Source organism: Symphalangus syndactylus, chromosome 2 (genome assembly GCF_028878055.3).
Source record: "Symphalangus syndactylus isolate Jambi chromosome 2, NHGRI_mSymSyn1-v2.1_pri, whole genome shotgun sequence".
NCBI lineage: Eukaryota > Metazoa > Chordata > Mammalia > Primates > Hylobatidae > Symphalangus > Symphalangus syndactylus.
Window position 1 is genome coordinate 109,902,737 of NC_072424.2, and position 72,089 is coordinate 109,974,825.

A 72,089-nucleotide genomic window follows, 5' to 3' on the forward strand; every position below is an offset into this window, starting at 1 on the left:
ATTTTGGGAACTAATAAACATCCATGAAATCTACACAATTTATGTTCTTCTGCCATGGCTTCAGCTGATCCCTCCTTTCAGGATCCCTGACTTCCCGCAACAACACGGGCCTGGAAGGATTCTATTTTTTTTTTTTTTTTTTTGAGGCAGGGTCTAGCTCTGTTGTCCAAGCTGGAGTACAGTGGCTCTATCTCAGCTCTCTGCAGCCTCTGCCCCCTGGGTTCAAGCTATCTTTGTGCCTTAGCCTCATGAGTGCTGGGATTACAAGCATGCACCATCACACCTGGCTAATTTTTGTAATTGTAGTAGACATGAGGTTTTACTATATTGGCCAGGCTGGTCTCAAATTTCTGGCCTCAAGAGATCCTCCTGCCTTGGCCTTCCAAAGTGCTGGGATTACAGGTGGGAGCCACTGCACCCAGCCCTAGAAGGATTCTTTTAAGCAGGTCAGTTGCTCTGCCTTCATTTTCTGCCAACTTTTTTCTCAGTTCTATATTATGAGAAAAAGGTGATGTTATATCCTTTACCAACTCTCTTACAAGGTATATTCCATAATTGTGTTTTAATGTGATTTTTATTGGCATACAGAAGGCTACATAAACCATAAATATGTAGCCTAATAAAGGCCTAATATTCATGAACTCTTACTCTCATAGTAGAGACAACGTCTTACTGTATTGCCAAGGCTGATCTCGAACTCCTGGGCTCAAGCAATCCTCCCATTTCAACCTTCCAAAATGCTGGGATTACAGGTATGAGCCACCACACATGACCCAACAAGGTAAAAAAAACTCTTGTAATCACCACCCAATCAAGAGAACATTACCAGCATCCTAAAATTCCCTACTGTGTCCCATTACAAATACTACTCAAGCTGCCTTTTAATGCTACAGATAGCATTGCCTGATTTTGAACTGCATATACAAGGAATTATATGGTAATTCCACATCTGACTTCTTCCACTTAGTATTATGTTTGATTCAGCAATGCTGTTGGTGCCAACAGTTAGTACATATTTTAAAGTAAAAAGTAGTCTTGGATATGTAATATGCAAGTATGTCTGTCAAAAAAGACTAAGATTCTGTTAAGAACAAACAATAGTAAGAAATATTGTCAGTACTTTACTTATACCCAATAGTATTCACTTATGTACTTTACTTGCCTGGCTGTTTTAGGTGTTTTTTAACCTTTATGTTGAAGTAAAATATACAGAAAAGTATGTATATGTATACAGCTTCATTAATTTTCTCAGCTGAATATACCTGCATAACCACTACTCAGATAAAAAGCTGAATATTATCAGCACCCATAAAACTTTCTTTTTGGCCATCTTCCAGTACCTACTTACCCCCAGGGATAATACTATCTTGAATACAACATAAATTAGTTTTGCCTGCTTTTAATTTTGTGAAACGACATCATGTGGAATATACTCTTTTTTTTTGTAAAACTATTCCTGTTTTTTTTTTTTGCATGTAGTTACAGAATATTCATTATTATTGCTGTGTGGTATTTCATTATATGAATATACTATCATTTATTTAGTCATTCTATTGTTAGAATAGGTGGTAGAATGGGAATTGGGAAATTTCCAGTCTGGGGCCATTACAAATACTGATGCTCTAAAGGTTTATTTTGGTGCAGATATATATGCATTTCTGTTGAGAAAACTAGAAACTAGGAATCTACCTGGTAGTGAAATTGTTAGGTCACAGAGTACATTTACATCCAGTTTGGTGATTACCAGATTCTCCAAGCTGGTTGTATCAATTTATGCTTCTACCATCAGTGTCTGAGAGCATTCTAGTGGCTCTATAATCTTGTCTACATCTGGTATTATAACCTTGTCTACATTTGGTATTATAACCTTGTCTACATTTGGTATTATAACCTTGTCTACATTTGGTATGTAAGTTTGCATAATAAGGGGGCAGTCTAATGCTATCTCGCTGTAGTTTCACTTTGCATTTCCCTGGTTACTAATGAGGTAATCAAATATTCATATGTTTCTTAGATATTCATTTTTGTAATGTGCCTATTCAACTAAAAATTTGAACACACTACCTTTTCTCTGACTTGTAAGAGTTCTGTATTTATTCCAGATATAAGATCTTGTGGGATAGATAGATATTGATATAGATGCAGATATGCAGATATGTATACCTTTGTGCTCTCTTAATAATCTGTGTTTAGAATTTTCATGTAATTCAGCTTATCAATTATTTCCTTTAAGGCTAGTGCTTTATGGATCCTATTTAAGAAATCTTTGCCTGTCCCCAAATCATGAAGATATTTTCCTGTGTTTCCTTCTATAAACTTTAATGTTTTACCTTTCACATTGATCTCTGCAATATACCTAGAACTGATTTTTGTGTGCGATATAACGTAGGAGTCAAGTTTCTTTTCTTCCCCTATATGCATATCCAGATGCCCCAGTACCATTTACTGAGAGACAGTACATTCCCCTCTACTGTACAGTGCCAACTTTATCAAAGCTATAGTGTCCATATGTGTGTGAGTTTATTTCTGCAGCCTCTAGTGTGTTCATTGGTCTATTTGTCTATCATTACATATTGCTTTTACTACTATTGCTTTAAAATATGTCTTGATATCTGGTAAAGTAAGTCCTCCAACTGTATTCCTCTTATTCAAGAATATTCTGGCTATTATTGGCTCTTTACATTTCTATATAAGTGCGAGTATCAATATTTGGATCCTCTGTGGGTCTATTTCTATTTTCTGAGTTTTTTTAATTGGTTTTCTGTCAAAATTATTCAATGGCCTACCATGACCCAGAGGATAAAGTCTAGGTTTCTTATCATAGCATAAAAGCTTCTTTGCATTTCCATGATTACTAACGAGGCAATCAAATAGTCATATGTTTCTTGGATATTTAGATAATCACTTTTGTAATGTGCCCATTTGAATCTTTTTATCATTTTTAAAAAATGGACTTTTTTTTTTTTTACGTTTTCTGATTTGCAAGACTCTTTTTGTTTGTTTGTTTTGAGATGGAGTTTTGCTCTTGTTGCCCAGGCTAGAATGCAACGGCGCAATCTTGGCTCACCGCAACTTCCACCTTCCGGGTTCAAGCAATTCTCCTGCCTCGGCCTCCCGATTAGCTGGGATTACAGGCATGCGCCACCACACCTGGCTAATTTTATATTTTTAGTAGAGACAGGGTTTCTCCCTGTTGGTCAGGCTGGTCTCAAACTCCTGACCTCAGGTGATCCACCTGTCTCAGCTTCCCAGAGTGCTGGGATTTCAGGGTTGAGCCACCATGCCCAGCCTGCAAGACTACTTTTTGCAGAATCCTCTCTTCCTATTACCCACCAGTTGTCATTTCCCCATATGCAGTATAATTTTATGAAACTTATGGTAAAACTATACACATATTATTTTGGTTATTCTACTCTCTCTATTGGAATATCCATTGCATTCCTTCTTATGCTGGTTAACTCCTACTCATTGTGAATAATTTAGTTTAATCCTCACTCTTTTTCCAGAATTTCTTCACTGAGCCCCTGCCCTTAAGAGGCTTCTATGCCACTCTGTGTTTGTCTCTACCTTAGAATTTACTTTACTAAATCGAAGTTATCCTTTCACATGTCAGCCTGATTTTGTCTTTTTCATATCTGTGCACCATCACTTGGCACAATTTCTGACTCATGTTAAATATTGAAGACACTTCACATTTATGGCAATATCCAATCTAGACAATTCTTGCCCAAGACCAGCTTCTGAACACCTTGAGGTTTTATTTGTATATTTGTTGCAGCCATTTTTATATTTGATAGTAATTATTTATTTAACTTTTTATTTAAGACTGAGTCTCGCTCTATCACCCAGGCTGGAGTCCAGTGGCATGCTCTCAGCCCACTGCAACCTCCTCCTCCTGGGCTCAAGCAATTCTCCTCATGCCTCAGCCTCCTGAGTAGCTGGGATTACAGGCACTTGCCACAATGCCCGGCTAATTTTTATTTTTATTTATTTATTTTTAGTAGAGACAGGGTTTCACCATGCTGGCCAGGCTGGTCTCGAACTCCTGACCTCAAGTGATCTTCCCGCCTCAGCCTCCCAAAGTGCTACTAATTTTTGTATCCAAAATGATTGAATGATGGTCCCTAATAATTAATAACATGTGAGACTTTGTGGTGCCAAAAGCTCCTGGCTTTCTAAAGAAGCTTGGGCTGAGTCCAAGTAGAGACTTCTCACTTGGAGACACTTAGCAACTTCCCTTTCTGGCCTTCAGGATTTCTTGTCAGCCTCCCTTCTTAGATCCACATAGGCCAGTCTAAGTATAGCTGCCCCTCACAAGAAGCTTGGGCTGTAAGTCCAAATTCAGGCTCCTCATTTGGAGAGAGTTAGAGCTCCACTGCCTCAAATGGTATATTTCTTTAGGAGATTGCCAAGCAGGAGAAATGCTTCAAGCAACATCTAATTACTAATGGAAATGAAATGAATTACTTAGCTTCCCACTCTTTACTGCATTCAAATGATACCCAACGTGTTTAAGTGCTGCTCTGAAAGCTCTTTTATGCAAATTACTTATATAATCTTTCATCAGCCTTAGTGGACTGGATCCAAATCCTGCATAGGTAATAACAAACTGTTGCCGATCACTTTGACATCAGTGAGATATAATGTCATCTTTTCTCTGTGGTTACATTTGCATAAGTGTTATTTCACTTATGTGTATACATTGGGGGGGAAATCAAGTAGGAATACATTGTGCCACCAGCTAGAAGTGGATGTTTCTTGTAGCTGAACTGGATTCTCCCAAAGAAGTGTTTCACCGAAGTGTTTGCTTCAGAATGGCTCTGTTCTGCTGCAGTGAGAAGAGACTTCCAGTGAAAACATTTAATTAGCTCCCAATTTAGACGGCTAGAATGATCAGTCAGCCTGTGTTTTGGAACCTGCATTTGTACATTCCTTGGGATTGGTAAGTGAGCTTTGCCCAGCGGATGTGGTCAAATGTGAATAGTTTGTGTGTAATTCACAACAGAGAATAGGTTTTTCTCCAGCTCCTTGTAGGACAGCGAGAAAAGGATTAGGAAAAAGTGAGCAATATAGCGGTAATACTTCTTTGTCTTTTTCGCAACCAATAATAAAGGTATCTAGTCTCAGAAGTCACAGAGACTAGGAAGAATATATGGAAAGTGAGTGAGCAAGAGTCAAATTGAAGATAGTTTGACTGTTTTCACTCCCTTTCAGGGTAATCATGACTTGGGTAGTGGCTTTAGACACACTGAATATTAAGTAAATATTTTTTAGCTAATACAAATAAATTGCTATGCTAGAGTTTGTGTGTGTGTGAATGTGTGTGTTGTATGTCTGTGAAAAATTCCACTCTTCAGTCAAGCTAACCTCCCTGTTTATTTCTGTCACATAAATTTAGCCTCCTTTATCTGTCTGGTTCATGATGGGAATCTCTTAATCAAATTCTAGACAGTAGTTATAAATTAGTCTAATGAATTAATAATACTTCTCTAAGAGAATATCTTCAGCTGTTCTATTAGGTTAGTGTAAAAGTAATTGCAGTTTTTACCATTACTTTTAATGGCATAAGCTGCAATTGCTTTTACACCAATCTAATACATTCCTTCTGGTCAAAGGGGCCTTAGGAAGCTGAGTGCTTCTGGATCCTTTCCAGCCCAGTTCTTTCTCCTTCACACAACTTCAAATTCATCTGTCATTTTTCTAATCCTAGCATTTTATGTTCTAAAAATAGCAAATAGTTTATGGATCCCTGCATTGTTCATGACATTTCACATTATTGTGCTTTTGACCGTGAACTTTTCTTGCCCGTCTCCACTGGGGCGAAGGGCCTCTCCTCTGAGTTCCCTTCTACGGTGATGATTAACACAATGCCTGGCAAAGGAGGTTCTCAACACATTTGTGTGAATAAATACATAATATCAGCAACATATATTGAATTATCTTCCTTGTATCTCTGTTTACTAGAATTTGCACATCTTGAGATCAAGGACTCTGTTCTATTCACGGTATTCATATTTGTATTCCCAGAGTTCAGCTGGAAGCCTGGATAGAATATGGAGGGTGCTTAAAAATGATATGATTACAGAATAGATGGGAAACATTTTAATACCTTGAAAACAACTAGAACTAGGCTCCATTCTGGGGGCAATACCACTTCTTTGAAATATTTCCTTATGTCAGAATTTCCCAAGATGCTGAAGCCAAGAGCTGAAAGATGAAGATGTGTCACTGTGGAATGTGACTAGTACACAATTTTCTCACGTCCTGCTGCCTCAGGTGATGCAGCTGGTGAGAGGGAAAGAGTAGGCGATTTACAAAGGATATTTGCCAGTAAATACAACAGTCTCTCAGAGCTTCAGGAGATGAATTGACATAATCTGATAAAGCATAAGAGTGTGAAGGTTTTCATTAAGAATAATTTGTAGAAGAAAGTTTTGCTAATGTCAAAGATTTGTGGGGAAGAGTCAGAACAGAAACAGAAAGTAAACAAAGGCTACTGTCAGTGAACCATTTGTATGATAATAGTCCATCAATTGAAACCCTGTGTTTTCTTTTCAAATTTCGTTCTTTTTGATGCATTCAAGTGAGTTAAAGCAAGGAAGGAAAGAAACACACACATGGGCAACATGGCTAATTAATACATAATTGCTTTGATTCATACGTCCCATTCATGCAGAGCTTATTTTTGTAAAATAAACTTTGTGAGCTTTGGAATTGGCAATGAACTCTTGAGTTGAGTGTAAAAGATAACATTCTTGGAAAACTTTTTGAGACATTCTAGTCTGTGTTTCAAAAATGAATATGAATAACAATGAGAAGGCTTTATTTAGGGGAACCTTATATCTCTGAAAGTCTATATTTTTTAAATGGCCTGGAAATTTGTTTCTTTGTTCTTTATCATTTAGCAAAAGAGAAAGAATTTTATTTCTTTGGATTCTAAAACGTAATATCCTACTTATTGTCAGATGCCCAAATGAGCACTGGAACCTGGGTCTCCACAGAAAATAAGGGGGGAGGACTATTAAAGCCAAAAACAAAGTAGTCTGCAGCAAAACAAAAGACACGTACTTCTGAAGAATAAGCCCTCTGAGAAAACCAAGAGCTAAGTGAGGACATTGCTATGGTGGTGTGGGTGCATAATAGGAGATGACGGAATAAATGATCTCACTGGGTTTCTGATATCTTGGTTTTCTGGGTTATTTTAATAGGTTATCATTATTCTGAAGCAAGCAATCTTAGTTTTTTCTTACTTGCATGGGAAACACAATTACTCATAAGCTGAGAATATCTGCAGAAGCTTGAAAGTAGATGTATCAACTACTTAGGACTACTTGACATGCTTAGCAAAAAGTCATTGCAAGTTTTGGCGAGTCTTAATGCACACAATTACAACACAAATCCCAGGTTTTGATTTGTGCTTCAGTAAATTCACACTCATATCATACCTTTAATATGCATAAGTTTAAAAACAAGACAGCCAGATAGAATATAAATTGGCCTGATCATCAGTAAACTTTAATTATTTTCTTAGGTTTATTGCAGATTCCCTGAAAACATTCTAATTAGTGTCTAAATACAGAAAATTGAACTGGTGATAGTATATTGGCCATCAGTTTGAGAGAAGGTATCATTTCTGAAATTTTCTCTAAGAAAATTTGTGTATGCAATATAAATAGAGTAAAAATAAAAAGACCACCTTTACTCATTTAGGTAACTTACAAATGGCACATTTAAAAATTTACTCCAGGCAGGCCTAATCTAATGACACAGAACTCTACATAGTATCACTGACTTTAGAAAGTATACTTTGTCTTGGTGCTCTGAAATCTTACCCTCTGGCAAAGTTGCCTCCATTTCTCTTTTCTCTTTTCCTCATTGCATTCTTGGTCCTGTAACGTTGGAAAGAAAAGTGTCTTGTATTAATTCATACATAGCTTTCACTCTCTCACTTTCCAGGGGCATTGGCAAAATCAAAATTGTTTTCCCTGCATGGGAGATGAAGTCTTCTCCCCGTGTAAACAGAAGTGAGAGCTCTGGCACATCCTTTGACTTCCCTGAAAGGATGGAAGCTTGTTTATATAACTGTGGTCTCTGTGCCTGGAAATGGTGGCATTATTCATGCCTTTCTTTACAGAAGGCAGTCGTACCAACATTATGGGAGAATTAGGCATTTTCTCCTGACTTTGCCTAATTGTGATGCCCATAAAGTCACCAAAGTGTCTTTCATGCGGTAGGCGTTCCAGGAGTATTTGCTGAACTTAAGAGTGGATTTCTTTGTTTCTTCATCAGTCTCTATTCCATCCATTTCTATCCTGCTAAGGACACCATTAAACAAGGTCCATCTTTTCTCCAGTTGGCCTGTATTCAGTGTGTCTGAAGAGAGTTATTTGCTCAGGATTCACCCTCAGCTTTGCATGGGTATTTTGATTATAGCTCTATTCTCAATGTGCCCACCTATACTCTAGGTGTGGTCCTACCCTGAATGTCAGCCTGCTTTGCTATGACCCTGATGCCTCCACCTATCTTTTCAATATGCACTGGTATTGCATGTAGTCCTTCTCCAAATTGATCAGACACCCAGGACAAGAATGTTGTCCCCATTTGCTCCTGTACTGCTCTGCTGTTCTAGTCACCTAAGAGGTCAGGAGTCCTGCAGTATTGACATCTGTCTGAGTGCTGCCTAGGTTTGGACACACATTTGTTCTGGCTTCTGTACCCTTGCTGGGGCCAGCCCTAAAGATAGACTGGTTTCCTTTAGCTTAAACCCACTGCTTTCAATTTATTTACTTCCACACTGGTCTGCTTGCATGAGTTAAGAACATAAAAGTCATCTTTGTATTTCATCCTCATATCATCATCATCATCATCATCATCATCTTTGTCAACTTTACAGACAGTTATAAGAAAAGCCCTCAGCAAATGTCAGCTATTTTTTTTCCTGGACCCCTAAATGACCAAATGTATTTTTAAAACTCTAATAAACTCCTTAGTTTCACTGCTTAATAGGTAGCATTAATCCCATATTTTTCTACTCCACTTTCCGTTATTATATATCACAGGTTTTTGTTTGGAAAGATCATCCTTATTTGAGTGTAGGGATAGAAGAAAGACAAGATTAGGGGCAGTGAGGCCAGTTATGAGGCTCTTTAAGGATTCTAGGTAAGAGATGGCAGTGACCCAAAACAGGAAAAAAGACAGTGGTATTATAGAGAAGTAGAAAGGCTTAAGCAGTAAAATTAAAAAAAAAAAAACTGTATTGATTGGATGTGTGAGGAGAAACAGAAGTGACATTTTTCTCTGTGGTTTGGACTACTGTTGGGCTAATTAAATGATTCCATTAAAAATAGGAGAAATGGAGAGGATTAGGCTCTTGGGTTCAGGGACAAGATGTCTGTGGGATATTCAAGAGCAGTTAGATAATTGGAGATATGTACTTTGTGCTCTCAATACAGGACTGGACTGGAAATATATTGGAAGTCATCAGCATATAGATCATAATGGAAATATGTGGAAAGGTAAGATCATCTAGAGAGACTATATAATGGAAGAGCTAAGAGAGCCTAGAACTGAGCATGGTAGAACACCAAATTTAACAGATGTTCAGACAGATTAGAGCCTCAGGGAGACTGAGATTAGCAAGGTCAACATTCATTCAATAAATGTGATTGGTAAAACCCTAAGCATTACTGAACCTTTATCAAACCTTGTGAAAGACCCTCAAGGAAAAATTAAACCTGGACATTAAAATAAGGTAGAGTAGTAATAACATGATCCCTGCAACCCGAACCAAGGCATATCCTAAAGCCATTTTAGAATTTCCAGGCTATTATCAGCAAAAGAATATCTAGCTTAGAACTGCAATTAAATAGGGAAAGGATAAGGAGAGAGCTTTAGAGTTAATTGTACAAACGGTCTGCAAGAAGGAATAATAATTAGTCTGAAGGGATGGTAAGTTATTTAATACTCTTTGGAAAGAGAGAGCTAGATTGGATTGGTTAATGAGCAGACAAGTAGAGCTAGCTTCCTCTGGCTCTTTCTGGGGTTCCCAATACCTCCAGAGAGGGAAGGGGTGGCCAAGATGGCATGGCGGAGGTGAGGCTGAGAAGGTGGGAACACCTTCACAATCATGACTGTAACATCTTAAAAGAGAGCTACTTCAGTCCTTAGCCTCAACATTTCCTGACTCATTCTTAATACTGGGACTTTTGAGGGAGGGACGTTTCGTTTGATAAACTTTATCTAACACTTCCTAAACTTAAATAGACCACTGATATGATTTGTCTTTATAGACAAATAATTACACTGTACCAGTCTTAGGTGAAAACAAATAAAATTTTACAGTGTTTCTAATAATGCTACAATGATACAGTGGGACTGGCGTGGCTGGAATGATGATGTCACAACAGTGATGGTTCTCGTTTATTCAGTATTAGTAGGCGCTAGGCCCTGGAGGAAATATTTTATGTGCATTCTCTCAAATCCTTGTAACTTTACACATAATCTTCATTTCTAAAGAAAAATAGTGCCTACATTTACATATCCAAGTATATTTACTTTTAATGTTACTTATCTTTTCATTGTATTTTAAGGTAATTAATAAATATCAAATTACTCTAGCCTTTAACATGATTGGTTGAGTCTATATATAGTTGCTAACATATGTCAAAGCTTATTTTAATACTTTAGTTTATGCTTGACTGTCAAAGGAGATCTTTCCACCCAATTTAGTTTAGGAAAATAATCTTTCTCTAAATGTATTTGAACACAAACTGAAACTTTATTTCTTTAAAAATTTTGTAATGTGACATAAAGGTGTCCTGTGTCTGGCTGTTTTAAAGACATTCATGATTCTATGAAGAAAGATCATTAAGGAATCACCAGATCAATGTTCTTATGATTGCAATTTTGGATTATGCTTCTTTAATTTTAGAAAGTTTTAAATCTACTAACTGGGGATAAATTCCGAGGAGAACAAACTGTTGCAGTTTTGATTCATTGCATAAACTTGTCAAACTCTCTTTAAGAACTGTGAGTTATATTGATAAACTACATAAGTTTCTATTTATACAATTTTTCCTGATTATAGAGCACTGTAATCTTTACGGTTTTGTTTTGGATTCTTTTATATATTTCCTTAAAAACAAGAAGTAGACAACACTGTTGCATACGTGACCAGGCTGCATTGAATTTTAGGGACCATCTCTGTTTCCATGGGGTCCAGCGTGGCTTTTCAATTGTCATCAGTGTGTGCTCCCGACCTTTTTACTAGGCCAGGCCTCCAGATTCATCACAGATCCTATCCCAGCCTTTTGCAGATGTCTGAAAGAAAATAAGATAAAATTAGGTTACCCTCTACAATGAGATGAATACATTCTCCTTGAGACCACATTTGATGAACATCTTCATCCTTGCTTATTCTGCTGAGTAATAGTCTCTGTAACCATAGCTTCAAAAACCATACACTGATAATCCCAAAATCTACAGAACATTTTCATCTTCTGGTTATATACATATCCAGGTTGCCTATTGACATCCCACTGGATGATTGTATTTGTCTGTTTTCACACTGATATAAAGATACTATCTAAGAATGGCTAATTTATAAATAAAAGAGGTTTAACTGACTCACAGTTCTGCATGGCTGGGGAAGCCTCAGGAAACTTACAGTCATGGAAGAAGGTAAACGAGAAGCAGGCACCTTCTTCACAAGGTGGCAGGAGAGAGAGAGAGATGCAGGGGAAACAGCTACTTTTAAACCACCAGATCTCATGAGAACACCCTCACTATCATGAGAACAGCATGGGGAAAATCACCTGCATGATTCAATCACCTCCCACCAGTGGCCTCCCTGGACATCTGGGGATTACAATTCAAAATGAGATTTTGGGGGGAACATAGAGCCAAACCATATCAATGATCTGTAAGTAACTCAAACTCAACATGTCCAAAGTGAAATCCTCACTTTGTCTCCAAATCCTCAAAATCGTCCTTTCTCCCTCATTTCAGTTAAGGGCTTTCAAAGTCACCTACTAAATTACTCATAAGAAGGAATTTATCTGTTACAATGCTTTTGGGTGTAAGTAACAGACAATCCTGACTCCACTAGCTCTAATTGTAAATAATTTATTATCTCATGTAATAAGAAGTCTGAAGTTAGGATATTTCATAACTGGTTAATTCACTGGCTCTATGTAATCATCAAGAACATAGGTACTTTATATGTTTCCATGTGGCCATCCTTGGCATATGTACCTCTTCTGCATTGCAAGCTGACTTCAGCAATTCCAGATTTCACATCTTTAAGACAATATCCAAGAACAAAGAAGTGTTTCTCTTGATTATTACTCATCATAAGATTAAGACAATTTTTACTCCAGAACTAAGCTCTAACTTTTTGTATCTAGCATGGAAAGTGAAGTCTAGGAAAACAGAAAATGTATTTGGTAAACATATAGATCATCTTTATCTTGGTTTTAATATCATTAAATCATAACTTATGACTGGAGACTCCTACTTCCATCCATAAAAAAGTACCTGGTAGCACATTTACCATTTTACCATAAATAACTAGAAAGCTAAGTAAAACCTGTATCATTGGAAACAGGCACTGGACAATGGGCAGCCAGAACTGTGACATCTGAGAGAAGGGAGACAAAGGAGGTGAGCTCAGTGAATGTACTTGTTTCCTGCCTGAAGGCATTTGCTACATGGTGCATGTAGCAAGACCTCCAAGAGAGAACTTCAGTCTTGCAGAGTAGAGGAGTAGAGACTGGACTTCAGGGAGGCAGAGACAGCATAAATTTGCAGAGCAAACCACCAGAGAGGAGAATGCTATGACAGAAAGACACCCACATTTCTGCATTGGGGTCCCTTGAGCCTGTTGCTGAATACTGAATTGCATGCGTAGGATAAAACTCCACAAAACTGGGCAGAAAACAACCAGATGACAGGGAAGCTGTAAGACAAACAATTCCTAGAGCTCACATACAATTCATGATTGGGGTAAAAGTTTGTTCATCTTTATTTATCTAAAGCAAGTGTAGCAAATTGATCTAATCAGGCCATCAGGCGTCATGTGCTAAATATTCAGTGTCCATTCTAAGGGCTGAATGCTATGTTGTAAGCTCTTCAAAATGACAAGTCTCTGAGAAGGATCATACCTGATCCTTCTCCCATTTGAGTGTACATGAGGAAAAACAAAGATAGGAAGCTGAGTTGCCTTTCATGGTTAACCCTGAACTTCCTTGCATGATCTAAGCAAAGCGCAAATTCATGCAGTTTTGTTTGTACTTAAATTACGTGACGCACCTCTCCAAAGTTCTCTAATCCTCACCCATGCTGAGAGCCACGTGCAGGGTCGTCCAGCTAGCAAGAATAAATAACCATTCAGGGCCTTTGGCTTTCTGTGTGTGTGAGTCACGGAGGGGTTCTTGTTGGAGTGTAAAGAAAGAGAAACACATGGCAGCTCTCTAAAGCCTATTTCTGGAAACCTGACAGGAGGGAACAGATACCCATTGTTCAAAGACTGTACAGTGTTTGGAGTCTGGAGTGGGAAATGCATGCTTAGTGAAGACCAAACCTTTGATGGATCAGAAATTGAAAAGACTTGTAATTAAACTGAAATTAAACCAGTGGTGACAGAGTGTTTTTTAGGTAAAAAGACATAGAGACATGAGAGCAAGAAAAACAGGGGTCAAGATCAAGGAGTTGCCAAATTCAATTGGATCAGGAATTCTCATAAGAAAACAAAAAACAAAACACTGGAGGAGACCTGATTTCGCCTGCCATAGACTTGATCTTGTCCGTGAGAAAAAAAATAATAATTGCAACTCTTTTGCTGTAAGTGATCTACAGCCCTATTCCCATATGGCAATGGCCACCTTGGCAACACAACATAGTACATAGAATTATCAAATCTTAGCCTACCAAAGAACTCCATAATACTGACATCTTTATTTGAAAGCTGTTCATGCCTTAAGCCTTTTTGGATTCTGAACATCTAGAAAGCACTTGACAAAAAACCTAGACCTAGTACTGCCTTTACATGCACATAAGAGAGGCCCCTGCCATTGACTGCATATCACAAACACATGACAAATACTTTTAGTAAAAAACACGAGTGCCCTTACTGTGGATCCAGTCCTCAGCACTGGCACAGCATGACCTATAACCCTAACCACTGCTCTTGTGACTAAAATGGTTCAGGCTCCAGGGAAATGCTTCTGCCTATCTCATGCCTTGTATCCTAGAAAAAGTGATTGTGTCTGTGCTGTTGCTGATGTAGAAGAGAGAAACCGTTTTGGAGTAGAGGCAAGACTTGAACAGCAGAAGCCCTTAGGTAAGAGAACAAGAAAATATTAAGTAACTTGTCAAATTCCTCCTCTCTAATAATATGAATGCAATTCATTCTTTCATAACAAAGTCTTGTTTCCAAGTAGTGCTGAGCCATTTTCTTACTCAAAAAGGAAGTTTTCTTACTTCTCTTCATGTTCCAATTGGTGACTCCAGAAATACGCACAAACTAGTGTAGTATCCACAACCATCATATAATGTGGCTGTAGAGCATTCCACAATATTAAAAATTCATATTACTCTTAAATTTGTTTACCTCTTTTATTAGTTATGCCAATACCATGGGACTTCAACAAAGCAGCTAGAAATGCACAATAAAAGTTAATGCACCTGTCTTTGATAGTTTTCTGGCCTTCAGTCATATAAAAACCATAGATTTATACATGCTTCCAATTCTGCCATTTTGAAAGTATATATGTCAAGGAACAGAATGAAACATGTTTTTATAGTGTGTTAGCTTGATTAGTAACTTAAATATTAAGACATATGGTATGTTAACCTCTAATTTCACTCTTACCTTGAGCCCTGCCACCCTGAGTCCCAGGCCTGACCTGACCCAGCACTATCCAACTTACCAGAGCTGATGACTTGGCTTACTAGTACTGACATTTCAACAAAGAAAAAAAATGGTATCCTCCCAACCTGACAATATCTTACTTATTCACCCAGAAAATACTGTTATATGCCTTAGGAGCTGGTAATGTCATTTCCTGTCTAAAGAAGATTTTCTTTTCTTGGAAAAATTAGTCATTTTTATGTTCTGCCTCCTAAAAATTGTTGTCACTGCAATTTCTATGTTGTAAGTTGCAACATAGAACATGTGCAGAATAAATGCTGGTCCTATATAGAGAAAGGCTTAGGGGAAATACTTTTTGTAGGTCACTTCTTATATTACAATATTATGTTACATAATATTATATTACAGACTATTATAATACTTTGTAATAACTCTACCTCTCATTGAACATGACTCTAGAAATATTGTTTTATGAATTGTGTATGGGGATAAAACAGGATGTCAAATGAGTGTGTTTACATGTATACACATAATATACACAAGTATCTATATTAGATATATATGTTTATAATGAATTTTCTTCTGTAAATAAACTAACGCAATGAGAGAGGAGGGAAATAACAAAAAAAGTAAGTCTGCATTGGGAACTGATATAGTGCCCCGGAAAATTTTTCTGTAATATTAAGTAAAAGCCATCTATTCAAGCAAGTTGCCCAGAATAGAGAGAAGATGGTGCTTGTCCTTAAGGACAAATGACAAAGAGGGGACCCCACTTTGAGGGAGAGTCCAGCAGCTGGGATTGTGAGTCCACGTCTCCTGCTACTTCTCCTTTTACTACTGAGATGATCAGACATTTGAATGAGCGACCCGACACTATGTTTCTCATCACGAGACACTTGCTTCAGGTTCCAGGAGGCATTCCCTTCTCTCCCTTTTTCTTCCTGTAAGTCCAGAACGATTTGCACCTGTAATGCCACTTGTTTTTATTCTCAGTTATTTCCCAACTATTCTTGGGATAAAGACCTATGCCTTCTCTTCTTAAGAAAAGTTAAGGAATCTTGACTAGCACTTTGAGATCAAGCTCAATAAGTCTTGCCTTTAAAACCATAACTTTGAGAAGATCACTACCAAAGATTCTGTTTATTCCTAATATATGGCAGAGACTTAGGAGAAACCACTTGGAGAATGAAATCTAAACTATAAGACAGAGTATGACATTTGGCTTTAAAAATATGGCTGATTTTGTCACTAAAATGCTATGTGAAACTTAGTATGTCAACAAAATAATGAAGTCAGGTTTTTGATGGACATTGTACCACTGCACTTTAACATCCAAGATTTCTTAAAATTTGCTTTAAAATTAATTATATTTTGAGAAAAATTAGGTGAAGGTTCACACATTGGGAGATAACTATAGACACCCTCCCTTAAGTGTTGCAAAACCAGACTCCTGAGATCTATGATGCCATCATTCATGTAATAGAGAATATCATCACCTGGCTTCATTATTGTTTTCCTGTTTCTTTCACTTGTGTATCTCATAAAGCCCTTTGAAATGAAAATCCCATTGTAGAGTTGTAAAGGTGAAAATAACCTTTAAATAAAATATTTATTGTTGTTATGATTTTTCTTTCCATAAAATTAGAATTATGCATAGTAATTATCTTAGTCCATTTAGGCTGCTATAACAGACTACCATAGACTGGGTGGCTTATAAACAAAGGAAATTTATTTTGCACAGCTCTGAAGGCTGGGAAGTCCAAAGTCAAGGCACTGGTAGATTTGGCATCTGGCAAGGGCCCCCTTCTGGTCATAGATGGCCATGTTCTCACTGTATCCTACATGGCAGGAGGGGAGAAGGAGGAGCTCTTTGATGTCTCTGTTATGAGAGCCCTAATCTTATACATTACTTGACTCTCCTGATCTAATCACCTACCAAAGTCTCCATCTCCTAATATCATCACATTGGGAGTTAGGGGTTCAACTTATAAATTTTGGGGGGGCATACATTTAGTCTATAACAATAATGAAAATTAATATTTTCTCCTCTTCCAGGTTTTAATATTAAACCTCCTATTTTCCCTCCATCTTATCTCCCTTTCTCTTAAGTCATTTTATTCAGGCCTTTGTTTCTGATTCTCAATAGACATGTCTTTAACGTTAATTAATGTGTCCCAAACTATTTTATAGGTCTTTCTATTAATATAATTTTTTCCTACATAGTTTGGTTCTCACTTTCAGAGGTTTTCTATCAGAATTTCCAGTTGGCTAATTTCTTTATGTTGATGAAAATCCATAAGGTTGCTTTTAGGCATTTGATTATGGGGCCTTTCTGCCAAATCCAGTCCCTTCATTCCTTACCTCCCCACACCTACTGTCAAATGGTGGTCAATTAGTATATTTTACCCATAACTTGAACATGGCTATCAAAGTTAGTTAATTTGCTTGACCATTTGGCTACACAAGTTTCTATCTCAGCTCTTTTCCCCATTATCTTTCCAAAACTATGCCAAGTTTGACAAACTTATTAACCAAAAAGAAAACACTTAATTTTAAAAAATAACTGCATGTCTCGATCGGCCTCACTAGTCTTGGCTGGAGCCTTGGAGAAATTTTATCTTCTCCTTTCTCCACAGAGTTACTTTCATTTAAAAAAAACTAAGCTCTTCTCCAGACCATTTCCTCCAGTAGCTCCATTTTGACTTTCGGAAGTCAAGCAGGTTGAGCTCTCATTCTTCTCTAATCCGCTCACACACTGTTCCAGCCAATAAATCTTGATTTTAGTTTGGGTTCTCCTTATTCACCATGGGAATGGAATTGGGTGAAAAGAAACCATTTCTGATGCCTTTTTACTTGGATTTTTTTTTTCTCTAAAGTGGGTCCTCATCCGAATTCGGTTCTCTCTCTTTCTCTCTTCTTTAGACAGGTTTCCACGTGTAAGGCTCCAGCCCAGACCAATGACACGGTTTATCTATGATTGTCAAAATGCCAGCTATCACCAGTGAAGAACTCCAGGTGGCACAAATACTATGACCTGTCTCCTAACAGATCTCAGGAGGTATTACATAGACATCAGACATCTGCGTCTTATGTCCCCAGTTTAATTGTAAATCCCCAAAGGACAAAACTGAGCCTGCCTCTTTGGTTTTCAAACAAAATGTCACATCCAGTGACATTTTGAAAATAAAACTTTGGCTCATAAATTTTAGAGCCAAGCATAGGATGCTGACAGGGCCCTACCCAGCCAATGGGCAGCAGCTTGGTGACTTCTGATCTCATTTTTACTTAGAAAAATTTCTCTCAAATCAATTTAGAGAGTTATGATCAGCACTAAAAAATAAATAAAATATAAGCAAAGGGAAAACATCCCAGTGAATTACTCTTCATAAGGATGAGGATTGTTTTGGGAAATGTTTTAGTGTATGTGCACTGTGTCATAACCAGCATTTTGAAAACCATTGTGCTGCAGTGTAAGGACTCCATAGATACTCGGTTTGGGGTCATTTAAATTGTCAAAGGAAGAGTGGAGGTAAAGATTTGTAAAGGAGCCTCTCTGTAAAATGATGAGGGTCTTTTTGTGGCTCCTGATCTTTGACCCATCAGTCTCAGAATGAGGTGTAAGCAAGCCATTAGGTTGCTGCATGAGTCTGGTTGGGCACCTTGTTCCCTCATTTCAAACAGTGAGATTAAGCCACAAACTCTCTGAGGAGGTTCAAATGCTGATGCAAGTCTCAGAGTGAACACAACCTATAAACACTACTATGAGTTTCAATCATGTAAATGGGAAGTTAATTATGATTGACATAAACTGCTAGATTCAACAACCTTCAATTTATTTTTTTAAATGTTAATGGAGTGCTTCCCCTGTGCCAGGATTGTGTAGCCTGAAAATACAGAGTTGAATCAGGCACAGGTTACGACTTAGAAGAGCTTATGATCTAATATAGGGGTTGGCAAACTACAGCCTGTGGGCCAAATCTGACCTACAATCTGTTTGCATAAATAAAGTTTTATTGGAATTCAGCCACACCCATTGGTGTATGGATTGTCTATGGTTGAGTTTGCACAGTCACACACAGTTGCAACAGAGACCATATGGCCTACAAAGCCTAAATATTTACTGCTTGAACCCTTACAAAAAAAGGTTTGCCAATCTTATCTAATGTTGTTTAAAATACATTTTTTTCTGTGAGATTTTCATATGCAAAAGTGACAACTATATCAAGAGCGATGGAATATTTTCCTTACTTTCATGACTGAACAACATAGATCACCGGTCTGAGGGAGCAGCTTTAAGAAGATTCAAGAAGTTGCTCTTGAAGAAAAACACTGTGATATTAATGAAATGATATTTCATGTTTTTCTGCCTTACACATACATAATTACCCTGACTGGAGCATGGAGGTCTGACTGCAAAGTTCCAATATTATCACAAAAAAAAATTACAGGGCTAGCTAAATCAGCTGAATATTAGATCAGAGATCACCAAGGAGCTACTCATTGGCTGAGTGTGGCCCGTTGCCATCATACACTTGTCCTCAAATCTTGACTCTAAAATTTTTGAGACAAAATATTTGAAATTAATTCAATTTCACATTAAAATAGAGTTTCCCATTTCTCTTGAAAAATCACAATTGACAGGACTAGGCCTCCATTTCTGCTTGAAGGTGACCCACTGGAGAAGCAGGTTCCACATTAGGACCAATGGGGTGTACATGCTCCAGATTACTCCAATTTTTACCATTCCCCAAAGTGTTCTTGATGCAACATTAAGCATTGCTGGCCATTTAAAACATGCATAGGTTGTTATTTTCCTCAGTAAAGAACTTTCTCAGTAAGCATTCTCTTTTAAAAGTAGGATAACTAAAGATTAAACAAGAAGATTATGTTTAAAAAATGAATTTTCTGGCCAGGTGCGGTGGCTCATGCCTGTAATCTCAGCTCTTTGGGAGGCCAAGGCGAGTGGATCACGAGGTCAAGAGTTTGAGACCAGCCTGGCCAAGATGATGAAACCCCGTCTCTACTAAAAAGACAAAAATTAACCGGGCATGGTGGTGGACACCTGTAATCCCAGATACTCAGGAGGCTGAGGCAGAGAATTTCTTGAACCCAGGAGGTGGAGGTTGCAGTGAGCTGAGATCACACCACTGCACTTCAGCCTGGGTGACAGAGTGAGACTCTGTTTCAAAAAAAAAAAATAATTTTCTTACATTCAGCAGGCCTTTGGTATCAGCAGGGTGGGGATAAGGGTGAGGTTTGGGGAAGGGATTGGTTCTAAGACTCTCCCCGTAACACCACAATGTACACATTATTCAAGTTCCTTGTGTAAATGTAGTATTTGCATGTGAGGTACACACATCCTCCCTATATTTTAAATCGCCTCTAGATTACTTATAATACCTAATACAATGTAAATGGCATGTAAATGTTTATCTTATTTTTTTAATTGTATTATTCTTTATTGTTGTGCTATTGTTTTCAAAAATATTTTCAATGCAAGGTTAATTGAATCTGCTAGTGTGGAACTGCGGATATGGAGAACTGACTGTATTTAATATGCAAGCAAAGGGTATGCGATCTGCAGCTATTTTGCTCACTTATGTTCTTTCCCAGACCATGTAGATATGATAGTTTGAGACTAGTGTCTTAGACCCATAAAGAAAAGCATCTGGACAAATATTTGGATTTATTTTAGTGGTTGAAATACACGATTGAAGAAGCTCAGAGACCACAGTTCTTGGTAACCCAGAGAGGATCCGGGAGCTCATCACATCCAAACCTTCATTTTAGCAATAAAGGATCTGAAGCTTCCCCCACATCCTGGGAGAAATGATCTGGTCAAAAGCACAGTATGTCAGCAACCAAGGCCAACTCTCTAATTCCCACTCCAGGGGTCTTGAGAAAATGAGACCAATAGAGTGATAAAGAATTCCCCTGAAATAGCTAGGCAACTTGTAGGAACCTGTCAAACTTCTTCCTCCAGCGTAGCACAAATTTTAATTGGTGGTACCTAGAACAGTTTCCATTTTTGTGAAAAATGGCATCTGATCAATTTCCTCACTTCCAGTGGAGGCTGCCTGCTGTGGCTGCCTTCCTACTGGCCAGTTCTCATTGGCCAGCATCTGCCTTCTTTTCCTGTGGAAATAAAACTTACGGGCAGGAGAAAGGACATATTTGGTAATGTTACGCTCCTCAGCTTCCTGCTCCGGCTGTCTCAGCTGCAAAATGTCAAGGGAAAAAATATCCCTCCAACTTGGAAGGAATTCCAGACAGACCCTGATGCCTGCAAATTTGTCAGAGGGAGCCAAGTCCAGAAAAGCAGAACATGAAGAAGGTTCATTATTTGACTTCAAGAGACATTCAAATAATCAGACACTCTGGTATTTATGATTTTCCCCATTTCAGATGGTCTGTAGTTCACAACATTCCCCTCCCTTTACTGCTGATTCTGAGCTTCCTTTTACGTTAAACCTCAACAGTTATAAAAAGACTCTCACATTACTTGTAAGCCGCAGGCACTACTAGGAGACACTCTGTTCACACAGGGCTGTTTAGGGCTGGGGAAGGGCAGCTCTTTTTGATTATTAGTCTGGGGAGGCCAGGCCAGGAAGTCAGGCTCACTTCACCTTGACCGCGCCACCGGAGTCCTCATGTAGCTCCCAAGTCTGTGCCAAGGCCTCCTGCCACTCACAGCACCAAATGCGATGATCTTTACTAAAAAGCACTTATTTCCGTTGGCTTTCTTATTCATTTAGGCTTTTCTTTTCACGGGGGGCAGTGGCGGGTGGAATAGCCAGTTTATCCTGACCTCCACATTGTGAATATTCCACCAGGACTGTTTATAAAGTTGAGTTTGGGGGGATCTTCATCTTTCTCCTGGCATTCAGCGCATTTTCTGTCTCCTTTAGAACTGTTGCCACATGCTGGCAAAAAGATAAGGAAACTGAATTTGTAATCCAAACCTCGTTAAATTGCTGCATACACATTTTCCCTTCTACTTCTTGCTCTCTGTTTCTAAATGCCATGCTATCTGTTTGTACTCAGTCATCTTAAATCCTTATTTGGGTTCTCCAACAGGCACAAAGGCAACCAAATATCAATTTTAGTAACTGGTGGAAGTGCCCACATGAGGAATGGGATGTTCAGTCTTAACATGTGGTCTCTATGAATAAGGGTCTTCATTTTTTCTTTTCCTAAACGGTCCAGCTCCTCTACGCTGGTTTTGCTCCTCAACAGTCCAAGGTTTGTGCTACTTCCATGGTGATCATCTGTTAGGTCATAAACATTAGATTGTGGCATCACTGAATGAGTCAGTTGGGAGGAAGCTGGGCTGGAAATACAGCTGAGAGCCTCTGTTGACAGATGGATGCCTTCTTAATCACAGCCTGTGCGGGTAAAGGGAAAGCCTTGCCTGGTCAACCCCTCCCACTCCCACCCCCACCTCCTGCATTGATTCACAAACCTGGACTGCTCTGGAGGAGGCTGGGAAAGTCCATCCCCAGGGAATACCACTTTTTTCCTCTTCTGTGCCTCTCACAGGACACCCACACGACTAGGAGGAGGCAGAAAGTGAACAGGGCGCTCTTATTACTTTTTGAGTGGCAGCAAGGTAAACCTGCTTTCATTTTCTTTTCCAAATCCTAAACGTTTCCCTCTTGAACAGTTGATATTGTTAGCGTTGTTTGTTTCCCAGTGTGTGTCCATCTGCTTGTCTGTAAAATGGGCATAATAAGAGCTCACCTTTCAGAAAGCAGTGGGTAGGGCTAGATGCTATAATTATGTTCCCTTTCATCAGTTTTCCCTATCTCTACTAAGCACCGGGTCCTATTGGAAAAATTACCTTTTTATCAGATTTTTAAAATACAATTGCCTGAGCACATATTTAATCTTAGGAGAAATAATTTAATAGTTCTAAATGTGGGGTTTCAGAGAGCCCTATATCAAGAGCCGCTGTAGGCTAGGTTGCTAGGAGACTGGACAGCCAAAGAAACAATGCCCTTTCCTGTTACCACTATCAAGAACTGCTCAGGATTCCTGCCAGCCTGTTAGCCTTTATCATTCAGTCATTTTAGACCTCAAAGAGAACATTCCATCAAGGGATCAGGTTCTATCATCTCACTGGAATGCAATGTAAGACCCCAGAAACTCTAGTACAAACAAATTTACTATGGCTCAGATTAATAATAGATAGCACTTGAATGTGTGCCCCAGTTGTGTTCCCTCTCTGCTAAGGATAGGATAAATGAAAATAAATTGCAAATTCAGCAGGGAGATTCAGACCAAACATAAGGAAGAACTTCTGCCATTAAGGACATAGAAGTTGTGAAGTTTGCCCCTTGGAAAGAGTTGTTAAGATTAGCCTGAAAGAGCATATTGAAGGATGAAGATGCAGCCCTCACTGGCAATGGAAGACAAGGCGATATGATTTCCTAGGTTTTCTTCAAGACACAAGATTCTCCTAGTTGTGGAAAAGTGACTCTGTGCATTACTCACCACTATTAAGACGGTTATTCATGATCAGGCCTGAGTGAAAGCCAGGCTACTCTTACATAACAAAGGCAGATTCTCAGTGTTGGAAGCTAACTGAGGAGCCATTCATTTCATCCCTCTTCTTTCACCAATGAAAAATCAGAGACACAGAGCATTCATTGCCACATGGCCAGCAGAAGAGCTGGGCCTAGGACCAGGACCCCTCAGGCTCTCTGTGCTGTGTGCTGTACTATACCACGTTTTCACTAATAACATAGATCTATTTAAAACATAGCTTCATCTCTGGACCACTGCAGATTTTACATTCTAAAAATGCTTTTATAAGAATTCTGTTTATGACATGAGCAGCACTGAAGCAGAAATCTGAGGAACTCTGGGGATTGGTGTGGCTAAAGATCACAATTTAGAAGAATAGTTTAGGCAAGGCACAAAAGAGGAAATGTTATTTATATGAGCTCATTTCTACTCACCAAAAAATTTAAAAATTAAACTCAAGACCCAACAACTTTTTCCTTTTCTTAGCCCAACATGAGAGGCCTACACATGTATCCCTTTTTCCCAAACTTGTGGACTTGTCTGATATGCAGTCTCAAGTTTATAACCTTCCCTTAGAAAAAGTTCTATTTCATTTCTACAAATCATACTTGTCTTGTTTTATAATCCTTGAAATGGATAGTGCTGCCCCATCTTAGATGAGGCATTCAATAGTTTTAATTTCTAAGTTATAAATTATTTTTTCTTCTTCTTTTTTAAAAATCTTAGAGGCAAATCTGTCTGTTTCACATAGGAAGCCAGTTGAGTTGTTCCTCATGCTTTCCCCACGATGCTGCATATGAAGGGCTTCCTCACCCCTCACTGTGATCACAAGTTATGCCTCACAGATTCATTTCCTTATGAATGACTTCAGGAAGCCAGCATTTTTAATAAATAGGAAGTAAATTATATTTAATGACTAAATTCTCACCTAAAGTTGATACTAATATTACTATAACTCTCTTGTGCCTATTTTGGTCTTTTAAACTTCTTTGCTGTACATCTAAGAAAATCAAAATTTCAGTAGACTCCTCGTGCAGTCTGAGAAGGCAGTTTCCTAGCTGGTTTGATTTAAGGGGCTCCAGAAGACATTCTTATCCCACATATTTCTTCTGCTGATCAGTCAGCAACTGAAATTCCAACTAATGGATTCCATTCTTCCAGTTAAGATATCATCTCCAGAAAACTGTGCTAGTTGGCATCCAGCAGTGCCCAAGTATTATTTAACCCATTAGAACCTGTGACTGCATCAGCTTTATATCCTGGACCTCAGCCTGGAACAAAGGAGAGTTACACTTGGATACTAAACACAAGTGGTCTGGATAGATTATGCTGGGAAAAGAAGCCTGGAGTGGGCAGTACAGTGGGAGAACAAGGTAAAAATCAGGTAAAAGTTGCCAGAAAACACTATCACTGAATCACAGCTTTCTCTTTACTTGTTTTGGGGGATTGTATTTATATTACTTGTCTCTCAAGCATCCTTAATATATTTATTTACTTTCTCAAAAGCCTTTACTGTCATTAATCTATTTGGATTTTCAAACTGAGTCAGAAGCATATATTATGATATCATTAACTTGAGGGTATGCTAGAACCAAAATGTCCTTCTACAATAAATGTGTATTAGAGTAAGTGAAAAACTTAAGGGGAAAAACAGGAAGCTACTACTCAACTTTTATGGTGGTTTACATGTGTTAGGTGAGGCAAGAAAGAGGTAGAATGTAAAAGAAAAGGAAATTTAGGTAATTTTTTAGGCTAAGAAAAATCAAGTTGGGGGAATTCAAGGACTGGAAACACCAGTACAAAGCTAAAGATACACTTTAATTCCAGAGATGGTGTCTTAGAAAATATAGTAGTGGTTATAGAGATAGGCTGTTGAATGATGACAATGCTAGGGCCATAGGAATGTTTCTGAAGAAAGCAACATCCTTTATCTTACTATCATTGGAGAGGTAGACTCTGATTGTATGGCACTTTTTTTTTGATACTACTAGAAAATTATGCAAGACATCTCACAGAGCAGAATCAGACTTGCAGCCCATGATAAAACAGAAGACCGACTGTAACATCAAAGAAATACAGAAGATTTTATGGCTTGCTGTTTACCTACAAGGGAAATGCCTGAATGCCTGAAGTATATATTACATGTAGTTTGGCTGCACTTAGAGGAAAAACTTGGATTTCTAACTTTTATCAAACAAAGAATGCATTGCCCCTGGTCCATATTGATTGGTGAAACACAGAAATTTTCCATTTATTATTCACTTTATTATTGCATTCATTTATTTTTGCCTACTTTTTTTTTTTTTTAATTTCGTTATACGTGTTTTCATGCATGCAGTGAAATCACTCCTTATCCTTGGGAGAAAATGACAAGAAATGACAGCCACGGAATCTTCCTCTGGATATGGGAACAAAAATAGCTCTCAGAATAAATAGTGGCCACACCCAGGTAACTCCTTCATGAGGTGACTTGGTGACTTCACAAGATAGGCCCCACCCCACCTATATGGGATGAGCACCATCTGGGCTGACCTCCTCTTTCGGGGTTTGTAATTACTGTATAAAGATGCAGGTGCGTCTATGAAAGCAAACTTTGTCGAGATCTCAGTGACACACTCTGCTTTTCCAAATTACCTCAATTGGCAGTGTATATTAGAAAGAGTCATGGAATGTCTCTGGAAAGATACATAAGAGACCTGGTGACATTGGATCCTTGTGGGTAGGGAGACACTGTGTAAGTGCATCAAAGAGGCTGACTTTTCACTGTGCACTCCTTCAGACCACTGCAAATTTGGAAATGTATACAGTGTGCATGTATTACCTCCTTAAAACTAGCTAGCTACCTATCTATCTACCTACCTACCCACCTACCTTCCTACCCAGCTAATTAATTAACTAACTAAATTAATAAGGTGTTAAAAAAGAAGAAAAGCCAAATAACTGGAAACACTTAGATCTTCCTCTGTTGCTATTTAGCTAACTATTCAATTTAACTCTTAAATAAGTTATTTCCTCTGAGTTTTTTTTTCTTCCACAGAAACTCTGCACCTAAGCAACACTTGTTTCCTTGTTCCTCCCCAAATATGCCAGGCACATCCCAGCCTCAGCTTCTTCGCAAAAACAATTTCCAATGCCTGGAAAAATCTTGTTTTTGTTATCTCCGTGGCTCGCATTTTGCTTGGTTTAAGTCTTGACTCAAATATCACTTTCTCAATAAGGCCTACCTTGACTGTCCTATTTAAAATTGCAAACTTAACACCCCAGAATTCCTCATCCATTTTATCTTTCATAGTAATGACCTTCTTCTTCTTCTTCTTTTTTTTTTTTTGAGATGGAGTTTTGCTCTTGTTGCCCAGTCTTGAGTGCAATGGCATGATCTCGGCTCACCGCAACCTCTGCCCCCAGGTTCAAGGGATTCTCCTGCCTCAGCCTCCTGAGTAGTTGGGATTACAGGTATGTGCTACCATGCCCGGCTAGTTTTGTATTTTTAGGTGAGATGGGGTTTCTCCGTGTTGGTCAGGCTGGTCTCAAACTCCCGACCTCAGGTGATCCACCCGCCTTGGCCTCCCAAAGTGCTGGGATTATAGGCAAGCCATCCCGTCCAGCCATAATGATCTTCTTTTGAAAGTACTATATAAGCATCTTAGTACTTAACATCTTTATTGTCTATATCAAACGCTAGAACCAAGCTCCATGAAGGCAAGGATTTATCTTCAAATATTTTGCTCACTGTTACTTCCCCCAGCACTAAGTACTGCTTAGCACTTATTGCTTTTCAAGAAATAATTGCTGAGTAAATAAAAGAACTAATGAGTTTTGCTTTCTAAATTTTTTATTCTTGATTGAATATTATTAAATGATTTGAGAATGACACATCTAGTTTTTAGTTTGATGATTATTGTTAAGTTTTTCAAAAACAGACTTCAATGTATATTTTGAAAATAAATTCAAGAATAGCATTTTCTACAAATGGCCAAGAGATATATGAAAAGATGTTCAACATCACTAGTCATCAGAGAAATGCAAATGAAAACCACAATGAACCTCACACCCATTAGAATGGCTGTTATCCAAAAAGCAAAAGATAAAAAGTGTTGGCGAAGATCTGGAGAAAAGAGAACTCTTGTACACTGTTAGTGGACATGTAAATGGGTGCAGCTGCTTCAGCTGCTATGCAAAACAGCATGGAGGCTCCTCAATAAATTAAAAATAGAACTATCATATGATTCAGCAATCCCACTTCTGTTATTGATCGAAAAGAATTGAAAGCAAGATCTCAAAAAGGTAATTGAACTCTCACGTTCACTGTTGCATTATTCACCATAGCCAAGACATGTAATCAATCTAAATGTCCATCGACTGATGAATGGATAAAGAAATGTGGTATATACATACAATAGAATATTATTTAACCTTAGAAAAGAAGTAATCCTGCCATTGGTGACAACATGGATGAACCTGGAGGACATCATGCTAGTGAAACAAGCCAGGCACAGAAAGACAAATATTGTATGATTTAAGTTATATGTGGAATCTAAAATAGTCAAATTCATAGTAGTAGAGAATAGAATGATGGTTACCAGGAGTTGGAGAAGGTGGTGAGAGAAGTGGGAAGTTATTGCTCCAAGTGCACAAAGTTTCTGTTATACACAATGAATAAGCCCTAGAGATCTACTGTATAGTGTAGTGTCTATAGTTACGAGTACTGTATTTTATACTTAAAAATTTGGTAAGAGGATAGATCTTATGTTAAGTGTTCTTATCACAAATAATAAAGAGGGTGAGAGAAAATTTTCGGAGACAATGGATAGGTTTATTGCACAGATTGTGGTGATGATTTCACGAATGTGTACTTATCTCCAAACTCAAGTTGTATACATTCAGTATGTGCTGTTATTTTTTGTCAGTTGTACCTTTAAAAAGTGGGGTTTTTAAGTGACCTTCTCTAGTTGTGAAGTACACTTTCTTCCACTTGACAACTCGTCTGACTAGCCCATATCCTAATCTTTGTTAACAGATCCTTAACATCTAGATTATTGTTATTAAGACATCATTTTATGTTGATCAATTTTTAACTTTGGAGGATATCTTTAAGATAATCATTCTCTTTTGAACAAATGTATCATCGTTGTTTGAATGCATCCATGTTTACAAGCTTTCAACACTCATCACCTGAAACAGGTTTTGTTTCATCAACTAGAGTAGTCAACTAGTGACTTCACCCAGGAGGAGACTTAAACATAGGGAATTAGGCACCGAAAATGTCCATTTGAGGAGTGAGGGCCAGACAAAGCCACTGTAACCTTTGAGGAATTCAGGAAGTTGCAAGAATCATAGGAAACCACCCCATGACTCTTGATCTCAGCAACAGCTGTGGCACTGGGGTGGGTTTTCAGCAAATTTCCCAGAAGCTGCTGTAAAACCCCGTATCTGTTGTCTGTTCCATTCCCCACATTGCCCGCTACTGCTAAAAAGGAATTAACAGCTTCTACTTCTCCCCTTTCTGTAGAATTTGTCTTTCCCAATGTGCTCTAAATTATAAACGAGCAAAGGATTTCCATTTTCAAACCCCACAGGTTCCTCCATATACAGATTTCCATAAGCCTCAAACTTGAAAGAAATAGAAAGCAAATTGAATTTCTCCTCAAAAGTCTACCAGTTTGTTTTGGTGGTCACTGCCACTAAGTTCTACTGATGTGCACATTCTGTAGGTAAACCCCAGAGATGAGAACATCATGTTCATGTCTCTCTTCCTTGATGACCATGGCATGCTCATCCAGTTTGTCTATTTCGACTCCCAACACAGTAAATATCCTGGGAGGCAATCCTAAAGTTACAGAACATAATTCACGTAATATTCCTGTACCATAGGTTAAGAAAATTAGCACATATTGTTCTTTTAATTTAATAATTGTCCTGTATTGGCCAGGCATGGTGACTCATGCCTGTAATCTCAGCACTTTGGGAGCCCAAGGTGGGCAGATCGCTTGAGCCCAGGAGTTCAAGACCAGCCTGGGCAACATGGCAAAACCCTGTCTACCCAAAAATCACACACAAAAAATTGCCAGGCATGCTGGTGCATGCCTGTGGTCCCAGCTACTCAGGAGGATGAAGTGGGAGGATTGCTTGAGCCTGGGAAGTCAAGACTGTAGTGAGCCATGATTGCACCACTGCACTCCAGTCTGGGTGACAGAGAGATCCTGTCTCAAAATAATAATAATAATAATCCATTATATTTCTTATAAGTCCCCTCTCTACCTCAGTTGCCTTGTCTGTAACAGGAGGATATAATAGTACTTATTTCATAAGATTATTGTGAGAATTACATGGAACTTCATCTGCCTATCTATCTACTTAGCTATGTATGTATGTATGATGTATGTATGTACTTATGTATGTATATATCTATCTATCTAGAGTTTGGAAGAGTGCCTGGACCATTGTAAATGCATAGTACAAGATAGTTACTATTATTACTACTGCCGTTGTCATCATAATCATCCCTCTTTTCTGAAAAAAGTAATGGGCTTATACATCAGATAAATATGTTGAACTTAATTCTCTTTATGTGTCCCCGAACCTCTCTATGCCTTTTCCATGGTCTCTTCATGTGAAAAGTGTGGTTCTTCCCTGCTTAAATATGAACTTGGCCATGTGACATGTTTTGGTCAATAGCATACGAGCAGAAGTGACAATTTGCCAGTTCTAAGCCTAGGCCTTCAAAGCTCCGTAAGTGTATTTCCACTTGCACCTTTGCATTTGTGTCACTGACATGAGAAGATTCCTTTTAGGTCGCTCCTGCCCCTTCAGCCTGGGCCCCAGAATGTATACACATAGGCTAGAGATGCATTGGTCAATTCACAGAATCACAGTGAGAAAAAAAAGCCACCAGCCAAGTCCAACCTAGATCATCTGAACCCCATCCTTCCCACATAGGTGTAAGCAATAAGTAATTGCTGTTTAAAGCCCCTGAGCTTTGGGGTGGTTTGTTATGCAGCAGTGGTGAACTAATACACTTTATTTCAGATGCACCTACCAGTGACTGAGTCAAATGATGACACCTGCTCATCAGCCAAGTCATATTGCATGTTTTGCCCAAATGCTGGCCATGACTCTTTGTGAACATGCACAGAGTAGTGCTGCAAGAACTTGAGTGGGTTTGGGGAGAGGCAAGGATCGGTGCCAGTTTCTGCCTTCTGTGTTTTTGCTGCCTTCAACATCTGCCAGCTGGTGCAGCTGCACCTTTTGGACAAATGATATGCTATCCTGGGCATTAGCCTAAATGGTACCACACAGGCAAAGAGCCACAGCTGCTATTTGTTGTGCTTCTTGCTATTCTTGGCTCTGTTGCATTGCCTAAGGGTGGCATAGATTTCTACACACGAAGCATAGCTTTCCAAGATTCATAGATAGAACTTTGATCAATACAGCTACTAATGCTGATGACTGTGCATGGGAAAATAGGGTAGAATCATTTCTAAATAGCCTAAGATTTTTTTAGAGTAAGAAGAATGTAAATTAATTAATCCTATAAACATGCATGCTATATCATTGTATGGTTTGTCCTTCCAGGAAAAAGCTAAAACCTCACCTATATTGTTAATATATATATATATATTTTACATTATTTAAATGAGTGAACTTTTGCTTCCTTTGTTGGTTTTGCATAAAGATATTCATATTAGCATAATGTAGATAAATCTCATGAGTTAATTATTTGCTAAATCAAATTTATAATTAGTTTCCATTTCTAAGTAAAAGGTTCAGTTGTTCCACATGTGTTGTGTGGAATAATTGAAAACATTATTAATTAGTATATGCTGCTGGTGACTGAGATCCCTCTCAAAAATTTCTGAGCTTGGTTTGAAACCTAAAAATAAGAAAATAAGAATAAACATAAGTTCAATCTACAATCCATAGAAAAGACATTGTATTTCTAGTCCTTTTAAAACTTAACCAAAAGTCTTTATTTATTCACCACATTTGCCAGTACAATGCAGATGAAAATGAATAAAGGAAGAAAAAAAATTATATAGATGGCCCAGCTACAGGGCCATACTTTAAGAGAATGGAACATAACCCAGCTTCAGAGCACTTTTAATGAAAATATAGACAAATAAATGTATAGTGCAGTTGTTTTCGACCCTGGTTGCAAATTAAGTACATGGAGAGCTTTCCAAAATTATCGATGCTGAGCTCCACCCAAGATTTCTAATTTAGTTGGTCCTGGATGGGACCAAGGAATTGGTACTTTATGGACGCTCCCAAGGGATTCCAATGTGTGCAGTTAGATGCAGTAGTATTAAGATATTTTGAAATCCTAATAATTCCAAGAGGATGCTAACGTGGCTACAATGACTATTTTCAGATTTCTTCAGAGGGGGTTCATAGAGGAATTGACTTAAAAGCAGAGCCTTAAGGGAAAGAAGCTATGTCATGGAATGATGTGGAAAAGTATTTTTCTTTTTAAATCAGTTACATAATATGGGTTTTTCAAGTTTTGCCATTTTAATCAGCAGAACTTAGATTAATTAATTTGTGAGATGCTTATCTTTGCCTATTAATTTCCTCTATTGATATTTTTACTTGCTCTCAATTGGGATTGCTTTTTCATATCTGTCTTCTTTTGTAAAGTGATGACTTTAGTCAGAAGTGTGCTGGAGCAGTTTGCAGAGCCTTGCAAAATTGATGGTGCCTATCTATTTCCAGCGCTATGTTCATCAATGCCAGGTTGGTAGATTGAAATCAGCCGTGATAAAAATGTTTACACTATGGAAACTGGCAAATATTAAAAATCATCAGATACTCTCTCACCCCAGACATGATCAATCATTCAATAGTACACAACTGATTTCAGTGGAGAAGAGTTATGGTACATAAATGATTTTTAGTTCTTTATGTTAGATGACCTAAAATTATAAGTCTCAACTTTCAAGTACCTATTAATCTCAAAAAAATTAAACCTATATTTTACAAGAAAGCCTCTTCTGTATTTTTTACCATATTTTCTTTTGAATCCCCCTCTGCATTTCACTCTTACCATCTAAAACAGAAACTCCCACATCTTCTATGCTCAGAGGAGATTTACTTGTGTTAGCTTAAGAATCATTTTATGTTTTCTCATGCTTGCCTTCATACCACCCCATACCACAGTTTTCAGGTTTTAATTTAAGCTCCACAGCAGCCCTTTTCTGTTTGATGAGAAAAGATAACCAAGAAAATAAATTAGGAGTCTTATGATTGACCCTGTTTTTTTTGTTATTCAAGGAAACCCAAAATGAAGCAAAATAACAAAAAATTGCCAAGGAAAACATTTTCAGCCATTTCAATTACTGTTTTAATTGGCTGGGTCTGGCTGCCAGATTATCCTGTAATCTCTACAAGAATGTTATTTGGAAAAAGCTGAAATATGCCCTGCATGGAAGCCACATCCATCCCTTCAGCACATTCTAGTTGGAATAACCTTCTCTCAGCATACTGGAATCATATTGGAGTAAAATTGGCAGTTCCTGGAAAAACTTAATCCATAGATTATATAAAAGCTGAATTCACTATCGGCATATTATTGAAAAGTCTCAAAAATGTAGTATGCCTAAATCCAAGATAAAGAAAAGTAATGATACTGTGATGTTTGTATAACAAATACCTTTAGACAATGTGCAGGCTTGTGTGCGCCCATTTGTGTGTGCACAACTGGGCATGTGCTTTGACTGTGTGTCTGTGTGTGTATTAAATAACAGGACAATAGAATGAGGAGAATGTTTGAAATTATTTGAATGGTTTCATAAAAACTTCTTGGGATGTGGGATGTGTTTTACTAAGATTACACCAAGAAATGGCACCAGCTGCTTATCAGACTTGTGGGTTCAAAGAAAGGAAATCTTTTTTGTTTGTTTTAATTAAATGGGTCTTGAAAACATTGGTATTAAAAATAGATGATTACACCCTCAGATTGCCATTTTGATGTGTTCTCATACAAGTGGGACGAAGAGCTACTGTGCACATAAGTTTAAAAAAACTATTTGTAGTCAGTTTCTACACATGGACTCTAGAAAATGCACGAAAAAATATATGTGACTCTGGCAACCAATGGTTTTTTTTTACCCTAGACTGGTCTCCTTTTTGAATTTGGATTGTTTGGCACAATATTGAAATTATGAAGTTTAAACTGACATCAAATCCTATTGCATCTGTTTCATATGTTGGGACAGGACCACCATGAAGGAGCACACCATTAAATATCCATGAGAATGTGTTCCAAGGATGAACTCTACAGCACACATCATCTGTCCTCTAGAGCCCCAGCTTTGCAGAGTTGAGCCCTGGAACAGCAGCAGCAGCACTCTCTGAGAGCCTGCTAAAAAGGCAGAATCTCTGGCCCCATTCAGACCACCTGGATCAAAATCTGCAATGTAACAAAATCTCCTGATATGATAATATTGGAGAGGCACAGGCCTAAATTATTTTGACTATTTCTTTAAAAGTGAAAGCAAATAGGTGTATCTACTCAGTGTCAATATCAAGAATATTATAGAAACTATAGTATTTGCTGGAGTATTTATCATTAGCTTTAAGTATAAGATACTCCGTGGTGTTTCAGCAATTAGTAAAAACACCATCCATCCATTTTTTCAAAAGTCGCATTGCCAAGATTATTAAACCTGTTGTATGCACTAAAAGATTGCAATGACTATGCAGTTGTAGTCAGAAGTTGTGTTGTGGCTGCTCAGAGTAATTACTTCTCTGAGAATCTATTCTGTGGTGTCACAAAGCGGTGTGGAAAAGTTTGTTAATACTTAAGATGGTTCAATCACTGGAATTGGTTTCAGTGCGCATATACGCTGATCAGCTTTTATGCAGGAGTCTGCAGCAGAGAAAGAAGTAGCTAGCAAGGTCCAGTCTGCGTGACTTAAACCATATTGGTGCTAATTCACTAAAAATTCACAAATCTGATTAATCTTTAGATCTGAAGTTACTGAGAGAGAGGATGGGAATAGAAGGAGAGAGAGAGAGAGAGAAAGAAAGAAAGAAAGTGAGTTGGGGCAGAGAGAGAGAGAAATTGGGGGAGGAAGAGAGAGGGAGAGAGAGAAGAAAAATCCACTACCTAAGAATTATGATGATGATGATGGTGATGAAGATGAATGTGATTTCAAAACCCTCCCCTGTTTCCAATTCTTCAAACAGTTGTTCCTACTTATTGGACTTCATTACAGCCAATTGCAGTCTGAATAGAAATAAACACAAAACTATATACCAAAACTATTCTGAGTGTCTGAAAAAAATGAGACTGATCAGTTAAATCAAGAATTCTCAAAGCCTGAGAGTTCTGTATCCTTCTGTTTCCACATTAAAACACTTTCCTCCTAAGATCCATGACACAAGGAAAGCTACAGCCAAATGCAAATCTTCATTCCTACATAGTGCTCTCCTGAGTCCCTGCCTTCTTCCTTATCTTGGTGAACCTTCAGAACACCCTGGAAGGAAATGGAAACCACCTTGTTATCTCCCAGTTCTTCTCACTCCCTCCCCAAAAAGATTGGCCTGGAGTCAGTTCCCAACTTTCTCACTTCTGGTTCCTCTGAGCTCTCCAGACCCAAGGAGTTCTTCTTAAACAACTTGCCAACACCCAACTCCATCCTCAAAGAGAGGAAGATCCTCCGAAAGGCCCAGAAACCTGAGCAATGCAGCAGTTAGATCACAGGGCTTCAGCAACAGAGAGATCAGGGTTTGTGTCCCAGCTTAGTAGCTTGGTGGCTTTGGACAAGACAGTTCTTCTAAGTTTCTTTCCTCTATAAAAAAACCCCATCTATTTCAGAAAATGTTGTGAATACTAAACAAAAGATTGTACAGTTCAAGTTCTTAGGAAATGTGTATAATAAATGGTAACTCCTCTTTCTCCCACACTACCTCCAAGTTTCTTTTCTCTCTCCCCTTTCTCTCCTTCAGTCTTTTCCTTCTCTCTCTTTACCTACACTAATTTCCCTCTTCTACCATCACCACTCTTTATGCGCAAGCCCAAAATGCTCACAAGCGAAATATCACAAGCCAAAATAATGTTTCAGCAAAAAAGAGTCGCAGATCCCCAAAGACCATGTGCCCACAAGGACCATCAGCTATTTCTTACATTTCTGGTTAATGATCTGTTTACTTCTATAACCTATAGTTTTCTCAGTTTCCCAGGAGCATTTGTGATGCTCAGGCTTATATAGGATCTGGCTGAAGGAACACCACACAGAATGAATACTTCAAATTCCCTCAATCTTTGCTGTTTCCAATGAAATTGTATGGCATTATCAGACTTGAGTGTAATTCTGTTATCTCTCCTGTATCTCTTGACTTCTTCATTCCACACAGAGACTTCCCTGTAAATATTGAGTAGAGTGTAGAATGAGACTGAGACATTCACAACAATACCTGAACCTCTTAGCAACCAGAATTCCAGTCGCAAACTGAACATGACAATCCTTTAAAAGTCCACATGCTTTTTAGCACGTTGTTGTCCCCTTTTAGAGTAGCACTTTTCAACTTCCTGTCCTGGCACTGAGTTGTTTAAATCAATGACCATAAAGTGTATTGGTTCTAATAATTCTTAGAGTACTGAGTTGTGAATGAGTTAGTTTTTATAATATCAATTAAAAAGATTTAAAGTTTATTCTAGTGGTAGTATTTCTCTCAGTGCTGTGGTCTGAATGTGTCCTTCCAAAATTCATATGCTAAAATCTAACCTTCAAGGTGAGTGTGGTAAAAGGTGGGACCTTTGGGATGTGATTAGGTTATGAGGGCAGAGCCCTCGTGGGTGAGAATATTGTTGCCATTATAAAAGAGGCCTGGGGGAGCTTGTTCACCTCTTCCACAATGTAAAGATGCAATTAGAGAGTGCATCTTTGAAACAGAGAGGAGGCCCTCATCAGACACGGAATCTGTGGTGCGTTGATCATGGACTTCCCAGCCTCCAAAACTGTGAGCAATAAATTTCTCTTGTGTATAAATTACCCAGTCTAAGGTATTTTGTTATAGCAGCACAAATGGACTAAGACCGTTGCTTGCATTCTGATGTGCTTTGCAGGAGAGAATGTAGTTGCAGCAGACTGCTCAGGAATTGTACATCACCAATAGCTTCTGTCTCAGCTAAGCGTGGGAGACTGATGCTGATGAACCATTAACAATGGTGGAGATTCTGAATCACTGAAGCACTTGATAAAAGAAATGTCGTGAGTGATGTGAAAATCCACATATGCCCATGAGAGTATATTGAGTTTGTAAGTGTTGTTGCTTAGTGTGTCACAGAGAAGTTTATGAGAAACTATTTTGGAGTAAGAAACAACATAGAAGAATACAGTTTCAGCCTGAAATGGCTTATTTAGCCACTGACCATCAGAAAAAATTACTTTTTACCTTAACCTAGATTTGTAATAGCAGGATGCATTGAATTCCTTCACTGAAGTGAAACCTTAGCAAATCTTTAAGTAGTACTCTAAAGTGACAAAAGGTGTTTACATTTACTAATGTAAATTTCTTGTGGAGATGAAGTTTTTATTCTTCTTGAGTCACAAGACTGCTCAAGAGGGAACCATTGTTTGTTCTACACCGCTCTGTTCTAAATGTTTGTTCCCCCAATATTCATATGTTGAAATTCTAATCCCCAAGGAGATAGTATTAGGAGGTGGGGCCTTCAGGACATGATAAGGTCATGAGGATGAAGACCTCAAGAATAAGATTCATTGCCTTGTAAAGAAGAACCAGAAAGATCCCTCATTTCTTCAATCATGAGAAGACACATGAGCAAGAAGACCGCCAGCTATGAACCAGGTCGTGGGCCCTTGCCAGACACTGAATCTGCCAACACTTTGATCTTGGATTTCCCAGCCTGCAGAACTGTGAGAAATAAATTTCTTTTCTTTATAATCCACTCAGTCTAAGGTACTTTTGTCCTAGCAGCCTGAATGTACTAAGACATAACACTCCCTTGCCGTTTTATTGTTGAGAAAGGAGGAAGGGTAGACCTTTTATTGTTGAGTAAGGTGGGGAGGAGAGGACTTTTGGGGTGAGCAGCATGTGCTTATTGCTGCTTGGAGTGGACTCTTTCTCACCCTCTATTTATGTGTTAAATGGAGTAGGATGTGATTGGGCATGTGGTTTTTAGCTACATTAAAGTAGCTTCTTTGGGCTGTGTGAGAGACACTAAATACCATTTCATAAACACTGAAAAATAAGTCTCTCTTTAGATAAACATTTAGCAGAGCAAGGATTTTGGAGATGCTAATTAATACCTTACGTTTATATAGAGCATATCCATTTCATACTTTGAAAAATACGATTTTATATAACCTGACATGGCAGCCAAGATGCAGAAAGCAAAGTGAGAGTCACATTCAGTGAGAGTAGTATTCCTACAGCAGGAAATAATTATGGTAAGCAATGTGGGAGGAGAGTCATCCCAAAGTTAGCTGACTAGAGTGGATTAAGTTCACATCTGGCTAATGAGACTATCCAAAAATGAGTCTGGGAATGCATGGAAGCGTTCAACAGTGCTGTCATTTTGGTTCTGTCCTTGTGAGCCTCAGCTGGCAGTATTTCATTGGTGCATTCATTATGACATCATTTTATGGATGAGCAATTTGCAGGCCAAAAAGATCTGAGACTCCCTGGGGTGAAGGGAAATGCCACAGACATCCACGGTCTTGGATGCTCAATGAGTAAACCGGGATTTTTAAGCAGTTCCTAGGGCCTGTGAAATAGTTGGTCATAACCCAGGCCTATACCCTTTTGCTTGAGCTGTTTCAGGGAGGAGTTGGATACATCTACACATCCCATACTGGCCCCACATGTCCCTAATACATTAGAGCAAAGAAGACTAATATGGCAAGAGATGCTGCCATATTGAACTGAACTCTTTAATGGAATATGCTAAAGATTAAGACCCTTTTGCCTTGTTTCACTGATGCCAATTAACACCGTGTCATAATGTTGGCATGCATGAGACACAAGCAGTTTTACTCTAGGAAGAGAAATAAATTCAAGAATTTTTTTCCTGTATATGTAAGCCTTCATATATTGCACTATTTTAAGTATTATATGGAAAGATGCCCTTTCAGCTCTCTTTCTTCACACACACACACACACACACACACACACACACACACACACACACACACACAATCTCCCATCCTGGACATCCTATCTACTGTCCTGTATTAACCTCTCATAACTCTCAGAATTTTGCATGTTATCTAAAATAGGCTTACTTCTGTCCATCATACCTTTATTCCACATTTCCACCACTGCCCCAGCCTAGTATCACCACACTCATCTTCAAGACAACTGAAAAGACATGAAAAGCCTCCTTCAAGACAATTGAAAAGTTGGATATTTCATATCCAACTAGACAATGACTCTGTCTCCTAGCTTCTAGAAACTTGCTTTTGCCTCTGTCATTCTACATTCCATTCCATCTTGTGTTATCATTTAAGTACATATGCAAAGATATGGGATACACAATTAAATGTTTATGTTAAAATTTGGAAGTGATTTATTAGCTGTTATCATAGGCAGGTTTGCTTGTGAAAGACAAAGCTGATCTGTATTTTTTATTTCAATTAACTTGGCTTGTCTTCGTGTGACTGAACACAGCTAATCAAAATATTATATGCATATATGTAGAGTCAGGTAATATAAAGACGATATAGAGAAACTACTGTATTTGCAAATTGATCATATTACTATAATCCCTTGCTTTGGCTATAATATCCATGGATGTCAAAGTCAGAGATATGATTTGCTAGAGGGCTCATGAGAATAATGATTTTTTGTCTATTGGAATTATTCTAACTAAATCTAATCAGTTTTTGGGGGTGGTTACATGATGTCAAGTTAGATATTAGCTGAACATAAATAAATGAATGGTATTCTTTACTTATATACATATCATTAGTTCTATATCAACATGTTTAATTTATCAAACATAAGCAGAAACTGTGGTTCTTTTGGCAGCTGCTAATTTGCCTGTCTGCTTCTTCACAAGATGTATATTATTATCTTATGACTCTGTCCCATATAAATAATGTGAACATTACTTATTCCTAATAAGAAGTACTCAGTTTTAAAATACTGCCACACTCTTTCAAGTATTAGCTTACTGTTATTTTTATAAAATATAAATAAACCTACAGTAATGTTATAAAAAAGATGCCTATTTTCAAATGCAAACCAAGAAATGCAAGTTTTAGCAAGGTGCTCATTCTCATATTGAATGTAAAATTTCTGTTACAAATTACAGTCTGATTTAATGCCTGCTTTAAGAAAAAATATTGTACCAAACTAAGGTTGCTTTAAACAATATGTAGAAAGTTTAGTGCCTCTTGTAGCATGACTTCAACACAATATTTAATTTTAAAAGACCATGAAAATGAGACAAAAAGCAGTTAATACTTACAGTGCCAGTCAAAGCCATTTTTACACTATTATAAATTGCCAGACATATTTTATCATTTAAAAAGTGTACAAGTTTTAGTGACAAGTAATGTAGCATCTTAAAAGAACATGGCCTTTGGCTTTAGACAGACTCAGATTCAAATTACAGTGTTGTCATTTAATAGGTTTTTGCCATTAGGTGACAAAACTTCAACCTGACCTCAGATTCTTCCTCTGTGGAAAGGGATTAATGGTAACTTTTTAAAAAGCTATAGTGACATGTTCAATGAAGCACTATACATAATAGCAAAACTAGAATACAACCTCAGTGTCCAATTCCAGTTGTATTCGTCAGTTATTGTCACATCAATACATGTAAAAAACCATCTCCAGGCCAGGGGTGGTGGCTCATGCCTGTGATCTCAGCACTTTGGGAGGCCAAGGGGGGTGGATCATGAGGTCAGGAGATCGAGACCATCCTGACCAACATGGTGAAACCTTGTCTCTACTGAAAATACAAAAAGTAGCTGGGTGTAGTGGCACGTGCCTGTAGTTCTGCTGAGGCAGGAGAATCCCTTGAACCTGGGAGGCAAAGGTTGCAGTGAGACGAGATTGCACCACTGTACTCCAGCCTGGGCAACAGAGTGAGACTCCATCTCAAAAAACAAACAAACAAAAAACCCATCTCCAAACACCATGGTTTGCAACAGCAAACATTTATTCCAATGCTTGTGGGTCTGCAGATCAACTAAGATTAGCCTACCTCGACGAGGCACAAATGGGCAACTCTGCAGTGGTGGGGCTTGGCTCCAAGGCCCAATTTGGGTTCAGGTTTGTTCCATGTATGCTTATTTGGGGACCCAAGCTTAAAGGACGGCAACTACCTATGGTGAATCATCAAAGCACCAGAGACACACTAATTAGGGTAAGCACAATTAAGATCTCTGTACAAAATCCATTAACTTCCATTGGTCAAATTAAGTTCCATGGCCAAGCTCAATATAAACAGAAAGTCTTCTATAGTCAGAGGGGAGGGAAGTAAATATGTGCTGCACAATTATCCAAATATCACAATGGCTAAGTAGTAACTGATTTAATGATTAAGCAGCATTCATATGACAAAAGGCTACTTATCCATTAAAAATGTAATTAGAAAAAAATGACTGGCAGAGTAGTATTCTTATGATCTACTGTCAAGAAAAAAAGTAAGCTATCAAAAGATACATAGACAGAAAATTATAGAAAGGTTTTGGAATGAAATATTACCAGTGGTTACCTTTGAGAAATGAGATATTGGATGATTTTGCTTATTTCCCCTCTACAAGCTCTTCAATGTTTTCCAAGTCAGCTGAACTGATTACATATTATTTTTGTTATTTTAAATAGTTAATTAATAAAATGTTCCTCCAATTTTAGAAAAACATAAACTCTTATTTGAGGCAACAGCATCACCACATTAATATGGCTCAGATGAGAAAAAAAGTATGTTGTGATTATAAAGCATAAAGCAAATATAAGGGATTTTTAAAAAAATAATTTCATTTATGTCTCGAATTCCAGCATTCTATATTTTAAGTGTTTCCTGGGAGCATGAAAAATGTCTTTATCTCGTCCTCATTCTCAAAAGATAATTTTACTGAGTATAAGATTCTAGCTTGACATTAATTTTCTTTCAGAGCTTTGAAGATATTATTCTGGCATCCATTGTTGTTAATGGGAAGTCTACTTCAGTTTAATTTTCATTTGTTTGAAGTTATTTTATCTTGTGTCTCTTTTTAAGATCTTTTTGTCTTTGGTGTTCTGCTGTTTCATTGCAATGTGTCTAAAAGTGTGTGTGTGTGGATGGGTTTCATTCTACTTTATATTAGCATTTGTTGTATTCCCTGAAACTAAAGATTGCAGTCCATAACAATACTAGACAATCCCACATCACTAACTCTTTGAGTATTTCCTTGTTCCCATTCTCTCTCTCTCTTTCTACTTCTGAAACTTCAATTACCTTCTCTACCTTCTGTTTTGCTCAACTATCTTTCCTATTTTCAATCTCTTTCTCCCTATATTATATTCTCAGGAATGCCTTTATTTCCAGACTGATCATTTGGTTCTTTTTTCAAATCTACCTAATGATTTCTGAAAAATCTCTTATTCTTCATCATCTTACTATGTTCTTACTTTTTTGGAAAGATGAGGCTGATATTTACTTCAAAGTATATGTGTGTCTTTCCAAAATCTGCAACATTTTGAGCTGGAATCATCAGGTTGACTTTTCTTTTCTGGTGATTCTCATTCACATTTGCTTGCATGGTCTCAATCTCCTGAGAACATCCTTTCTTAGTTCATCAACTAGGGATGGCACCTTTTGGAAACTTTTGATTTGAGGCTGTTTCTTTGCTTTTCCATTTTCCCTTGCACAGACCAGGCTTTGTTTCTACTCTGTCCATGCAGTTCTGGACTACCAGGAATGGCAGATGTCCTCAGGGCAAACAATGGCTTTTGAACTTGTCCACTTTCTGGAGTCACACCTTTTCTCATTTCTGCCCATCAAGATTTTTTTGACTTGTTTATCAGACAAATAACACAAAAATATATTATTTTACAAAACTTCATTCAGTATTTTTAGGCATTGTTTACTGGAAGAGTTTTTTCTAAACAACGATCCTACTATATTTTCAGAAGTAAAAGTGCCTAATCGTCTTTTAAATTATCTTCTTCCTCTATATGAATGAACACCTTTCATAGATATGCTTTGTGTTATGGATGTAGACATCCCTGACACCTACTATAGTACGAGACACATATAAAGAATAAGGAAGTGGTGAAACCCTGTCTCTACTAAAAATACAAAAAATTAACCGGGCGTGGTGGCAGGCGCCTGTAGTCCCAGCTACTTGGAGGCTGAGGCAGGAGAATGGCGTTAACCCAGGAGGCAGAGCTTGCAGTGAGCCGAGATTGCACCACTGCACTTCAGCCTGGGTGACAGAGCGAGACTCCATCTTAAAAAAAAAAAAAAAAAAAAGAATAAGGAAGAAATTAATGGAATCAATTATATAATCTTAGAGCATAAGGTCTTTGAAAACTATAAACCATTTTAGAAATATAGGACATTAGTACTTCCCCAAGGGATTTAGAAGTCAAGTTTTTATTTTACCATAAAGGTTCCTAAATGAGATTTTATAGCCCAGTGAACATTTTAATTATTTGAAAATTAAACTGTCAAGATTTGGCTAAAAGTCTATAATTTATACATAACCAAATATATTTTTTAAAAAATTTATGACAACTGGCAAAAAGATTACATTTGATATTAGAATATTATGTTTTAGTCACCTTGCTCTTTTACTTAATTGTCGGACCCAAGGAAAAGACAAGCTATGGGTTTCTTTATCTGTAACATTGATTTATTTGGTAAAAATGTTTTGCCCTGTACACAAACGAGCACGTATAATAGAGGATAACAAAAATGATTCATGCAAGAAACTCATATATTTTAGGGAAACATTTTAGGCCTGGGTCTTAGAGGAAGACTTGAGGCATAGTGATTTATTTTCAACTTGAATCTGCTGTTTATGGCCTGATCAAAAAAAACTTGTTTCCTTTTTTTTGTGCTTTTCTAAAAGGATATTCACAATACGTGTAAAGCCAAGCATTTAAACATAGAAATGTGAAATTTTCCATATGCTTTTGCTGGGGGATAAATATGCTTTTTTAAAACTCCATTGATGAAAATTCCTGGGTAAAGAGCAGACGTGTGTGTGTGTGTGTGTGTGTGTGTGTGCTGTGTCTACTTGTGTATTTACTCTTGTTTGTGGTTCACATATTTTGCGGTTGAATTATCCAGTTTGTTCCCTCCCTTCTGATGAAGTCTTGCATTCCAACTTCATTGCAGTGTGCAGTTCGTCTGTGTGGTTTGCTTTTTCTTGCATCTGAAAATAATTTGGGAGAAATAGAAACATAAAATTTGATTTAACCTGAAAAATCTTTTCTTCATTTCTTTTTAAAATATGACCAGTTCAGCCCTTTCTATATAAGGATAAAGAATCAAAGTCAGGCTAATCCAGGAAAAATGTGAGCCTGAAGAGTTCCTCAAATCCGATATTCGAGCAAACCAATCCCAAAATATCCAAGACTTATTCCTTGGCTCCGAGAACTGCAACATCATAGGAATGGCTTTTTCCCATTATTGGCAGTTCTTTTGCTTGTTCACACTTTGCCATTGAGGTTTTCTTCTCAAGATTCTTCTCGAGAAAGATGGAGTTTAACTAGAACGAATACTGTATTCCTAAAGTCACAAGAGGTGCAAGTCAAAATTATTTTATTTTCAGGCATCAGTACAAAATATTTAAACCTGGAGGACTGCGCTCCAAAATTATACCAAAAATAGAAAACATTTTTAAAATTATGGAACATCCAATTCAATGAAATACCACCCATGCATATTTACAAAAGTTTTAAAACTATGGTATGTGTTTATGATAAAGTTAAATGGAAAAGTTTAGAATCTAAAATTATATGATGCTACATTAGTACAACCATGTACAACTATTAGTACAACTAAAAAGGAATATAAAAATAAATCAAGCAAAAACATACCATTAAAAAACCCTGTTAATTAGTCATTATCTTTTTGTTTGGAGAATATGTGATTTAAAATCTTCATCCATGTTTGAAACTCAATGAGTATCAATATTTTCATGATTTTTATTTCTGTGTTATTGATTTATGTATTTATTTTGAGGTAGCAGTGTGTTAAGGCAGAACAAGTTTCCAAATACCTATGTTTTAATTATATATTTTTTTACCATTTACTAACGAAAGCTTCACATTTTTATCTATATGGCTTAAATAATACATCATCCTAAGACTGTATGTCAGTTCCTCTCTTCTTCTGGTGACTCACTGAAAAGTATTTTTATGTACAAAAACTACACATATATATATATATGGAGAGAGAGAGAGAGAGAACTAGATAGCTATTTAAAAATGTATTTGCATTGGCAGATGTCACAGATCAGGTGTTTCACTTTGACGTTTCATTTCAGACAGAAGTGCTTGCCTTGGTGACCCAAAAAAGGCAGGATCTGGCCGGGGCAAGGTGATTATTCTGTTTGATGTGGAGAATAAGGGCCAGTTTGTGGTATTGACAGAAGAATGAAAGCAAAGGTAGACTAGAGATCATCTCTTTCACAGGTTTCTCCGCATTAGGTTCTCCCAGGCAAAGGCACATTTCTCTAACTGTCAGATGTTGCTTTAAATTCCCAGCTTGTGGTAGGCATTAATTCATCATGGTAAAGCCTCATGTGAGATTATTCACCAAGTAACTGAATATATTTTCTCTGAACCCAATTTTCACATCATCACACTCAGTCAACTTAGTTCTAAAACTTTTTTAAAAGCATGAACATTTCTAGAATTTTCATCTCCAATCTACACCCATCTGATTTTTCAATTGCCACAATCCAGTTTTCAGTACAAACTGTAGAAATCACCTTCAATCTATTAGAATTTGCATATTTTTCTATTTATTATTATTCTTCAAGAGAAATATTTTCCCTCTAGTCAAAGATTGATGCCTTCTGGCACCTTCAAATAACATCTTCTGTGGATGTGATTTCTTAGAAGTTTTTTTGAAAGATGTTATAAAGCCATGTACTGAAAAGCCACATTCTCCTCCAACATAGTGTAAATTATGTTATACCAAAGCCTCATGAACAGCCTACCTATTTAAAGTATCCAGTGAAGAGATTTGACAGTGGTTTGTCTATGAAGTTTCAACCTGTGCCATTTAAGGCAAACCAATTGCATTAACTGCTCTGAGAGGACATTTGTCTTGACCACTCTGGTTGAATTTTTAAGGAGAAAGTCATTTTTGAAGCAGTAAACATTCTTTTGGGTATTTAAATTAATATGGAATCATAATCATAACTCCCATAATCATATGGGAACTTGGATCCTTGAAAGGCATGAAGCATCAGTCAATCTGGAGGTTCAGATAAGCTATTCAAAATGATTATGGACTTTTTATATTCTAGTCAAATGTGGCTGATGAACAATATTTTAGGGGAAACAAATATTGTTGCATATTATTAAAGTTTTTAACAGTCTGTATTGCAAGTAACTGATTGGCCCAGCTTGGGTAACGGGCTCTCCCACTTGATCCACTAGGAAGCATAAATCTCCAAAGCAAAACTGAGGTGTTACTACCAAATGAATGGGAAAGATTAGAAAGGCTGAAAAAAATAAAATTGTCCAGTCCTTTTTATTTTATTTATTTTGCATGTTCCTTAAATCAGAGCTGGTGAGATATATTTATAAAAAACAATGGCCTTTCCCTACAAACGCTGGTTATTTAAAATATTTGAACTCTTCTTTCCTTCCTTCCTTCCTTCCTTCCTTCCTTCCTTCCTTCCTTTCTTCTTTCCTTCCTTTCTTCCTTCCTTCTACTTTATTTCTGCTCTTCTACCCTTCTTTCTTCCTTCCTTACTACCTTCATTAGTTCCCTTCCTCCCTTTCTTCTATCAGGGCCACAGTGTCATTCTAAAGCACAATACCGAATATACAGCGCAGGTTCAAGTTAGCAACTGAGACTCAGAATCCCAAAACAAATCACTTATCAGAGCTTTTCAGTTTTGTAGCTTGCTGTAAGGTCACTTAGATATCTATGCAGAATCACGTTATTCTGTTTTATATAATAAAATAATAAGTGCTTTCAAAATTTAAAAATAAACAGATTTTCTCCAATTTCAGGTATTCTATCATAATTTCTTAAAACTCTGTATCCTGCAGTAATAAAACAATTATAGAATTAGAAAAGGACTTTTAATGGAAAATCTTGTAGAGCTGGTCTACAACTTTTAGTTTGTTTACTGTGCTCAGGATTGCTCTTTTATACTGAATAAAGACATATTTCTTGCTATTAAAATTAGTCAAAAATTACGTAATTGCATTAAAGATATGTCCTTTAAGGTGGTTCTCCCCAGAGCACTAGGACTTTTGTGTTTCTCAGGTGAACTTACTAGAGAATTTTTGTGACATGGCACAAACCCTTTCCCAAAAGATACTGATGTAGTTGGTGTTAGGAGTCATGTTCTCTTTGCCCACCATTCAGTCCTTTATAAATTTCACAAGAGAAATATTTTCTGTTTTTCTTTTTATTTTCTTGTGAAAAACATTGGCTGAAAAGCCAGCTGGTAATGTACATGTCTTATATATTGGCTGATTATCATTTGCCATTATCTTTAGGTCAGAAGATGCTATATATACATGGGCTGGGGGACTTGTCCATGACTATGCATCACTCATCCAGTCGAATCCTTCAAGGATTAACAGGCTAAACTTGATTGTAATTAAGATGATTTTCTTTCTATTCAAACAGATGTATAAGGAGACCATTTTATACTCAAGTAATAAAGTTAATGAATGTGATTTCAAATAATATCTTTAAAATGAAAATGCTCATAGAAGGAGTTAGGAAAATTCAATCAAAATTGTCAATAAGAGAAGATTTCTACTTCTGAGAAGATGGAGTAGACATACATCTACAAAATGGATAGACCTTAAAAAAGAAATAGACAAGACTACAATTATACTTAAGGTTTCAACATCCCTTTCTCAGCAACTGACAGAACTGAACAAAAATTCCACAAGGATATAGAAGAATCAACAACACCATCAATCCACAGACTCAAGTGAACATTTGTAGAATACCGCACCCAACAACAGCAGATTGCACATTCTTTTCAAGCACTCAGGGAATATATATCAATATAGACTATATCCTAGGCAATAAAACAAAAGCCAAGAAATTTATAATAATTGAAATTACATAAAGTATATTCTCTGATCACAATGGAATCAACCTGGATACCAGCAGCAAAAAGATATCAGAAACATTTCCAACCACTTGCAAAATAAACTACACATTTCTAAATAGTCCAGGGATCAAAGAGGAATTCTCAAGGAAAATAAAAAATAAATGGAATAGAATGAAATTTAAAATACAACATATTTAACTATTTGGGGCATAGTTAGTTCTGAGGGGGAAATTTGTAATACTAAATATTTCCATTAGAAAGAATGGAATGTGTTATATTAGTCATCTAAGTGCCTACTTCAAGAATCTCAAAAAAAAGAGCAAAATGAACTTAAAGCCAGCAGAAGAAAGGCAATAATAATGATGATAGCAGAAATAAATAAAGTTTAAAAGAAAAACCAATGAAACAAAAAGCTGTTCCTTTGAAATGGTCCATAAAATTGACAGCAGTTTGACTAAGAGAGATTGACAAAGTAAGACTGACAGAGAAAAAGAAAGGCAACACAAATTACTAATATCAGGAATAAAGACCTTAACAAGCTCAAAAGGCTTATAATGGAATATTACAAATGACCTACACACATAAATTGGATGACTTAGAAGTGTACCAGTCTTCAAAAAGCACAGGTTACTACAACTCACCAAATATTAAACAGATAATTTAACTAGTCCTAAAACTAGTAAGGAAATTGAATTTATAATCTAAAAATCAATTATACAAATGTTTAAACAAAAAGTAATGCTAATTCTACACAATCTTTTCTAGCAAGTAGAAGAGGAGGAAATACCTCCCAATTAGTTTTGTGAAGCTAATATTATCCTGATACTAAAACAAGATGAAACAGTATAAAAATAAAAATCTAGAACTGTATCTTTCATGAATGCAAATATAAAAATTAACAAAATATTAGCAAATAGAATTCAGCAATATATAAAATAATTACATACCATGACCACGCAGAGTTTATTTCAGACACAATATTGTTACAATATTTTGATATTAATCAAAGTAGTCCACCGTATTAATAGGCTAAAGAAGAAAAATCACATGATTATATCAACTGATACAGAAAAGGCATTTGACAAAAATTTACCACCCATTCATAATAAAAACTTTCAGAAAACGAGGAATAGAGGGAAACTTCCTCAACTTGATAAAGAGCATCTACAACTAACATTATAAATAAATAAACCTCAATCTAACCTTCACACATTACATAAAATGTAAGTCAAAATGGATAATAGACTTATTGTAAAATGTAAAACTATAAAAGCTTTAGAAAAAAAACATAAGGGAAAAGAGAAAATCTTAGAAATCTAGGCCTAGGCAGAGAGCTGTCAGACTTGATACCAAAAGTATGATTCAAAAAGAAAAAAAAAGTAATAAATTTGACTTCATCAAAATTTTAAAAACTTTTGCTTTGAAGAAGACCCTGATAAGATGCTCTGAAATTAGGCTACTGACTGGGAAAAAAATTTCAAAACACATATTCAAAAAGAGTGAGTATCTAAAACATACAAAAAACTCAAAAACTATTTTAACTAGGGTGAGATGGTATCTTATTGTAGCTTTAATTTGCGTTTCTCTGATTATTGGTGATGTTGGGCCTTTTTTCATATACCTTCTAGCATTTGTATGTCTTCTTTTGAGAAATATCTATTCAGATCATTTGACTATTTTTTAATTAGGTTATTACTTTTTCTGCTATTGAGTTGAGTTTCTTATATATTCTGGTTATTAATTACTTGCAGATGGGTAGTTTGCAAATGCTTTGTTTCCATTCTGTAGGTTGTCTCTTCACTTTGATTGTTTCCTTTGCTGTGCAGAAGCTTTTTAGCTTAATATGATATCATTTGTCCATTTTTGCTTTGATTGCTTGTGCTTTTGAGATCTTACTCAAGAAATCTTTGCCCAGACCAGTGTCCTGGAGAGTTTACCCAATGTTTTCTTCTAGTAGTTTCATAGTTTCAGGTCTTAGATTTAATTCTTTAATCTATTTTGATCTGATTTTTGTATATGGTGACAGACAGGGGTCTAGTTTCATTCTTTTGCGTATGGATATCCAGTTTTCCCAGCACCATTTATTGAAGAGACTGTCTTTTTCCCCAGTGTATGTTATTGGCACCTTTGCCAAAAATTAGTTGACTATAAGTGCATGGATTTATTTCTGAGTTCTCTACTCTGGCTATTCTGGTTTTTTTTTTATGGTTCCATATATATGTAAAGATTATTTTTTCTGTGTCTGTGAAGAATGTCATTGGTATTTTAAAAAGGATTGCATTAAATTTATAGATTGCTTTGAGTAGTGTGGACATTTTAACAATATTGATTCTTCCAATCCATGAACATGGGATATCTTTCCATTTTGTGTATGTGTGTGTATCTAGATGCTGGTGAGGATGTGGAGAAAGGGGAACACTTGAACACCGATGGTGGGGATGTAAATTAGTACAGCCACTATGGAGTGCAGTATGGAGGTTCTTCAAAAAACTAAAAATAGAACTGTCATATGATCCAGCAATGGCACTGCTAGGTATATATTCAAAAGAAAGGAAATCAGTATGTGGAAGAGATATTGACACTCTCTGGTTTATTGCAGGACTGTTCACAGTAGCCAAGATATGGAATCAACTTAATGTCTATCAACAGATGAATAGATAAAATGTGGTACATATACACAATGGGATATTATTCAGCAATAAAAAAAGAATGAAATCCTGTCACTTACAACAACATGGATGAAACTTGTGGACATTATGGTAAATGAGATAAGCCAGAAACAGAAAGACAAATATCACATGTTCTTATTCATATGTGGGAGCTGAAAAAAAACCTCACGGAGCTAGAGAATAAGAATAATGATTATTAGAGGTTTGGAAGGATAGTTGGGAACAGGAGATAAAGAGGGAATGGGCAATAGGTACAAACATACAGGTAGAAGGAATAAGATCTAGTGTTCACTTGCACAACAGGGTAATTATAGTTAATAATTTATTGTATATTTCAAAATAACAAAACGAGTGGAATTGGGATGTTCCTTACACACAAAAAAATGATATATATTTGAGGTGATAGATATCCCAATGACCCTGATTGGATCATTACACATTACTTGCTTGTACTAAAATATTACATGTTCCCTACAAATATGTGCAACTATTATGTAGCCATAAAAATTTTTTAAAAATAAAGCAAAACAGGGCTGGGCGCGGTGGCTCACGCCTGTAATCCTAGCACTTTGGGAGACTGAGGCGGGCGGATCGCGAGGTCAGGAGATCGAGACCAGCCTGGCTAACACAGCGAAACCCCGTCTCTACTAAAAATACAAAAAAATTAGCCGAGCGTAGTGGTGGGCACCTGTAATCCCAGCTACTCGGGAGGCTGAGGCAGGAGAATGGCGTGAACTCGGGAGGCAGAGCTTGCAGTGAGCGGAGATCGCGCCACTGCACTCCAGCCTGGGTTACAGAGCTAGACTCTGTCTCAAGAAAAAAAAAAAAAAAGCAAAACAGTATAAAATAAAAAAGTAAAAAAAAACAGGTGAAATAAATTTTAGTAGCATTTTTTTGATCCAATATATCTAAATATTGTCATTCAACATGTAATCAATGTAATCAGCATGAAAATATTGATGAGATGTTTTACTTTGTTTTTTTTTTGCATTCAGTCTTGAAAGATGGGAAGATCAGGAGCAGTCTGGGGTCATGGTATATGAATGAACTAGTGAGAGTGGGCACAAAGTCTGAAGATCTTTGTAGTGCATGCTAATGTCTAAGGGAGAATATACCTACCCTAGAAGAGACATTAAACAACCAGGTAATTGGAGTAGACAAAGTGTCAGCCAGTCAATATCAGCCATACTCTGTCATCAGAGACTTTAGTGTTTGGACAATAAGCACATGAACAGAGTAACCATGGTGTAAGGCATGCAGGTTTTGCATGGGCCCCACCCATTTACTGAAGCTATTATAACTTCCGTCATTGCCAAATGTCCCAGAAGTAGCAACAGAGACCAACTCTAAGCCCCCAATACAGCACTATCTCTTCAGGGGATCAACCAGCCAACCTAGTGGCAAGTTAAATATATTGGATTTCTTCCATCTTCGAAGGATGGAAGCATTAATTCATTTCAAATTAATGCTTTTTGAACTTATACATATTCCAGGTATGGTTCTGCGTTTCCTGTCAAAGAACCTCAAACAGCACCATTAGCCATGGGATTGCAGAGAGTTTAGTCCATCAGCAGGAGATCTCATATAGCATTGCATCAGACTAACACAGCAGTTCTTAACCATGGGCAATTCCTTATCTCCCATATCCCACCCCCAAGACATTTGGCCATGTCTGGAGACATTTGTGATTGTTAGAAAAGGGAGGATATTACTGACATCTAGTGGCTAGAGAGTTGCTGCTAAACATCCTATAGTGGACAGGACAGCCTCCCTCAATAAATAATGCACCCCAAAATGTCAATATGCCACTGTTCAGAAATTGTGGACTAAGAGCAACCTCTATCCTGTTTTCCATAATGGCTGTATTGATGTGTATTCCTGTAAACAGTGTAAAAATATTCACTTTTCTCCACATCTTCACAATACTTGTCTTTTGTTTTTTTTTTGATACACATCCTAAAAGGTGTGAGCTGATATGTCATTGTGGTTTTAATTTGCATCTCCGTGGTAATTAGTGACGTTCAGTATTACTTGTCAACCCTTCGTATCTCTCTTTTGAGGACTGTCTACTAAGGTTCTTTGCCCATTTTTTAATCAGTTTTTCTTGCTGTTGAGTTGGGTCCCTTATACACTTTTGATATTAACTCCTTATGAGATATGTAGTTTACAAATATTTACTTCTATTCCACAGGTTGTCTCTTCATTCTGTTGATTGTTTCCTTTGTTGTAAAAGAGACTCACTTTATAGGAAAATAGGTGCAACAGTGGCTGGGTGATTATAAGATCAGCTGTTCCTATTAGAAACTACACCATCCAAAAGAGGCTGCCATTAAAGAGCAATAAAATAGTTCATAGAAGTCATAGGCAAGGCAGAAGCTTGAAAATGATACCATGTAAGGATAAGAAATCATATTCCAAGATGGTCTATATTCAAGTCTCATGACCATTGTATGGTGCTGTGCCCCATTTTTTAGATATGTGGTGCTCCATTGGTTACACATGGTGGCAGGAATGAAGAGTTGAAAATAGCAATATGGCCATCTTCACAATATTGATTTTTCCTATCCATGAGCATGGAATTTTTTTCCATTTGGTTGTGTCCTCTCTTATTTCCTTGAGCAGTGGTTTGTAGTTGTCCTTGAAGAGGTCCTTCACATCTCTTGTAAGTTGTATTCTTAGGTATTTTACTCTCTTTGTAGCAATTGTAAATGGGAATTCACTCATGATTTGGCTCTGCCTGTCTATTGTTGATGTATAGGAATGCTTGTGATTTTTGCATGTTGATTTTGTATGCTGAGACTTTTCTGAAGTTGCTTATCAGCTTAAGGAGTTTTGGGGAAAAACCACAATGAGATACCATCTCACGCCAGTTAGAATGGCGATTATTAAAAAAGTCAGGAAACAACAGATGCTGGCAAGGCTGTGGAGAAATAGGAATGCTTTTACACTGTTGGTGGGAATGTAAATTAGTTCAAACGTTGTGGAAGACAGTGTGGTGATTCCTCAAGGATCTAGAACCAGAAATACCATTTGACCCAGCAATCCCATTACTGGGTATATACCCAAAGGATTATAAATCATTCTACTATAAATACACATGCACACGTATATTTGTTGAAGCACTATTTACAATAGCAAAAACTTAGAACCAACCCAAATGCCCATCAATGATAGCCTGGATAAAGAAAATGTGGCACATGTACCCCAGGGAATACTATGAAGCCATAAAAAAGGATGAGCTCATGTCCTTTGCGGGGACATTGACGAAGCTGGAAGCCATCATTCCCAGCAAACTAACACGGGAACAGAAAACCAACCACTGCATGTTCTCACTCATAAGTGGGAGTTGAACAATAAGAACACATGAACACAGGGAAGGGAACATCACACACCGGGGCCTGTTGTGGGGTGGGGCATAAGGAGAGGGAGAGCATTAGGACAAACACCTAAAGCATGCAGGGCTTAAAACCTAGATGACAGGTTGATAGGTGCAGCAAACCACCATGGCACATGTATACCTATGTAACAAACCTGCACTTTCTGCACATGTATCCCAGAACTAAAATAAAGTAACATTTAAAAAAAAAAAAGAAAATAGCAATGACACATAGGGAGTTTCTGCTTCCTTTTTCTGAAATTCTGAACTCCATGTGTTTAGTGGTCTGGGTTCCTATCATGGGAATATCTATCAGTGAAACATAAGCTGTGATTTTGGCCTGGGCACTTCAGACTCCATATGCCAAGGGGCCAGTTGGCAAGGGGGGAATACCATATTGATAGAAGCAATTGAGCTGATCATCAGGAGAAAGGCTGTTATGACACACTGGGGGAGAGGAGGAACATATTTGGTACTTGATTATCTCATGGCAATTCATTGCCCAGTTTTCATGATAAATTGACAAATATAGTAGCCACAATCTAATAAGGGCTTGATGACCAGATGTTTAGACAATCAGAGATATGGGTTTGGGTCATCTAACCAGGTAAGCCACCAAGACCAGGTGCTAGCTGTGGGAGAAGTGATTCTAGGATAGAGTGTAGAGGAAGAGGACAATAAACTATCACAGATGTAGCCTCAAGCCCATCTCAGTGAGAGATAGCGTTTCTCCATTAACTTTCCCCTAGGAAGCCTACTGCAGGAAAGAAATCCCTCAGAGTCCTGAAGATACAGCTTTCGGAACTTAGGTGAAGCAAGAGGACTCAAAGTGTGCAAGAATGGACAGTACAGAATGCTCTGCTACACTGCTCAGATTCCTCCTTCAGGAAGGAAGGACAAATTCCCTCAACTTCTGGAAGGATTGATGGTTGAGCTCTCAGCCATTAGACCTTTTTGGAAGTCGCCCTCTTCTGAAAAGAGACACATTGCCCAAGATCTTTCCTCCTCCAGAGCACAAGCTGCATCTGAAGACTGATCGATGTGGGGTGTGATGGTCTGGTCTCCTTTCTCCAACTAAAGGACTGCTCTAACCTCAGGGCTCTCCTTGAGGTTTCCTTAGTTAGTTCTTATTACTATGTTGCAGTCCAACTTCTTCTTTGGCCTAATTCTACTTTCCTCCCATTCCCCTATTGTTGATCCTGACAGCAATTTCCCCCCAAATTTCTGTAAACTAAGCACCATCTCAGAGTCACCTGACCTGCAACATTATTACATACACTGTAGTCCGTGCACTTAAAGATTTAGTGAAAGTATGTTGCTGAAGCTTGCCAGAACTTCCCTTCTTCCACTGAAAATTTGTGTGTTCGTAGATATACACCATTCATTCTCTTCTCTACTTTGGCCAATTATCTTATGTTTGGGAAGGTGTTCTGCTAGAAGACAGAATAGCAATTCCTAGAACTAGAAAGAAAAACACATCAAAGTCTGTCCTTTCTTATATCTTTTCTATCTACAACAAATACCCTGTGATAAAAAGGATGATAGGAAATATAAGTAGTTTGAGTCCACCAAATATTTGGCCTGAAGTATTTGTGTATGAAATACAACTTACTTGATGTGGGCTCAAATTCACCAGCACTTCTTTTCTTTCTTCTCTTTTCAGAAACAGACTTTATTTATATCAATGTTAACATCAATCACATAACCATCAGGAAGGCTGTAAATTTGATTTTTTTTGTCCAATGGTTGGCCCAAGTTTTCATTTCTCTTATTTTATTTATTAATTATTATTATTTTTTTGAGATGGAGTCTCACTCTGTCACCCAGGCTGGAGTGCAACGGCATCATCTCAGCTCACTGCAACCTCCGCCTCCTGGGTTCAAACGATTCTCCTGCCTTAGCCTCCTGAGTAGCTGGGATTACAAGTGTGTGCCACCACGCCTGGCTAATATTTGTATTTTCAGTAGAGATGGGGTTTCACCATGTTGGTCAGGCTGGTCCCGAACTCCTGACCTTGCGATCCACCAGCCTCGGCCTCCCAAAGTGCTGAGATTACAGGTGTGAGCCACCGTGCCCCGCCCATTTCTTTTCTTATATATCAGCCTATGCCAGGGGAGAAACTGGCTGAGGTTAAAGGCTAATGTCAAGTACTAACTGAACAACAAATGGGTAACCTTAACGATGCAATATCCTGGTTGAAATTGTTAGTCAATTTTTTTGGCAGACCTGAGATCTATGTATCTCCATTCAACAAATAAATGTAGACTATTTCCTTAAATGCAAATTCCTATAAAAAATATCAGAAGTATATTATGTATTTAAAGTTAAAAAGCATATAACTTTTCAAATGTTTAATACAATTCACCAGTATATGCCATCATTTTCATTGAGAGAAAGTTCCTAATCATGAATTTTATTTACTTAATAATATTATTCAATATTTTTGTTTCATTTTTATTAATTTGATTTGTTATGGCTTCTCAATAAAAGCTTGTCCTTTTCATCTAGTTTGTTCAATTTATTTTCATGAAATTGGTCACATACTTAATCTTTCATTCCTTCTTATATAACCAAATTTCCATCCAGTACCATTTACTCTGAGCCAAAGAACCAGAAGCCAAAAGAACTTCCCGTAGCATTTCCTGTAATACATATCTGCTGATTAACACTTTTCTAGGTTGACAAGTTATATAGTTGTCTTTCATTTAGTTTAAAGATGTTGTTCCATTGTCTTCTGATTTTCATTGTTTCTGATGAGAGGTCAGCCTTGTTTCTTATTATTGGTCCTCTGCATTTAATGCGTAAAATGTCTTTTCTTCTCTTGCTTTTCGAATGTTCTGTTTAATTCTGATTTTCAGAAGTTTAATATAATGTCCATTGCTTGTTTTTTGCTTAGATTCCTGAAATTATGTTTGGGTTTTTAAATAAAGTTTGATAATTTCTAACCATTATTTGGTTAAGTAATTTTTCTGCTTCATACTCTCTCTTTTTCTCTTCCTAGTACTCTAATTACAAACTTTCATTCTTTTGCTATTATTTCACAGGTTGTTAATATTCTACTTTAAAACTTTAAAGTAATTTTTATGGAAAATTTGATCATAATTTTTAATAACTATAATAGAAAATTCTAAAAATTCAAAAGTTAAGCCATATCAACAATTCATATCATACCTATAGAAATGGCAATTTTGGTCTATTATTTTCCAAACCATCTACCTTATTTTCTTTCTTACATCTTATGCTGGCCGTGACTTGCAGCCTATATGGTTCAGTAGCAATGATAATGTCCTTGTATTTAATTTATCCTTGTATTTAATGTATCTTAAGAGAAAAAAAGTCTCAAATTTCATGATTAAGGATGCTGTTTGTTAAGGTTATTGAAATATATATTCAAATGATTTCAGGAAGTTTCCTAATTTTGAGTATTTTGCCATTTTGATATAGATTTTGAAATTTATTTTTTTCCCCTAACTATTAGGGGGGAAATGTGGAAAAATAATTACTAGTGCTATTCTCCAGGCATTTCAAATTGTCTCTGTGTCTGAACACATGTGGAATTTCACTTCTTTGTCCCCTGGAAGTGAGGTTGGCCATGTGACTTGCTTTGATGTATAAAGTATGAACAGAAAAAAATGTGCTACTTCTGGGCAGAAATTTTCAGAGGTAGCATGGTATGTGTCACCAATTTCCCTTTTTCTGACACAGTGACTATGTAAATATGTATACAGATGTCTCTTCTGTCAGTCTGGATCCCTTAGTGACTGTGATGAGCAAAGTCTTATTGCCAGTGTTCATTGAATGAGTAACATGAGCACATACTTAATTATTATGATAAACTACTCAGATATTAGGGTTGTCTATGCAGAATAACCCATCCTTTATTTTTCTTTTTATGCTAAACCATTCTTTTATTTAAGGCACTAGTACTTGATCATAACATATCACTTAATATTTTTTATTCTATAGCTTTAAGTTTTATTCTACAAATCCTTTTGTTGATAATAATTATAACTTGAATGTAATCTGCTTTGTGTTTCTAGAAGGCAAAACCAGGTAAGCAATACAGCCTAGGGAATACTTTTATTAAAAAACTTTTCTTTCTAAGAGTAAAAAGACTGAAAGAAAAATAACCAAATATATAGTCTCTGTCCTTGTGGGATAATAGTAAGAGAGTTCATTAGAAAATATGAAATAAGCTCCCAAAGATAATTCTACATGGAGCATGTGAGCTTAGAGCGAGAAAAGGAAAGAAATCTTTTCCAGAAGGAGTGATCTAGAAAAACTTTATGGAATAAGTGACATATAAACTGGGTTTGAAAGATGAATAGAATATTGATGAGGAAATTCTACACAGCATCTAAGTAAATATACTGTGAGAAAAGTGTAAGCAAGATATATAAATGGAACAGCAAGTTATACAGTTTGACTTACTTGTAATAGCAGAGTAAATATGTAGAAGTGTGAATTTTATTTTAAAACATCAAAGATTTTTAATAGAAGAGGGATTTTGTTATTAAGAAGATAATTAATATTGCCATTATATTTAGGATGAATTGTAAAGGATGGATACTAGAGGTCATCAGAGGTTTGGGAGGGGTGAGAGTTTTCATTGTCAAGGTGAGACAGCGAGGGTCTGAGAGAGGAAATAAAAAAGAAGAAACAGCTTTGAGTTTTGTTGAGCTACAAGGTTTACAGATATTTATATTTTCACCTATGACTTAGCATTTGAAAACCTAACAGTCTTCTTTTTTGTATATTGTAAGCCAAATAAATAGAGTCTATAACTAGATAGACCTTATTGGATAACCACCCAAAATGTAATATTTTATGCTATGGAACACTGACTCAATATGCTAATATTCAGCATTCAAACCAAAAGTGAAAACACAGATGCCTGAGGAAAGAAAAGTTGGCAGCACAAACTAGTGGGAATTGGGTAGGGTTTTTCTTGGCCTTCTGCTGCACAATAGGCAATTGTGATTCAGGTGTATTTGTTTATTCTGGTAGAAATAAATTCTCCCACTAAAACAAAAGTGCCATTATAAAGAGCTAGACAAAATCAACAACACCCGTCTTTGCCATGTCTTGCATGACTGTAAGGGGTCACATTCAGGAATTGTTGATCAGACTTCCTTTGTCTCTCTCTTTTAAAAAGGCATTTTGCAAATTTAATACTTTTCCATGTTCTAAAGCATCGCTTGTCCATGGGAGAGGGGTTGGGTGTCAAGCAAACGCGGAGGGGCTCTAGGGGTTTCTAAAGTGGTCACTTCAATAGTCATTTCATAACATGTTTGTCGGCATGTCTTTCTTCCAGTTCTGGTTTTGTTACCTTCTCTCTGTTTTCAATGTAAACAGCAGTACAAAGTGAGCTATCTTCCTGGTATTCAAAATAAATACTTATTTGGGTAAAATTTATAATGTTAGATTCTACTTTTAGTCAGGAAATGCAAACAAAGCTTGGAGACTGCTTGTTCCCTGACCCCAAATTCATTCCATGTTGCTATAGCATCACCCCTGAGAAAATGGGCCTGCCTGTTTTCCTCCCCATAGACAAACTCAATGGGCTTTTGTCAGCTCTTGAATTATAGCATTAAAATTTAAACAGTAGGGATTTAATGGAGGATTATTATGACACTCCAGTGCATTCTTTCTGTTGCCGTTAGCAACAACCCCAAGAATTAAATAAAATAATTGTTTTAGGAGGTGCTGTTTTCCTAAAAGATGAAACATCTACCTTACATTCTTGGAGTTACATAAACTGATTTGTGTGTATGTTACTTCTAACATGAGTAGAGTATTGGTAGTGTATACCAATCCAATGATTTAAGCAATTTTTTTCCCTTTTAGTTCAACCAATCTACAAAGGCCAAAAATATTTTCACAGGCCCCCAAAAGATGAACTCCAATCTGCTGCCCCTAAATGCATTCTCCACTGTCTGGAAGATGTGCAAAGGCAACGGCACAGCGTTCTCCATCTCAAATCCTTCAAAGTGCTGTCAGAATAAAAGAATCCCCACCAAAAGCCCCAGGGAAATCTATCTGTCTGTATGGTATGGTAATGACTGAGGTTATTCCAGATAGGATTCTGGGAAAAACTCAGCTATTGAAATCTAATGAATGGAACTGAGAATTTCTTGTTATAATACTGTTTCTTTGATTGAATATATCCTTGCATATAAGAAGACATAAAAATAAATAATAAAAACAAGATATTGTTTGAATTTTTGTTTGATTATATAATCTGAGAATTTTTCTGATAAGTAATTTTGCATCTGGATTTGTTTTCTCTGCCAGTCACTTGCCTTTCTAGTTTTATGTCATTTTTATCTCTTTCCTATTTTAATATCAGCACCTAGGTTTACATTAAGGATTGCATTTTTTTAATCACCGGGGATTACAACAATTTATGTTCCTTTTCTAGCTGCCAAAATACAGATATTTCCTTTCTTTTGCTATATTCTTGCTGGACAACTCCTTTCAAAATATTTTTAACTTTTTCTCTTTGAAGTGAATTTCAGTTCATTGTAGAAATAATACAAAATGAGTGACAGGCAATAAATAAATGAATAGTCCTTTGGATTTTTACCACCCAGAGATAATAGTTCTTAATCTAAGTGTGAGCCTTAATCTATAGCAATGAAAATTAGTCTTACTTTCACCAAAGACATCCAGGGTTCCCCTATCCTGTTCTGTAGAGGCAGCCCTATTATCAGTTTCTTGTGTTTACTTTCAGAGGAGTACATGCAAACATCTGTATATATGCCATTTTTACAGGAAAATGATAAATTTTACATTTTTCAGGTCCTTGCTTTTCCATATAACAATAAATCTTGAAATCAGTATAAGTCCCAGAATTTGTATAGGGACAGTCTTGTGGGACTGGAGAGTTGGGACATTGAGGGAGGAGACTAAGGGGTTTGCCTTCAAGTTGCCTTTGCTAAGCAAGCAACTGTCATTTGTTATGTTGTGCTTAGCTGGTAAATAAATGGCAAAGGTAATGAAAACATGCTTTTATTCACACTTGACAAACACAGAGAAAATAATCACTGTTCATAAAGATAAAAATTGTTAACACTATTTTTATTGGAACGATTAGCCATAGTTTGTATGGAACTACAAGTGATTTCTTTAGAGAGTTCCTAAATGAGAGATTTTTAAGCAGTTCCTTGTCATTTGCTGTCAAAAACAATGCTGCAGTAAACATTCTTGTAAACATTACTTTAGGCACACATATGAATATGCTGTTTTACAAATTACTAGTAATTGAATTACTTGGATGAAAACATTATACACATAGATGTTCACCATCAGGGAACCAGACCAGGCATTGAGGTCCCCATTAAGCCAGTGACATTGCTTTCAGAAGCAGAATGGAGGTAGAGTTTTCCTGAGAAGGCAAGCTGTCATGTCTCATGTAATGTTAAGATGCTGCTGGGACCAGGATGACCTTGTTTTTGAATATATCATTTTTATTTGACAAGTGAGGCTTACTGGGCCTTTCTTACTTTGTTAGTCATTGAGTCCCACCCAATAAATGGCCCACCCAAAAAAATGGGAACACCAGGCCAGAGAATCACAAGGTTTCTATGGGTCAGCTATTTAGCTTTGCCAAGAGCCCAGCAAAGTACTAGCTACTTTTTTTTTTTAAGTAGCCATGTCAGAGAACAGGTTAACTCCATATCCTAAGGGCCCCTCAAGGTAGAGGTTGGCTTTATTTGCCCAGGACCCCAACTGACTAAGACTTGTCACAAAGACTTGAGCTCAGAGGTGTATTGAAGTTGTGCATTAGCACTTTGCATGCAGCTCTTCTGTGATCAGGAGAATCCCCTTGGCACTTTTGGGATGAGGAAGTACATTCAGATGTAGAAGCTACAACAGTACACTGAACTGGTCCAAAATTCCTCAATGTACAAAGTCACCTTAATTTCCCCTCTTCACTGTGAACCTGGCCCAAACTCCATTCCTTGAATCTAGTGCCTGCTCCCCACACAATATTGGGTAAGATGATGACTTGGGAAGTTTTATCAAACAGAGTTCCAGCATAATGAGATTGATGAATATGGCCTTTGGTCTTTCTGGAGGGCAGGGAGACTTCTCTTTAAAGCAGCTGAAGTCAGGGTAGAAAGAAAGAGAGTAATCAGAGCCTATCAAAAGAGAAAGGGGCTCTATGCCAGTAAGTAGGGCATTTCACTCAGTTTGAGCAGGTTTTGAGCAGGTGCTGGCTTATGGCTCAACCAAAAGAACATTTAATGATTTTAATCTACCCAAAGCTCTGTATTGAATGGCAAGGTCTCCACTGCTGACATCACTTATTTCTGCTTTGGGGACTCTTTGGTTCATCAGCCACGGCCTCATTGCCTTTTGGCTGGGGTTGGAGGGCTTGCTGCCCCATTGTCATAGTAACATTTGCTCATCCACCCTCCCAGAGGAGAGTGAGCAACAACCAAGGTGACATTTGGGCAGTTTGTTTCAGTCCTATCTATTACAGCTTATCCTTTAAAGATTCATTATCAGGAAGGACTGTAGGGGACCCTTATTATGCTCCCTTTCTCTTGCCCAGCATTTGGTATCAGGTCCCAGAGAGCCTTGTCATATTCCCAAACCTGGCCTGCAGGACTCTTGTCTTTTCCTGAAAGCCACACCTAAGTCAGCTCCCCATTATTGTCACCAAAATTGTTAAGAACTGTGAAGGATCTGACGTGTTCTCTAACTGCAAGATAACAAGTTAGTCTGCCACAGCTTTATGGATTTAAAAAATGGCATGAAGCTCCTAAGTCAAAGACAAATGACTTTATTATGGCCTGGTAGGCAGCATGAACATCAGCTTATTTTTGTGGGTTCTCTTTGCTCCCAAACCCTGTGAAGGTGACCAAGATGGATCCAGATATAGCCCACATATGTAGTGGTTTACACTCTAGGAGAGGAACTCTCTACATAGGGAATATGAATATTTTATAATGAGCAGTAAGTGTCTCTGTCCTTTGATCCAGAGGGAGACATGGTATTTTTTGTACCAGACAGCAAACATTCCTGCTCTTTGTTCTAGGGAGAGACATTATCTCTATCACTCAAGGTTATTCATTACCCAAACATCCTTTAAAAGACAATCCAGAAGAAAAGACAGTCAGTGCATCTTTTCTCAAGATGTGTCAAAATGTGAGAGACTTGTGAAGAAGTGTTTCTGAACACATTCTGTGGTTTGAATGTACTTACATGTATTCAAATACTACATCCCCCACCATTGGTGGGTATTCTTTTACTAAAAACCAGTACTAGCTGATGGAATAATCCAAATGTGGTGTTTATTTCTATTGGATAATTTATCAGGTTGGATTATTAGGTAGAAGTAGACATGTTTAATTTTAACATATTTTGCAAGTTTTCTTTACCAAGAACCTATTAAGAACATTTCAAAGAAGTATGTACAAGAGTGACTTACTTCCTATTGTGGAAAAAAATAACTGATAAGCCTTATATTCTTTAACCTAATCATTCCTAGGAAAGTAACTGAAGGCAGACACTATAAAACTTAATTAGAAGTTTAATAAAACACGTTAAATATAATAGTAGGACAGTTGATGCAGCTGTTTTGAAAAGACAAAAAGCTCTCATGTAGCCATTACATCTTATCAGATGGATAAGAAAAAGGTTGGGAAATAGTTTAATGCCTGTTTCCATAAAAATTTAAGAAAAATCTGCATTTAGCCTGTATCTTCACATCATGAAATTTGAGTTTTTGTCTAATTTTATTCAAAAAGGACAGAGTTTTTTGTGTTATTAAAAGACTCCAAGGACTTTTTGCTTGTAAATCCAAAATTTATGACTTTTAAAAATAAGAAAGCACACTTGTTAATGTTTTTTGTAAAACACTTATTTACTCTTGTTTTAAATTATGTTTCTGTTATGAGATTGAGGTGACTCACCAGTCACGTAATAATTAACTTACTCTAGTACTTCACTGATTTGCTCTGCAACTTCCGTGGTAGTAGCTTGAATTTACTTAGAAGCATGAAAAACACACCAAGAACCTTTATTAAATATTCTATTACTATGTAATCTGGTTTATATTATATACTGTTTTATACAACGTAATCACAATAAACCCCATGATTTAACATATTCAGTTTTAACAATCAATAAATATTCAAGTTTTTCTCCTTCAGCAAACCATGTCAGCACTGGACATTACTGCTTGTAAATTTCTAGTCATTTCTACTGAATGAGAAAGAGTATTATGGTATTAATCCTCTCTGGAGGAAATTCAGGTGCTTGGTGTTTTTATTTATTTATGTCAGTCGAATATAAGCTCTGATCAAAGATTACAGCAAAAGGAAATTGGCCATCATTGGTGAGATTCAATAAAATCAACAAGCAATAGATATGAATCTCAAGGACTATAGGTATTGAAATTATTAGATATACGATATATGTATCAAATATTTTAAAACAGAGGGTAAAAATATTTTAAACTACCAGACAAATTTTAAAGAAATACAACTTTAAAAAATGAAAATGTACTCTTTAAAATTAAAAATTTGGTGGGTGATTAGATTAACATGAAGTCAGTAAGTAAACTGAAATTTTCATCAGAAAGAAAATTAGAAATGCAGCACAAAGACAAAAAAATAAAATTACTAAAGAGTGGTTAATAGATAAGGAAGATGGAAAATGAGAATCTAAACCTTGTCTTATCAGAGTGTATTTGTTGATTCTCACACTGCTGTAAAGACATTCACGAGACTGGGTAATTTACAGAGAAAAATGGTTTAATTGACTCACAGTTCTGCAGGCTGTACAGGAGGCATGGCTGAGGAGGCCTCAGGAAACTTATAATCATGGCAGAATGCAAAGGGGATGCAAGCACATCTTCACATGGTGGAGCAGGAGAGAGAGATGGAAGGGGGAAGTGCTACACACTTTTAAACAACCAGATCTCATGATGAGAACTCACTCACTATCATGAGAACAGCAAGGAGGAAACCTGCCCCCATAATCTAATCAGCTCCCACCAGGTCCCTCCCCTCAAAATTGGGAATTACAATTCAACGTGAGATTGAGGTGAGGACACAGAGCCAAACCATATCAGTCCACCCCTGGCCACTTCCAAATCTCATGTTCTTCTCACATTTCAAAACACAATCATGCCTTCTCAACAGTCTCCCAAAGTCTTAACTCATCCCAGAATTAACTCAAAACTACAAGTCCAAAGTCTCATCTGAGACAAGGCAAGTCCCTTCCACCTATGAGCCTGTAAAATCAAAAACAAGTTAGTTACTTCCAAAATACAATGGAGTTACAGGCATTGAATAAATGCCCCCATTCCAAGAGGGAGAAATTTGCCAAAATAAAATGGCTACAGGCCCCATGCAAGTGTGAAACCCAGTGGCGCAGTAATTAAAACTTAAAGCTCCAAAAGAATCTTTAACTCTATGTCTCATATCCAGGCCACACTGATGCAAGGGGTGGGCTCCTAAGGCCTTGGGCAACTCTGCCCTGTGGCTCTGCAGGGTAGAGGCCCTGCAGCTGTCTTCACAGGCTGGCATTAAGTGTCTGTAGCTTTTCCAGCTGCACAGTGCAAGCTGTTGCTAGATCTACCATTCTGAGGTCTGGAGGATGGTAGCCCTCTTCTCACAGCTACACTAGGCAGTGCCCCAGTGGGGACTTTGTTTGGGGGCTCCAATCCCACATTTCCCCTTTGCATTGCCCTGGCAGAGGTTCTCCATGAGAGCTCTGGACCACCAGCAGACTTCTGTCTGGACATTCAGATGTTTCCATACACCCTCTGAAATCTAGGCTGAGGCTCCCAAACCTCAAGTCTTGCCGCTGCGTACCCACAGGTCCAACACCATGTGGAAGCCACCAAGGTTTGGGGCTTGCATCCTCCGAAGTAATGGCCTAAGCTGTACCTTGGTCCTGTTTAGCCACAGCTAGAGCTGGAGTGGCTGGGATGCAGGGTGCCAGGTCCCAAGGCTTCACAGAGCAGCAGGGCCCTGGGCCTGGCCCAGGAAACCATTTTTTCCTCCTAGGCCTCCAGGCCTGTAAGGAGAGGGACTACGTGAAGGTCTCTGAAATGCCCTGGAGGCATTTTTTCCCATTGTCTGGGCTGTGAACATTCAGCTCTTTAATTATGCAAATTTCTGCAGTCTTGAATTCCTCTCCAGAAAATGGGTTTTTCTTTAATACCACATGGTCAGAGGCTGCAAATTTTCCAAACTTTCATGCTCTGCTTCCCTTTTAAACATAAGTTCCACTTTCAGGCCATCTCTATGTGAACACATATGACTGTACTCTTTTAGAAACCACAGGTTGTATCTTGAATACTTTACTGCTTAGAAATTTCTTCCACCAGATACCCTAAATCATCTCTCTGAAGTTCAAAGTTCCACAGATCTCTAGGGCAGGGGCAAAATGCCACCATCTCTTTGCTAGAGCACAGCAAGAGTAACCTTTTCTCCAGTTTTCAATAAGTTCCTCATCTTCATCTGAGACCACTTCAGCCGGGACTTCACTATTCACATCACTATCAGTATTTTGGTCAAAACCATTCAACAAGTCTCTAGGAAGTTCCAAGCTTTCCCTCATCTTCCTGTCTTCTTCTGATCCCTCCCAACTGCCCATTACCCAGTTCCAAAGTCACTTCCACATTTCCAGGTATCTTTATAGCAATGCCCCACTTCTCTGGTACCAATTTTCTATATTAGTTTGTTCTCACACCACTATAAAGACATACCTGAGACTGGGTAATTTGTGGAGAAAAGAGGTTTAATTGATGCACAGTTCTGCAGAATGTACAAGAGGCATGGCTGGGGAGGCATCAGGAAACTCACAATCATAATGGAAAGCAAAGGGGAAGCAGGCATAATTGTTACATGGAAAGCAGAGAGAGAGAGAGAGCAAAGGGGGATGTGCTACACACTTTTTTTATTTTTATTTTTTGAGACAGAGTCTCTCTCTGTTGCCAGGCTAGAGTGCAGTGGCATGATCTCGGCTCACTGCAACCTCCGATTCCCTGGTTCAAGCAATTCTCCTGCCTCAGCCTCCCGAGTAGCTGGGATTACAGGCACATGCCACCACACCCAGCTAATTTTTGTATTTTTAGCAGAGACGGGGTTTCATCATGTTGGCCAGGATGGTCTTGATCTCCCGACCTCGTGATCCACCAGCCTTGGCTTCCCAAAATGCTGGGATTACAGGCGTGAGCCACTGTGCCCAGCCATGCTACACACTTTTAAACAACCAGATATCATGAGAATTCACTCACTATCACAAGAAGAGCAAGGCAGAAATCCACCCCCCATGAACCAATCACCTCCCATCAGATCTTTCTTCCAACATTGAGAATTATAATTCAACATGAGCTTTGGGTAGGGACACAGAGTCAAACCATATCACAGAGTTTGAGAGGAGAATAAAAGTTATGGAGCAGAGCCAGCTTTTGAAAGGTAATGACAAAGAATTTTCCAGAAATGATGAAAGATAATCTATGTATAGAAGAAGCACAATGCATACCAAATTGAATAAATAAAAATGAATCTATAACCCTGTACCTTCCACTAACTCTCTAGAACTCCAAAGCAAAACTCTTAAAAGTAAACTAAGAAAACAAACAAATCACCCAAAAAGAAGCAATTGAATTTAACAGTAGGTGTCTCAACAGCAGCAACCAAAGCCAGGACACAGTGAAATGATAAAATTGTTGACCTAGAGTTGTGTAACCAGTCAAATTCTCTTTCAATAATAAGGGCACAATAAAGATGTGAACATAAACAAGAACTTGGAGCTTTCATCACTAGCACAACTTCAGTAAAGTACCTTCTAAGGTATGTTCTTCAGCACAAAATAAAGTGGCTCTAAAAAAAACACAGATACACAAAAGCAAAAAAATTGGAAAAAATTGTGCTCAAAATAGGAAAACTACTGGTTAACTGGTAAAAACAAATAAAAGGGAGATAGAGTCAAATAAATAGTATTAGGAACAGGAAAGAGAACATAACTAAAGATAAGGCGGAAATTAAAGAGTATCAGAATATGATGAAACTTTACATTTGGATGTAGGAAAATTAGAAGTTCCTGAACAAAAGTAACATAAGAAAAGAAGTATCTTACAACAGTAAAATTAACTTTAGAATATTAAGAATAATCTTATAGCAATTTAAAATTTTACCAGAGTTTTTGTTAAAAAATATTTTACAAAGCCAACAGCAGGCCAAATAATTCAAAGAAAAAGATTTACTAATTTTTGCTAATGTATTATATCATTCCAGTCTTGTACAGATTCTTCCAGAAAATGGAAGTAGAAGGTAAGGAATCCCATTTCGTTTTAAAAGCCAAGTATGGTCTTAATAACAAAAACAAGTATATTATTGCTGCTGTAACAATTTACCACAAACTTAATTGTTTAAAACAATACACATTTATCATCTTATGTATATCTCTAGAGCCAGAAGTCTCCTGATCTCACCAGACTGAGAGTATGGTGTCAGTAGAGCTATCTTCCTTCCTATAGCTTAGGGTAGAATTGTTTTTTAGAAACTGCTCACATTCCTTAGCTCATAGCCTTCTTCTTTCATCTTCAAAGCCAGCAACAGTGGGCTGAGTCTTCATACTCTCTGGTTCTCCACAACTGGGAGACTGCTATGTCAATTAGGTGTGGAAACTCCCACTGGAGCCAGAAGAGTTATAGATATACATTTTATAGTTGTATGTAATTGTATGTTATAATTATATATACTTATTGTAATAATTAATATAATTTCATAATTTTAATTATAATACAATATAATACAATAAATATAATACAATATTATAATATAATATGTATTTTACATCTTTTAAAAAATATATATATGTATATGTATGCTTGAGTGCACAGTTTATTGTGAGGACTTACAGGTCATCAATCATGTAATTTATATTCAACCTAAAGGTAGTAATAAAAGATGGGAGGTAATGAACCACAGTGATGGCCTGGGAGCCTATTCTAGTGGGTCTGGAGTCTTTCAGAATCTGGTCAGTGGGGCGTCACTGCCTCTCTAGGGCAAAGCCTCAAGTGGCAGCCATCTAAAGTTGAGAGAAGTCCTCAGAGTTCTCACAGGCCTCCAAAGGCATCTCGAACAAGGCTTTGTCCTGGCTGCTTTTATCATCCTTCAGAGATGGGTCTATTTTCAACATCTTACTACTTTTCTCTTTCTACTGGTTCATTTCAGGTCTCGAGTGATATCAGGCAACAGCAGGAATTATCACCTCAGTCCATTACATATATATTTATCACTTGAGAAGAGGGAGACTACTTTACTGTGGGCTCAATGCTACTTGATATGAGTGACTACATTTTGAGACATTAGGTGTTGGGAGCAAGCCCCCAAAATCTGGCCATAAACTGGCCCCAAAACTGGCCATAAACAAAATCTCTGCAGCACTGTAACATGTTCATAATGGCCCTAACGCCCAAGCTGGAAGGTTGTGGGTTTACAGGAATGAGGGCAAGGAACACTTGGCCTGCCCAGGGCGGAAAACCACTTAAAGGCATTCTTAAGCCACAAACAATAGCATGAGCGATCTGTGCCTTAAGGACATGCTCCTGCTGCAGTTAACTAGCCCAACCTATTTCTTTAATTTGGCCCATCCCTTCGTTTCCCATAAGGGATACTTTTAGTTAATTGAATATCTATAGAAACAATGCTAATGACTGGCTTGCTGTTAATAAATATGTGGGTAAATCTCTGTTTGGGGCTTTCAGCTCCGAAGGCTGTGAGACCTCTGATTTCCCACTTCACAGCTCTGTATTTCTGTGTGTGTGTCTTTAATTCCTCTAGCACTGCTGGGTTAGGGTCTCCCCGACTGAGCTGGTGTCGGCAATTAGGATCACACATTATTATGATATACCAGAAATGTTCTCTGCTTTCAAACTTCCAATCTCAAAATACATAGCTCATTAATCACATCCATAAAGACCCCTCTTGCCAGTAACATAGCATGTTCCCAGTTTCCAAAGATTAGAATGTGGCCAACTTTTGTGGGGCCATTATTCTGCCAACTACACTTAACAAGCAAATATGAGAAAGGAAAACAAAGGACATGAACATATATACAAATATTCTAAACAATATTCTGACAAAAGAATATTTGGGAATCTTAATCTATGATGATATTATGATCAAGAAATTCAATATTGCTAAATATCTCAGAAAAATCTATACATCTAATTACTCTAGAGAAAAAGTGAGACATATAATCGTCTCAGTAAATAGAGAAAATAATAGTTAAAATTTAAGAATTATTTATAATCTTAAAATCACTTTTAGCAAACTAGAAATAAAAGAGGATTTCCATAATCTGATAAAAATCTTCAACAGAAAATCTACATCAAACATCAACTTTTGAGGCAAAATAGTAAAAGTGCCCCTTTTAAAATCGGAAACAAGGAGAGGAAAAAATGGCGGATAGGAGGCAGGACTAACTGCAGCTCCCACTTGGATTGACAGAGCAGTGTGTGGAGACTCACATCATGAACTTTTGCTCCAAGAACTACCACAAGAACATACCAGGAAAGCTGAGAGAATTCATAGATCCTTTGAAGGAAGCACAGTGCTGCTGCAGGCCCCTGGAGACAGCTGAAAAACTAAGAGTGCCCAAAGTGTGAAAGTGGGATCATGGGCCCCAGAATACACACCCTCAGTGGGGAGCCTGAAGGCCCATATCATAGGAGAAGGATTTGACCTTACCTGGAGCTGAGACAAATTTGTAGAGCTGAGCAAAATACAGGGTTAGAAACCGCAGCAAGAAAAGCCCTGTGAGCTCTTCTGGTCAGGGGTCCTTGGGGAGGGCTGCCAGAGGACCTAGGAAAAGACCACGGGGAAAATAAAACTTCCAGGTGAACTTTGTAAACATTTTGACTGAAGGCAAAGTTTCCTGGACAAAACCTGGGGGGTGGGGGGTGAATCGGAAGTACAGACACAGCACAGAGGTCATGGCAGGCAGAGAGGCAAGACCTGAAGCCCTGTTGCTTTCTCAGCTGGGAGGTGGGTAGCCTGGGGCAAGTTCTCAGCCTTGCTCACCTGCTGCCTGGAAATAAACTTGCTGCTGTTGACGGGACATGGTGGGAAGGAGACCAATCTTTTGGGCTGTGTGGGAGCTGGGTGAGGTCTGTGACTGCCTACTTTTCCCCACTTCCCTGGCAACCTGCATGGAGCAGCAGAGGCAGCCATAATCCCTGTGGAAACAACTCCATTGGCCTGGGAACCACACTTCAACCCCCCACAACAGCCAGAGGAAGCCGCGCCCAAGGAAAGCCTGAGCTCAGACACACCTAACCTTGCCCTCACCTGATGGTTTTTCTCTACCCACCCTGGGAGCCAAAGACAAAGGACATAATCTCTTGGGAGCTCTATAGCCTCACCCACTGCCTGATCCTCTCTATACTACTGCAGCTGATGCTCTCCTGAAAGTACCACCTCCTGGCTGGAGACCAGTGAACACAAAACTAGTGAAATAAACAGAACTGCAACCAAGGACCCTCAGAGAGTCCACTTTACTCCCCTGCCACCTCTGCTGGAGCAAGTTCTTGTACCTATGGCTGAGAGACCTGAAGATGGTTCACATCACAGGACACTCACCAGTTCTAGCCTGGAGCCCAGCAGCTTCTCTGGGTGGCTAAGTCCAGAAGAGAAATAGCAATCACTGCAGTTTGGCTCTCAGAAAGCCACATCCCTAGGAAAAGCGGGAGAGCACCCCATCAAGGGAGCACCCTGTGGGACAAAAGAATATGAACAGCAGCCCTTGAGCCCCAGATTTGTCTACACAAAAGAGAAGGAGCCAGAAAAACAATTCTGGCAATACGACAAAACAAGGTTCCTTAACATCTCCAAAAGATCACACTAGCTCACAGCAATGGATCAAAACCAATAAGAAATCTCTGAATTACCAGAAAAAGAATTCAGAAGGTCAATTATTAAGCTAATCAAGCAGACACCAGAGAAAGGTGAAGTTCAACTTAATGAAATAAAAAAAGATACAAGATATGAAGGAAAAAATTTTCAGCAAAAGAGATAGCATAAATAAAAAACAGGCCAGGCACAGTGGCTCACACTTGTAATCCCAGCACTTTGGGAGAATGAGGCAGTTGGATCACCTGAGATCAGGAGTTCGAGACCAGCCTGGCCAACATGGTCAAATCTTATATCTACTAAAAATACAAAATTAGTTGGGCTTGGTGGCACATGCCTGTAGTCCCAGCTACTTGGGAGGCTGAGGCAGGAGAATTGTTTGAATCCTTGAGGCAGAGGTTGCAGTTAGTCAAGATCATGCCATTGTACTCCAGCCTGGGCAACAAGAGCAAAACTCCATCTCAAAAAAAAAAAAAAAAAAAAAACCATAAGAAAACAATCACAATTTCTGCAAATGAAGGACACATTTAGAGAAATGCAAAA

At 37.6% G+C, this 72,089-nt stretch overlaps 1 long non-coding RNA gene across 5 annotated transcripts; it reads left to right on the forward strand.

Moving 5' to 3' along the window:
* The first annotated feature begins 22,204 nt into the window (after positions 1–22,204).
* On the forward strand, positions 22,205–59,882 carry LOC129463250 (uncharacterized). Of its 5 annotated transcripts, XR_010116767.1 has the most exons (8): positions 22,205–22,262; positions 22,409–22,478; positions 24,557–24,768; positions 25,387–25,526; positions 25,734–25,844; positions 26,727–26,848; positions 32,030–32,125; positions 33,607–34,074. It is a non-coding gene; the product is annotated as an uncharacterized lncRNA (long non-coding RNA). The 5 variants fall into 5 exon arrangements; XR_010116768.1 differs by lacking the exons at positions 32,030–32,125; positions 33,607–34,074 and adding an exon at positions 59,509–59,882; XR_008651061.2 differs by lacking the exon at positions 25,387–25,526 and having other exon boundaries at positions 24,557–24,779.
* The last annotated feature ends 12,207 nt before the right edge of the window (positions 59,883–72,089 follow it).